The following is a 62,896-nucleotide window of genomic DNA, read 5'->3' on the forward strand; positions in this document are numbered from 1 at the left end:
GGCAGAGCAGGAACAACAGACCGAACAAGTTGCACAGTTGTTGATTGACATGCCAGTCGTCGTGCTGAGTACGACTGCTGCTGCTGGCCCCAGTGCCATTGCCCTCGTACCACACTGCGTATACATTATCTATGCGCTGGCATGCAGCATAAGCACACAAAGCCCCGACCCTGTGACAGTGTGTGTCTGTGCAGAGCCGAAAATGGTTATTGTTATGTCGAGTTCCACACACAGGATGTCCCAACAGCTGCCGGCTGGTAAGCTGGGTTGACTCCGACCTTTGACACCGCACGTTGGAGGCAGAGGCAGGCATTCAGTTCGATTTTTCCTTTGCAGCTTGACCCTTGGGCCATCCCAATTAGTTAGAGTTCCATGGAGCTGACCAATTAAATTCCTAGTTCGGGCTGCTAATTTTCCAGCCATTACTCATCCGCCGTGTATCCCGCTGCTCTGATATGTAATGCAAAACAAATTGCCAGTCAAGTTAGCGCCCTTTCGCCCATTTCTCCCCCAAAACTTTTACCCCTAAGTACGCTATGATGCACTTTTTGCAGCTGCAACTATTTTGCATATTTTTACAATTTTCACGCTGATAAAAGTGCTTCGCTTGCTGGTTGTCCGGGCTTCTGCTGTTGTTTTTCCACCCTGCGTTACTGCGAATTGATTTAATGACTTAAACGGTTTTAGTTTAAATTATTTAATTGTTTCTGTTAAGCTCTCTGTTCCTGCCACCGCTGCAGTGCAGTTTAATTGAATTAAATAATTTAGCGGTTGGTGGTTTTTTCTCTGCAGCAAAGCACTCAGCGATTTTCTATGGAAAGCGGAAGCACAGGGCCTGGAATCTGTGAAATAAAGTGTACAACTTGTGGGTGGCGGAACTATTTGAGGGCAGACAGGAAATGTAATTACAGGTTGATCAACAAACAATTAAACTACAAAAAAATGTGGCCTTTAAAAAGGGTTTCTTCTGTTTTGGTTCAGTTTATATATTATTCTTAAACATCCACTCGAACGTCAATTAGGTTGATCACACATGACGGTTTAAATTACTCGAAAGTCAATCAATTAAACTGCTTAGCAGATATGCAGAATAAAATCTGAAAAAAGTTAAATTTAAAGTTCGATCATGGGGAAATGTCAAAACTGTCAAAGTTCAAATGGGGCGTGAAAGGGCGTAAAGCTGTCAGTCTTTTTTTTGAACGCACAAACACGTACTCCCCCAGAATGTCCATATATATATTTGATCATAATTATGGGCGGCGCCTGACGGGGAACAGATGCATTAAAGCTGCTTAGCCCGGGCCGTGACCGTACATCCCTAAATACGCTTTAAATTTCATTTTTATTATCGTAAATGTTTTCTGGGTCCTTTTCGAGGCGTTCGGGTTGGGCCGAAGTTATCACAGATGCGCAGCCATTTGCAAAAAGCGACAAACTTTCACACACACACACACACACCGCCACAGGCACACTCGCATATCCTGCGTATGAGTTTCGGGTTTTATGGCTTTTTGCTGTTAGCCGTGGCATGTTGCCTGCTGCCTGTTTGTCTGTTTGTTGCCTCTTGTTGGTTAATTTACATTTTCTTGGTAATTAAAATGTGTCTTTACAGCACCCCGTGCCATCGGGTAGAGTTGGAGGGGGCCCAGTCATTTACATAATTATGTGTGGCAATTTCCAAGATTTTTCTGCCACAACCATTCAAGTTGGCGCAATTATTGGGTGTGCGAGTGTGTTGAATATATGTGTATAAATTTACAACAAATGCTCTTTATTCGCAAATTGTTTACAATTTTTCTTCGCTGGTCTTAATTGTTGCGGGGAATGACATTAGCATATTATGAGATAATTTGGCTCGACTTCATGGTTATTTTATGGAAGACTCTAATTGAAGATTAGTATGATTTTATTCAACATTTTCTTGTTGTTTTGCAATTAAGAAAAGTCTGCTGGCTGCTTGAATGCTTAACTCAATCAAGGAATATTAATTATAATAAATATTCCACTGATTAAAATTAGTGCGAAACCAGTAACAGAATGTCAGGATGCGTAAATTATGGAGTTCTCTGCTCTTCGCCCTGGCTGTCAATTGTTTTGCTTTAATTTATGCGAGGGAGATGCCTCGATAAATTTTACATTGTGCGAAATTAATATTTATGATTGCTGGAAATGCAATTAATATGATAAAAGGTTACGTAATTAAACGAAATTCACTAGCTGGGCATTAGTACTTCAAGCTGCCGAGTATTCAATTTTAATTGGATTTTTACCGAACCATATACAAGGCCTAATTTTAGCTAATTAAAAGAGTGGCAGCAGCAATACATTTTAAATTTAATAAATAGGTTGGTCCTGCAGACCCATTTCTGAGAGGGCTTCAATAAAATAACAAATGAAATCATTACACAGCACGCGCGATCTCAAGGATTTGGGCAAATAAAAAGATGGCCGGCATTCGAAGCGTGTCCGCAGTCAATGGGCAACAACATAAGTCAACACTAATGCCGGCAAATAATGGAAAGAAATGGCCGGCGACTGCTAACTGCTCCTGGCCGAAAACAAAGGACCAGCCTTCGAGCCGGAAGTGAGCTGCCCTCGCCTCCTGACTGGCACCGTGGAGTGGCCTTAGAGGCGCTTAGCAGCCACGTTCCAAGTAATCCGCGTGCCGGCCTGGAGACCGGAATCTATTTGGGAAAACCCAAGGAAACGGAGGAAATTCCCAGCTCTAATTATTGACAGCAACAGGGGGATGAGCATGGTGGTGGGTGTCAGGGCAGAGCTGCTCACTGAAACAATTAGGAGAGTCGAGCGAAGATTGTAAAGTTCTGCCCTCAGGATGGCCGTCTTATTCAGCTTCCTTATTTTCAGCTTCTGTGTTTCTATTTGCCGTCACGTTGTTGTTCTCAATACTTTGAGCTATGTGCCTAATTAAATGGTTCGGGATTTTGTGCTTTCTGTCCGACTTTCGATGTGTTGGACGCCTCGCACTTCGACAATTTTTAATTTTTTGCAAATCATTTTTTATGCAGATGGCCAGATCCTTGGGGGGAACCAAGGAACTCCTTGGAGAGCAATTAGAAAATGTTTGGCGGGCTTTTCTCTTCGCTTCCTTGCCTTTTCTTTTGTCATCGGAAAAGTTTCCGTCCCTAGAAAAAAATTAATGTCTAAGAATTAATTTAAAAGTTGAAGCCGTCTCATGAATTTCATTCGGATTTAATGATCACATTAGGCAGCACAGCCAGGAAATAGGACCAGGAAGTACATATCCCTTTCAATAGAAAACGTTATAAAGACTTTAAAGAGCATTTCCCTTTTGCTATTTTACAAATGTCAGAAGTCAAAAGTCTGGTTCATAGACGCCTGCAGGCCACATTTGAATTCGTAATAAATTAATACTGAAAATTCCATTGACCAAGTTTCAAGAGGACGGCAAGGAAGGGAAAGAATACGAGTATTAGGCAGCCAATTAAATGAGAATTGCCTCGGGCTGCAATGGAAAAGTTGCGAAAACGGAAAATTGTTTAGAGTTAGAGAAACGGAAATCTAATTATGAACAAAGGAGACGCAAATGGACAGCCAATTTGTGTGCGCACACACTTCTTGCTTTATTTAACCTGAAAGCGCCCCGAGTCCGGCTTCGATATTCTACTTTTTCTTATTTTTTTTCCACCCCCCCCTACCCTACCCTGTTGGCTCTTTGTTTCCTTCTCGCTGTCAAGTTAATGCAAAATGAAATATTTTTTATTTTTTATTGAAAGTCTCCCTCCTTCCTACACATCAAAGGACGACTGGGCGGAAAGATTGAGCCAAGCTGTTCGCGGAAGGAAAATTCGTTTGTCGATAAAGCTTAGTGCGAGAAAATGAATGGCGAAGAGCCATAATTTCGCATTCGAGCGAAACTAATTTCGAATTCAGCACACACGGCTAAGCAAGTCACAGGGTTTTACTAAAGAGATATTCGACTTTTGAATACCTCTAAAGAGGGGACAATCCAGTGGTTTATTCTAAATATAAAAATTATAGATATATTTAAGCAAAACATCAGCCAACTTGTTGATTATCGATAAGTAAAGTTTGAAATAAACCTAGTTTGCAAAGGCATAGCATATGTTATTACCTAGTCCAGCATCTTTTGACCTTTAGCTTGTTGCTTTGCCTCATGACCGCAAGAATTGAACCCAACTCCCGACTAGGCCAGCAGCAGTGCGTGTCTTTAAAGCCTGTCCCACAGACCAGGGACTTAGACCAAACTTTTCGGGTGTAAGTGGCCGTTGGGGTATGAAATATGCACAGGCCACAAGTGCAGGCTCTGCCCGTTTTTCCAAGTCAAAGTTCCCGGCTGAGTTTTGGGCGCTGAGCCCACGCTTAGGCTGCTTATTAAATGTCCCTGGAAGGACGAAGGTGGCAACCAAACACCTTGGCCACGCCCCGTTTTACGGCCTCTACGTGGGCCGGGCATTGAGCAGGCTTTTATTGGGCCACGGCCAGGGGTCGCGGGGGCAACACACGGAAAGTAAAAAGGATTCCCACGGCGAAAGGAGCTTTGCCAGAAGTTGATTTTGTCTGCTTGTCGGCCCTCCGGAATTTCTATTTGTTTCGCAACGAAAGTGAAAGCTATTGGGACGGAGAGCGAGAGGGTTAGGGCGAAAATGGCAGAATAAAACCAATTGAAAAATTTATTTGCTTTCATAAATGAAATTGAAAATGATTTTCCTGGGTCTGAGTTGGGTACGATTTTTCGTTATCGTTTTTGCTCTCATTTTTCCCCACACGCTCCACTGGCCCCGATATTTGCAGTGCGGCAATTTAATTGGTGGCCCGCAGTGGCGATATGTGAAATATTTATGGTGGTGGCGGTGGCTGCTGTTAATGGAAACTGAATGGGAGCTGCCTGGGCACTCGTATTTTCATTAGCACTTGGAAAATATCCAAGGACTTGGCAGGATATTTGAAACTCATTTCGGCAATCACTAAATGTTACTTATTTTAGCTTATTGTGTTTGATTTCGATATATATTTAAGTTGCTTAAGTATAAGTCTTCATATTCTTTTTTTAAACTTGAGAAGGGACTAGCAAAGCTCAATTACCCTCCAAGGCCAGGCCCAGATTACTTGTTATCATAGATTATTTTGTTGTAACCTCTAGGTTACCTAGATAATCCCGCCAGCTAATGTGACAAATGTATATATTTCCTGGAAACTCTTGCCTGCTTTCATCCCAAATAATTTCCAAGAAGCGGTAATGATATTATAAACAATACTTAACAATGGAAACACCTGCGCAACTCACTTACCTCCAGCCCGCTGCTGCCTTCCTGCCTGCCCTTCGATTTTTATCCCATTATGCTGGGAATTTTCTCTTTCGCTGGCTTTGACTTTAAAAACCATAGTCAATGCCCTCCGACAGCCTTCAACATCAATTCTCGAAGCGAAACATAAAACTTTTCCCTATGAATGAGGATGGCCGAGAGGAGGCGGGTGTGCGTAATGAGGGTGGGAGGTGGCCTTAACCAACAACCGATATCAGTATAATATAACAACATAACTTTCTGAACTTTATGAGCGCCGATTGCTGTTGTCATTTCACTTGCTGCCGTTAATGTTGCTCCTTGTTGTGGTTGCTGCCGCCGCCGCCGCTGCTGCTGCTGCTGCTGCCGCCTTTCTTCCTGCGGCAAAAGTTGAAGAAGTTTCGAGAGCGCGGTTTCTGCAAAACTTTTGTCTTTTGATTTTGATTTTGCCTGGCAAAAGTCCTGTGCACAGCGACTTGAAGAGTTTTCCGTTTTCTTTTCACTGAAAAGTTGATGACGATTTGTTGTGGTTCCCCCTTGTTGACACTGCGGTTGGGTTTTGGCCCTGTATCCATGGCTATCGATTTACAGCTAATTAAAATGAAAATTTCGCATCAAATATCCTTGCCTGCACCTGTAATTAATCACATTTGCATGCGGCTTGGGTTACCCTCATTGCGTCAGGGTGTCCTCATGTCGGCAGATGGAACAACGGCCGCATTTCCATGCGGATTTTTCGCCGACAGTTGCGCTGAAATCCAATGCCGCACACAGGCGGGCGGTACCGAGTTCCATATGGCTCATTGCGCGATTTGATTGATCCAACTGGTGACACCACCTCCCGGTGGCTGCGACGACTGGGGAAAACGGGAAAAGCCACTTGCCCCAGCTGTGTCGTGCATTTGTCTAAAATGTCAAATATAAATATTTGCTCGGTCCGTGTTTGCGTTTCGTTTTCGGGTTTCTAATAAACATTGCGCTTTGTGAGCGGTAACGTAATGGCGCCGATAAATCGGGGGAGCGGTGGGCGTGTCACGATTGTATATATTTGCACAGAGACAACAAGGACTCGGGATTTTGTACTGACGGTCGCTGTTGCTGCTACTGCTGCTGTTTGCACTCTGGCCCGAAATGTTTTGGGTTTCCATTAATTACATTGTCAATAGATTTCAATTCGTGTGGGCGTGTGCATGTATGTGGCGTTCTTTGTTTAGTTAATCAACTGTGTGGGTGGCCAACAATTGATAGGGGTCTTGAGATGGTCCTGAACTAGTCGAACAAACAGTTAATTTCCATCACAAAAGACCGGGTCTACAATGGTTTCTTGAGATAAAAGCTGATTATGAAAGGATTTCGAAATTGGGAATGACAATAGTGATATATCGATAAATAATATAATAATAAATAGCGATAAATTCCATATTTTGTAAAGGCTTATACCAATTTACCAATAAATTCAACTTTCTATGTGGAAATCTTTCACTACAAACCCCAGTAAAACATTTCACAGCGATCTCTCTCTCTCTCTCATCTTGGTGCCTCTTGTCTTTGGCCTGGGAGTTGAAAGGACCTTCAAGTGTACTCGAGCTTGTCGAGCACAAGCAGTTAATTCCAATCACAAAGGGCCTGGTCAACCGTAGCCTGCCTCGATTAAGTGCTAGGCTCAGTAGCTTATGGTGGGGGATGGACTACATTTATTCTTGGAATTGCCAAATTTAGTAATCCCCAAAGAGAACCCTTTTTCGGTTACCCAGCTAATTGTGAGAGTGCATGTTATGCCATTGATTTTCCCAGCAAATAAATAAATAAATATTTTTGACTTTGCTGCTGTCGTAAAACAAGGAGAGCGCACCACGCAGCCAGCCGTGCGTATACGTAATGCCCTCATAAATGCAATCCCAAAACTCCCGCCGGGAAATAAACATGGCGAGGCACTCACGCTGACAAATCCCTCAAAAAACCAACTTAAGCTGGCACAAACACACTTGCACATGCACACAAAAACATAGCCAGTGGAGACCAAAAAAAGGAGGGAAACAGGGCGGCAGATACATTATCGTATCAATGGCTTATTGGAAGAACAGGCAACTCGACTAAATCCCCGTATAAAACACCCTCTGCCACTCCCGAAATGTCTCCCCCGCCCGTTCCTTTGGGTTTGAGTACGTGTTCAAATTGAAACCCAATGCCAGCCCATTGGCAGGCTCGGTGAATCCGCCTTTACTGAGTGCCTGCCTGCCTGCCTGGCAATGTTGCTGTGATTCAGTGGCTGTCAACCTGTGTAATTAATGAATAATAATGTCGCAATGAAATGTGGTCTGGAGATGGACTGGCAAACAATTTAGGATTAAAAACCCGAATCGAAAAGGAATATATGATTTTTTCTAATTGTTTTTATACAAGATTTTTGTGGTAAAATATTATAATATTAATATAAATTAAATAATATCTTATTTTTATATTAGTTTTTCCTTTAATTTCGAGTTTATATCTTGTTTTAATAGACTTGTTTTATTTATTAATATTTTTTATATAGAGAATTCAAACCCCGAACTACTCTAACAATGACAAACCTACAAATTGCGTGCAAATTTTCTAGTGCCAAATTATCTCTCGAAACAGGCCATTTATGCGGCTGATGGGCCGGTTAAAGCTGACATAAAGGGAGAAAAGAGCCACTCTGTGTGACCGAAATGGTCTGCGGCTCATGAACTGTGAATGCCCTGACCCGAAGACCCCCGCTGACCGCAGTGACCAGTGAAAATGGAGTCGCGTCTAATGAACAGGGATGTACAATTTGGGAATATGCAGAGCTGGCTCCTCCCCCACCCCGGCGAAATGGATTTCGGCGGCATTAAAAATCAGTTTAGGTCAGCCAGAATGTGAAGGCGTAATAGCGAATCAATAAAGCCCCAGCCGAGTGGGGTCAATGTGTGAATGTGGCATTACCCAGCTTCCATAACGGACGCCTCGCATGGGGTCGAGACAGCCGAGTGTTTGTGGTCGACTGCTAGTTGGCTTTTCGACCAACAATTGCAATGGAGATTAAAGCGCTAAACTTTCATTAACATTTAAATTTAGCGTTTGTACCCTAGATAAAATCCGTCTCACTCCAATTAGATCCAACTATTTACATTAGGTTTCAGTGTCGATTCCTAGTCGTTGACTGCTGTTCGAAGATGAAGAACCTCACCCAATTTAAGCTCCTTTTTATTTTCTTTGCTGTGATTGCATTTCTGGACATCTCATATGGAGGTATTAGATACTTTACAATGTAAACACTTTTCAGAATGCTTTTCCTTACAGGAAAATGCGATAGCCCCAGCTCTACACGAGGCCCTTGCAAACGTCGCTTACATAGATGGACTTATAGCGCAAAATTAAATTATTGCTCTTTTTTTGTTTATGGTGGCTGCCCCGACACAGAAAACATATTCAAAACAAGGGGAGAATGCTACTCTGCTTGTGTACGCAAGAGTTTAGAAGAAAAAAGCTAAAATAACAATAAAAATCTTTTTAGACTTGACTACTCCAAAGTATGACTTTTTGAAGCGCTAAGCTTTAAATTAAATTTAAATTTAGCGAGCAATTAGAAGCGTTTATCCATTGCAAAACTTTCCCTAATCATATCCGTCGCACTCTAATTAGTTCCAACTAGTTTTTCCATTAAGTTTCAGTGTCAAATCCTAGTCGTTGACTGCTGTTCGAAGATGAAAAACCTCACCCAATTTAAGCTCTTTTTTATTTTCTTTGCTGTGATTGCAATTCTGGACATCGCATATGGAGGTATTACATACTTGGCAATGTAAACACTTTTCAAAATATTTTTTCCAACAGGACCATGCGATGACCCCACCTCTGAAACAGGCTCTTGCACTGGTCACATACATAGTTATACTTACAGCCCAATATTTAAAAAATGTTTTTTTTTTGTTTTTGGCGGCTGCAGGGCCACAAGAAACATATTCCCAACACTCGAAAAATGCGAATCTACTTGTCTACCCAAGAATACAGCTAAACAAGAAAATAAACTAACTTCAGCACGCCGAAGTTTATATAAATATAAATATCGAAACCGATTTGCAAGGGTATAAATTGGTTTTGATATTTATATTATAAATTATAATGCTGAAAACACACACAGAACAGAGTTTAATTACATTTAACCTATACTTATTATGTTTACAGTTTGACAGTTACTGTTTTACATTCCCAGCGTTACATTTTCTCTACATTAACCGAACGCTTCAATGTCAGCTATATGATATAGTTGTCCGAAGTTATAAATTTTTTCCTATTAATTTCCTGATCGTTCCTATGGCAGCTATATGATATAGTCGTCGGATTTTCCTAAAATTAAAATCGATATTCCAAAATGATACAAAATGGCCAAATCTCAAATATGATTCAAAAATCTTGAAAAACAGCCAAATTATAATTTTTTTTCCAAAATTTTATCGAACATTTGTATGGTAGCTATATGATATAGTCATCCGATTCGGCCCGTTCCGACATATATAGAAGTATATAGAAGACTATATGCAAAGTTTCATTCAGGTAGCTTTAAAACTGAGGGACTACTTTGCATAGAAACGGACAAACGGACCGATGGACAGACGGACATGGCTAGATCGACTCGGCTGTTGATACTGATTAAGAATATATATACTTTATAGGGTCGGAAAGGTCTCCTTCACTGCGTTGCAAACATCTGACTGAAATTATAATACCCTGAAAGGGTATAAAAATCTGTTTAGACTTGACTACTCCACAGTATGACTTTTTTCTACCAATGCTTTCAATAGCGATTGAAGCGCTAAGCTTTAAATTAAATTTAAATTTAGCGAGCAATTAGAAGCGTTTATCCATTGCAAAACTTTCCCTAATCATATCCGTCTTACCCCAATTAGTTCCAACTAGTTTTTCCATTAAGTTTCAGTGTCAAATCCTAGTCGTTGACTGCTGTTCGAAGATGAAGAACCTCACCCAATTCAATCTCTTTTATATTTTCTTTGCTGTGATTGCATTTCTGGACATCTCATATGGAGGTATTAGATACCTTACAAAGTGCAGGGCACTCACTTCTGAATCAGGCCCTTGCGTTGCTCACCATCATAGATATACTTATAACTCACTACTCAAGAATTGTTTGTTTTTTGTTTATGGCGGCTGCGGGGCCACAAAAAACATATTCAAAACATATGAAGAATGCATCTCTGCTTGTGTACCCAAGGAATAGCTGAAAAAAGCTAAAAAAACAATAAAAATCTGTTTCGACTTGACTACTCCGAAGTATGACTTGTTTCCAGAGTTGCAGAACAGTCTCTTTGCAGGAGTGCGAATTCTCGTGCGTGGGTCTAAGTGAAATCATCGTCTCTCAATCGTTGTAATTTCTGTCAACACTAAACCAAGTTCAAAGAGATCAAAATGAAATTAAGGTACAGTTTATGCATTGTCCTGCTGTTATTTGTGGCCGGGCTGTGGGCTTGCGATGCACGTAAGTTGGTTAGCGACGGGGATCATCGTCGGAGTTAATGTCTGGAGTTAATCCCCTAGAGAACTGCTATGACGAGCCCAGCCAAACAGGTCCCTGCAAGGCCGCCTTCCCATCGTGGCGCTTCATCAGGGAACGGTGGGTGTGCGAGCCCTTCGTGTACGGCGGCTGCCGGGCAACGGAAAATATTTTCGATGACGAGGAGGAGTGCAGGCAGCTCTGCCTGCGCTGAGGTCAAAATTTCGAAAAAAACAAACACATTCATTGCCCACCGATGATGGCGGCCAAAATAAAAGTTTTCAGCTGGCGGAAAGTTTCAAAGCCCCGTCGCTCGGGCCGCTCTGAAAATATGATTTGTCTGCAAAGTTGAAATAGATTTCCAAACAATTTTCGTGGCCCTGCGCCATGCAAATGAACTGCAGTCCAGTTTTGATTTATGCTGATGAAAATTGAGTTTATGCGAAAACGATATTATATGTACTATAGTTGGGAATTGCTACTGGGGCACGTCGGGTGCGATAATAGGCTTCAAACCTGGCCATATCCCGGCTTTTCCCAGTTTGCATTTCATTTTATTTTTCCCATACATAGAGTGGGCCCGCGCTGCGTATACTTAATCCCACAAAGCCTAGCCGCGTCGGATCAACTGGAACCGCCACGTCACGCCCCGATCCGATCCGTTACTTTACGTTCCGCTCCGCCCCCACAATTGAATCCAATCAGTTCGTGGGCGTTGCCTGGCCTCACTTAATATGCAGGTCCCGGCACAAATTAAAGCCGGCAGTACAAGGCAACTACCACAAACTGTTATTGTGTGTTTGCGCGATGTCCGTTATTAGATTTTCCGACAACAGGCAGAGTTCACTTGTCGCCTACATAACAGGTTGGCATGGCGACAGCACTGTTTCCTGCTCCGCCTCTGCCTTCCCATTTCCGCTTCCATACAGCTCTCCCGATAGGGTGCGTATGTGTGAATTAAATTCATTAGAAATTTGCGCACCAGAGAGCGGGTGCTGATGTTTGCTCCATTATGACGGTGAAGCAGGTAAAGTTTCTTATATAAATATGGAAATTGCAAACTTGAGAAATATTTCTCCAATTAAAATACATATTTCCAATTAAATTCTATGGCTAGAAACGCATGTATAATAACTGGATTAATTGGGTCCAGATCCACGCCTGCCCACAGCCAGAATGATAGTCGATCGGTGTATGCTCCACACTGAAGTCGCATGAGAAGTCTACTCATAAAAGTCAAGGACAGCGCTTATTTAATTCCCAAAAAATACCCTTCTGCATTTCGTACACTTTAACCAATTTAAAGCAACAATTTATTCGGGTAATTTAATTATCTCACTCATTAGATTTGCCACCGAGGAAACCAATTTGTTTACTGCCAATCGCCTTGACTTCATTACAATGAAAGTCGAGAGGAGGAGAGCGGGAACTGCGGGCCTCAGTGTACACGAGCATGTCGAGAAAGTAAACAAAACGGCATTGATCCATTAACTGGGAGCCTTTTTGCCACAGAAACAGAAATTCAATCAATCAGTGCTCAGTTTCCCTGGGCTTTGTTTGTCCACACGTACATAGTGAGGGCAATGACGATGGAAAAACAACGTTAACCCGGAGAAAGGTTCATTGTGGTCAGAGGAGAATGTCGCCTGGCAACAATTAGCCTGGCTTTCTTCACTCGATTGTCTGCCATAAACTGCAGAGGTCGAGACTGCTGCCAGAATTAATTACTGCTCTTATTCCGCATACGACCCGTGGTACCGATTGCCATAATTGAGCGCCATCAAAGGCCAGAGAGCTGCTGAAGTAACTCTGCTTTGACACCGTATTAAGGCAACTGAGGGGAATCACTCCTTTGACCACTAATAGAATCTTTGACCTTAAATTTACCAAAGGTTTTGGAGAAGATATTGCGAGTAGAAATAACCATATTAGACAGAAATTAGTTTAAAAGAGAAATATAAGAGCGTGATTATTGGCTTGAGCTATACTTTATCACTAATTTGAATACATTAACTCAAAAATATTTGGTTAAACTATAGAAAAATGCCCTTAGTTTGTAGCTGAACCATCCTTTCTTCTAAAATACTAAACATCCTATATCTAGGAGGATTTTCATATTACTTCCCTTAAGCAATTGTTGGGCAATTTATTAATCCAATTATCGCGCAGACTGACACGTGATTGATTGGCCCCCGGGCAAGTTCAATGGCGATGTGAGAATATATTCACAATAAGCCATTAAGTCTTTGATTGATTTAACCCTAGATCCAGGAGAGAGACTTTCTGGCCAGCGACCGAGTTCAAAGGGGATCTAAATGGCGGGAAGTTTCGGGATTCAGTCTCCGCTCGAGCTCTAATTTCTTGCCCCGACCACGTCTGTGGCAGCTTTATGATATGTTCAAACATAAATCATGCATGAATGTGGCAGAAAAGCGATTTAAGTGGACTGGGAAGCGGAGACACGGGCATATACACAACTTTGTGCCAAAGTCCTACAAAAGAGAACAACAGGCGGCGGCAAATTGCCCAACAAATCAATCAAATACATCTGACAGAGCTGCTTGCTGGAGCCGGGTCCTGCTCCACAGGACATGTAAATGAAAGCGAGATGAAAACGAAAGCGAAGGCGAAAAGGGAAGAGCTCTGGGCTGTTATTAAAGTGGCTTGTTGAGCGCTTGTTCCGTTCCCTTTCATCCCATACCGGGCTGAGGACTGGTCTGAGGACCGGACATGATGGCCAATGATGCGGATCGATTATTTGGGCCCGAGAGCCAAAGTTTAAAGTCCTCAAGATGCCATCAAATTTTCATGCTCAAGCTCTCGCGAATAGGCCACAACATGAGCGGCATCGCTAATGAGCCAGCGGGACGAGGACACTCCCTTATGGTTTTGCTGATCGTAAAATATGGCCTTTAAAATTGATTCTGAAATATTACGTATACGCCGTATGTGCTTGAATTCTTTCTAGGCGAATTTCATATTCAGTGGCAAACATCATAATATTCTCGTTAATTTCATAGCTACTTTGCATTCGCCTCGGGCCCCAACATAAACATTAAAACAAATTATTCCAGCTCAAGTGAACTCAACTTCCAATCGACTTCATTATGCCACCTGCTCCACGAGAGCGGAGAGCCTCAAGATTCCGCCGGCTGCCGACTGCCGGTTGCCATACGCCAGTTGCCAGCTGCTCATCTGGTCCTGGATCTGCCTCGGCAGTCTCAACTTTAATTGCCAGGACTGGTTCCACCTTTCCGCCCGTTGTTTACTTTGCCTTTTGCAATTTTCCTCTCAACTTTTTCCACGGCCTTCGCCTCTTATTCGCTTATTTTGCCTCCAAATTAATTGTTGACATTTGCATCACAAAAAATATACAAGCAGAAATAAGAGTAAGAACAGAAAACACATCTCGCTGCTGGTCTGTGGACGGGTTGATCCATCCTTCTCCCAATTCTTTTTCTCCATTAATTAGGTAAACTTTTGTGCGAAATGGTATTTGTTTTGTTTGTATTCCAGTTGGTTAAGTGAGCGTTTGTTCAGCTTGATTGGTTGAAGGAAAGGCTGGCCATTCGTCCTCAATTGGGAGCAGATTGAGCCAGTAATTTTACTGAATTTATTATATGCAACTCTGGTTGCTTCCACGCTCAATGCCTAAGTTTCAAAGCTTTAAAACTGCCTTAAAGAGGACATATCCATTATAAATATTAAAATTAAATTACACAAGGGATTACCTTTGGAAAACTCCATCAATATGTGATGTGTTTTACCCATTGGATAATGATATTTCTTGTAAAAACCAATTTCAGCAAGCAAAAGATAAAATCAAAACCACAAAATTGCACAGCTTAGTAAAGCTTTCGTTGGGCACAGCTTCGGCATACAGAGCGTTTCATAGCTATAAAGTGTTATTGGAATTACAAAATTAAACACTCAAAAAGAAAAATTAACATATTTTTAATTAATCGTAAAGGTAAAATTAGCTCTTAAATTAAATACCTATAGTTAATGTTTAAAGATTTCATTTTAGGAAAGATGAGCTCTAAAATTTTAAAAACGTTTTATAGCTATGAACCGGAGTGTTTACGGGTATTTTAGGAACAACCAAATGGCGATATGTAAACATTTTATGTGCAAACTTTTTCACATCTCTCGGAAAACTGTGAGCATAAAAAATGAAACTGCATAGCGAACGACTTCCTTCCCGAACACGGACATGGACATGGTCGCACACAAAAACCTGTCGCCTCCCATTCAACTAACCGATCCAATCCCCAGGCCCTCGCCCACCGCATCATTCACCAAATGCATTACACAAATTGTTCGTTTATGGCAGGTCAAAGGCAGAACTTGAAGCGAAAACCGCACATAAAAACTATTAGGTTGGCCCTTTAGGAACCAGGCACCCGGTACCTGGCGGAGGCAAACAGTTTGCCTCCGTAGCCCGTAGTTCCTGTCCAAAGGTGGAACATCTGTCAGCGGAATTCGGGTATTCAGGCATCCAGGCATCCAGGCATTCGGGCGCGACATCCAGCAACATTTTTGGCAACATTCAGCGGCTCAGCGGTAGACTGTAAAAAGGTAGCTTTTCCTTGGACTACGACCAATATATACCTTCTAGGGTTATTCCCTGAAAAGGATAACTTAGCTTGCCAAGAGTGTAAGTAATAATGCATCGAGATTTCAATGCTGAAGGATATATCATTTGCAAATGTTCACTTTAGAGACAATGTAAAAACGTAAGTATATAGAAATATTACGTTATTATGGACAGCCCTTATGTCTGTACAGAGTCCTCCATATACCCTTGAATGCCACCAGCGAAGGGTGTAAAAAATCGCATCGAAAACTAGCTGACAAACATGTTCCACTCATTCGGAGAGACAGAAACAGGAACGGAGACACGGACATGGACATGGAGGCCCTCTCACTCACTCCCCCTAAACGGATTGACATTTCAATCTCTGTTGGAATTGGAATGCAATGGGTGCGACTCCAACGCCAAAACCCCCCCTTAAACTACCCCTTTTTCTCCTTGAGAGCAGCTTCGCCGTCTTATTTCGTGCATATTTCACAAATTGCATCCGTTTGTCGCATTTGGCAGCCATATTGCAAAGCTAAACAACTTCCGCACGACTGATTGTGAGTCAATTACAAAATTGCATTTCACCCCGTGGGGTTAGGGCCACCCTTGTCCTTGTCTACCCCTATTTTAGCTCTTAGTTTGGCTTGTTTGCAGCTGCATTCATTAGGCCAAAAGATGCTGGGCAACTTATTCGGGTGAAATTGGCCCTGCCAAAAATGGCTGCAAATGTGGAGCAACTTGCATCGTTTAGAGTTTTGGGAAAGTTGTGCCGAGGAGCTGCACAAGAGAGAACATAAAGGAAACCGTTAGCAAATTTGCTGTGAATACAACATTTGGTAAATGAATTGCTAAAGTATTTAACAAGGGCTTGTACTGCTTCTAAACCTAATTTCTAATATAATAATACGGATAATAATATATTATTTTACATTTTTATAGCTTGCATATCCCTTAAAAAGTTCTTAGCCGAATTTCAAATCAAACGTAAAGGGGTCACACGAACCTCAGCCAACGAACCATGAGTGGACCTCCCTTATCCTTATGGAAACCATTAGCAACATCAACTTGGAGTGACCCAAACTAGCCCAGGGATGGAATTGCTTGACCCTCTGGACTAAGCGAAGATTTGCGGCAGAGTCACGTAGAGCGAATAAATTTTGTATGACATTGCCGGCCAGGAGCTGCTGGGCTCCTGGATTTCTGGACTCCTTGGGAGCAGGAATAGGGAGTATGAGAGGCTGCCATCAAAGTAGCGCAAATTTGTAACGGTAATTTAGCCTGGGCGTCCACCGGATTTCAGTTTGGAAAGATGGCTCCGGGAGGGCCACACTAAGTAGCCAGGACCATATTTCACGCAACGACTACAAAACAGACATGACCACGCCCCAGTTGGTAAGCGATGTTGACCACCGCCCACTCAGGCAGTCCCCCATCCCGGGACCCCATCCATTAGATGCCAAATTGAATTAAATGTAAAAATCTTTTGCACGCAATTGAGAAATGGAAAAGTGCAAAATAAATTTATAGACATAAATATGAAAGGAGCGAAAGATGCCGGGGCGAGGCAGAAGAAGAGAGTACTTTTCAGGGCTTTTTACGACTTCCATAGAAATTAAAATGCCTTTTAATGCTGCCAGAATATAAATTAAATGGCCGCATTTCGTTGCCGTTTTATGTTTATTTCCTACCGTGTCCTGGGCCGCCGCCATTGGAGCTCCGCTCTGCGACCAAGTCTCTGGCTCGGCAGCGAAGCGATTTGCCGGTAAATTGAATTGGCATAAAGACAAACTGAAAGTTCTGCCCAATCCATGGAAAGTGTCTCAATTTGTGTACATGTACATCCCCGAAAACGTCGATCCAATACCCGCCGTCTGCTTTTATGGCTGCAGATTTATACTCGCATTGTCTGCAATTCGAGAGGAGTCAAAAACCGTGCGATTTGTCTTATAGTTCGCCCCGTCCCGAGTCCCGGGCGATTACTTTGTTGCCAATTGTTTATGCCATTTAAATTTGTTATGCCCATTTTATGTCTCTTTGCGGTTTTATGGCCAAACTTTTATTTATGTCTCTCTTTCGGTCACGCCAATTGCATTTGATTAGGTTTCTGTTGGCATGGCTGGAGCTGAGTTTACCGGATAGGGCAATGTTTACAGCGACTTAATTTCAAAAAGATATATACTTCAAACGATTAAACTGCCTTTTAATGGTCTTAAATTTGGGGATAAGGTAAATTGGATAGTCCCATTTCACCCACAATTTATACCCAGAATGCGAAACATCTCAAAATATCTATATTCTTTTCTTTCAAAATCAAAACCAGTCACTCATTGACAGTTTAGTCTCAATTATATTGAAATTCATCAGTCATATCTATGCCAAAAGGTCCTTTTGCGGTATGAACTCCATGGAAGGGTCTTCAACAAACCTTCCGAGCCCGGCTTTAACTCAAAGCTTGAATTCGCTTGCAACCTCCACGGTCGACCTGCGGAGTCCCAGTGACCGGTGGCCATACGAAGATGAAGAACCGCTTGTGCTGGAGGACTTAATGGCCTTCGAGAGCCGCCTGATAGAGCTGGGCTCCGAAAGCAGGTCCTGCAGCTTCCCCTGGGTCCCCTTAGTCGGAACGATATTCGCCTGCACAGCGATCAGTGCCTGCCACTGGATACCGAGGGTGCGCGATAGCCAGTCCATAGTGCTAAGGAGTCTGTCCGGACGCGGCGCCTTCACCTTGTCCCTGGCTACCCTCATCCTGACGGTCCTCTTTGGCGTGAGACACATCGTTTACAGCAAGCGTAATAGAGCAATAGAGCTCTCCCGCGACGCCCTGACCCTTTTCCAGCTGAAGTGCGAGAGGAACGGGGAGCTTGTTGAGATTTCGAAGAACTGATTATCTTCAACGCCACATTGATTAGTTACCACATTCGCAGGCATACTACACAAAAGGAGAAAAACAAAAAAAAATTCAAAACAGATTACAGACATGCATTTCATAGTTTCGAAATAAAATGGAAGCCGGCTTACAGATGCATTTGCATTAATACTTTTATTAAGTTTTGGAATCTTATAGATATATATAAATGCAAAGAAGAAGCAGCTAGAGTCGTTTCTTCAAGAAAGAAAATTCAAGGTAAGATTATTTCCCTAAACTCGATCTAGTAAGCCACGAGTTTGTACTAAGACCGACCTAAAACTCACACGCTTTCATTCGATTTTCAACTTCGGAGCTAAAGACAACTCACAGCGGCTAAAGTATTGACAAATTGTATAGTTTTGCTAACACTCTTGTTTTGGTTTTTAATGTGCAAAAATATTTACACTTTCTATAACAGAATTACATATATCTCGGCAGTTTTACAAGTACCCAAAATATTACTTACGCTTCATAATAATTACTCCTGGAATATTTACAGCCTTACAGCTTTTAAATAACGAACCTTGAGGAGATGAATAACAACAACTTGGCGACATTTTCACCCTTTATGGGTCAAGGGAAACGCGATGCTGACATGAAGTTAAATCACGGAACCACTGCTGTGGGATTTGTCTACCAGGGCGGCATTGTACTATGCGCAGATTCAAAAGTCACCCAGGGAAACGTCATTCTATCGAAGAGCATGCTAAAGGCCTTACCGGTGGGTGACCACATCATGGCCACGGTAGCCGGCGCATCCGCAGATTGCTCCTTCTGGATCCGGACTCTTGCCTGGGAGTCTCGCCTGCACGAGCTTAAGTACGGTGAGCCGCTGTCCCTCCTAGCCGCGGCCACAATTATCAGCAATGTGTCGTTGGATGAATGGGACAATGGCCGGAACCTCTACATGGGAATGATACTGGCCGGCATGGACGAATCTGGTCCCGGCTTGGTCCGCATCAACTGCGACGGCTTCATCGTCCGGGGCACACTCTTTGCCGTAGGCAGTGGATCGGAGAGAGCTCTGGAAATCTTGAACACCGGTTTCGACTTCGATCTCAGCGACCAGCAGGCCTTTGACCTTGGCTTTCGAGCCGTCTGCCACGCCTCGATTGAAGATGCCTATACAGGCGGTTCGGTAAGCCTGCATCACATGGTCAAGAATACCTGGAAGACTTTGGGGACTAAGACCTGCAAGGAGCTGCACGAAAACTTCAAAAAGGGCCTGAATTATGCTGGAGAGGGTGAGGACGAGGAGTTGTTACCACCCAAAAGGCTCAAGCTGGTTTAATGTGTTTCTTAATTGTTCTATTTTGATTTCTCAGCATAAAAAGGTACATTTCTTGACCAAATTAAGTACTTGAAAGGGGTCAAGCTGAGCGATTTATAAAGAGGGGAATGAGCATCCACATTTACGTGTGTAAATTAGTTATTGCACTTGGCACACCGGGGTCTGGCCTGCCGTGTTTATTTTGCGACATTTAAAAAGATTTATGGCCACACCTCGCCTGCAAATGGCAGTTGCAGCGGGAACACGGGTCCAGTAAGCAGATTCGAGTTGGGCAATTTGCCGAAAGTCATTAAGTTTGCGCATCGCTGCAACGGCAACGAGATTTTCGCTCCAGCGGAAGGACGGGAGGCGACTTACCAGGGCTCATTTTTATGCAATCCGAAATCCCATTTGGGCGGACCGCCGCCAAGGAGCAGGGCAACTCTTGAGAGGCTCCGGCTGAGGCTGCCATAAATATAATTACAGTTTCATTTCCGGTCCGACTCGAAAGTGGGAATTTCGGCAGGTAGGCGACAACGACGACGACTTGGCTCAGCTGGCAACACGTGGCGGATGAGTAATATGCATGGTGCCCTGCCAGCAGCTGCCTGCGAGCTTAAGTCAGCCGATGGGAGTAGTTGTAAATGCTCAGCGAATATGATTCATTCAGGAATTGTTTCAATTATTTTCAAGCTGTAAAATGAACGATTAAACATGAAAGAATGTGCAATGGATTGGATTTATCCACCGAAATCAGCATTTTATGTTGCTTGCAGCTCTGTGTAATAAAGCTTTTTACTACCGAATCGAGATTTTACAACCTCAGCCTGCAGGCGATATACAAAAAAAAATTCCAAACACAATTTAGGACACTTTTAACTTTAGTTTGCGCCACTATCGCATCGTTCTGTAGCCCATATATATGCCAAAGACCACGCAGCAGCCGAGGAAAGCGCAGCGTAGCTTCTCCGGGTCCAGTTTTGCGTCCCGGTCGCACAAAAGCAACCGGAAAATGGATATGTAAAGCCTGGCGTAGGTACGCGGCGATGGCTGGGAAGTAAGGGTGCACTCCGGGAGAACAACCAAGTCCTCCTCCTCGCTATCGTCGCGCAGATCCACCCGATGCATTATCTCCATCACCCCGTCGTCCGCTGTTTCTCTTAAATAGTGAATGGACTTCACCTCGCGCTCGTGCTTGTGTTCCCTCTCGCGGGTCTGCTCCGCCACCGGGATCCGCTCATCCCCCGCCGTCGTTCGTCTTCGCCACCACCCCCAGAAGTTACCCGCCACTCGCTGCAGCGGCTCCTGGCTGAAAAAGTCGTGGTAGGTGGTGGCCGTACTGACGCTACTCGAGCGCTCGACCAAATCGGTCTGAGCCTGAGCAACCGCCAGCGTCTTCAGTTCCTGAAAGTCAAACGGCTGGGGTTGGGCGTAGGCCTGCTGTTGCCTCTCTCCCTCCCAGCGATCAAAAAGGGTATCCCGATCGCGTTCTTCGCAATCGTAATTGAAGTCCTCCTCTGAAATTTCTGGGTCCTCCCCTTCGGATTCATCCGCCTGGTACTCGCCCTCAGATGCATCGTTGCTGGGGTCATCTTCGGTGGTTGCCTGATACGTACTCTGGTGTTGTTTTTGACACGCAACCACTTCGCTTCTTCGCCGCTCATCGTGAGATCTTTCCTGGCATTTTTCTTGGTTTTTGATGGATCCTCCCTCAAATCTAGTCGTCGCCTGGCTTTCCCCTGCGCCCTGGAAACGTTTGAGAGTTTCGCCTATCTTGGTGGTGATCTCTCTGACCGTATCCAGAGAGAAGGGTAGCTGGAAGCCCAGGAAACTGGTGTCAGCACCTTCCGCTGCGGCATTCGCTTCAGGTGGTTTGTGGAATCTCTTCCGCTCAGCTTGCTTGTGCATCCTGCTCTGCTCCTGCCAGGTCATATACCGCTGAGGCTCCAAGACCGGCTCTTGAAGCTGCTGACGGTACCGAAAGCTACTGCTTGGTGGCGGGTTGCTACGCAAATTGAGAGTATTGGGCTTGGGCCAGTAATTCAGGGTAGGCACTGCGGGCGGAGGCAAGGCGACCCTGGAATCGTAGTGCTGCTGCGGTGGAGGAGGGTTTGGTCGAAAGTTGGGATCCCCGGAATACTGCAGCCTGCATTCCTCGGCGAACTGATGGCGGGCTCGAAACCGGGCTCGCTCCTTGATCAGAGCAATGTGCAGCTGGCGCTCTGCTTGACGCCGATTATGGGGGGAGATCGGGCCCGGAAAGATGCTATAGCTCTGGCACATAATGGAGAGTTGGGCGTCCGAGAGTTGTCGCACCTCCTGGTAAATTGGACGCTGCGGTCGCCCCGGAAGGGCACTGCTTTGCAACATGGCTTGGCGTGGCGTCAATTCCGGGATTGGGGCATATTTCGGTCAAGAAACAGTGGCGAAACTGGAATACTTTAGACAGTTGACAATAATTTTTGTTGTATATTTTTTGAATACCTGAGGTTTTGAATAAAGTCAAACAATGACATTTTGCGTGGGTGTCCAGGTGTGTTTGGGTGTAAAGATTTGGAAAGTGAGAAGTCTTTTGATTTTTTTCTTCAAGTAAACTCCAATTGAAGCTTTCGGATATCTGAAAAAACCAAAACAAAAGCATTTGTTAAAGCCATCGAAATATGCTGGTGTTTTCTTTGTCCCATATTTATACCCTTGCAGGGTATTATAATTTCAGTCAGAAGTTTGCAACGCAGTGAAGGAGACGTTTTCGACCCTATAAAGTATATATATTCTTGATCAGCATCAACAGCCGAGTTGATCTAGCCATGTCCGTCTGTCCGTCTGTCTGTCTGTCCGTCTGTCCGTCTGTCCGTCTGTCTGTTTCTACGCAAGATAGTCCCTCAGTTTTAAAGCTATCTGAATGAAACTTTGCATATAGTCTTCTATATACTCTCACTGCTATATATGTCGGAACGGGCCGGATCGGACGACTATATCATATAGCTGCCATACAAATGTTCGATAAATTTTTAGAAAAAAAATTATAACTTGGCTGTTTTTCAATATTTTTGTATCATTTTTGAGATATAGCCATTTTATATTATTCCAGCTCATTATGCATAGAAGGAGTCATTTCCGACCCTATAAACCATATATATTCTTGATCAGCATTAACAGGCGCATCTTTCTGACCATATCCGGCAAAAAAAATTTTTTATCAATTTTTTCAAAATTTTATAAGGGGTTACATCATTAAAATTCTCAAAATTTGATAAAATTTTGAATTTTTAACTAAGTTTGCAAATTTGTTAACCTTATAAAAACTAACATAACACCGCGTTCCGAATGCAAATTAAGGCATTTTTGACAGAGTTATGGCTTTGTTAGTTTTTAATTTTCTGTTTTTCTCATTTCAATTACCGACTTTCCATCGCCATCGCTCATCAGTACCACCCACCCCGACCAAAAACCAAGGGAAAGGACCAACGACACAGCGATCCGCGAAGCACAAGTTCATCCTAGTCATCATTGTAATTGATGATTGATGATCATCGGATCGGCAGTGGTGAAGCTGGAGGAGCAAGCAGCTGGGATGGCGGAGCTCAAGCGAATGGCAGTGGTCGGATCTTGGCTTCGGGCTAGCTGAAGCCCAGCAGGCGTAAAGTATTGGAATATTTATAACTACTACTACTACTACTACTATAAATGTGTAAATGTAATTGATGGTACAAACAAATTTGAATCAATAAAAAAAGGGAAATCAATGTGAAATTGTGTGGTTTAAGCGGCATTTATTTGGGGGCCTTGGGATTGTGTGGGGAAAAATCTGTTGAAAGCCAAATCTAATTTTTTTCTGAATTTTTAAATTTTTTTCTGAATTTTTAACATTTTTTTAAGATTTTTTAAATTTTTTTAAATATTTTAACTGCCAAATTTGAATTTGAATTTAACTGCCAAATTTGAATTTTAATTTAACGACGATCAGTTTCAGTGTGCCCAGGTGCAGTTGTAAAATAACACCTAAATTTGGATTCAAAAAGGTTTGGGTCCCCGCTAACTTGCGCCGGCTCCTAAATGGTTTGAAACTTGGACAAAATTTACAATATGGTCACACTGGCACGTTTTTCGTGGCCCAAAGTTTTTATAACAGTTTATACCAGTTTTCAGTTGCTTGCTGCTGATTTCTGTTCGCCTGTTACCCCAGTTTGGAAAGCGGCCAAATTGAATGAAAAATTTTGGTCACTTGCATCAGTGATGCTCATCTTCATCAGTGATGCTCATCTGGCTATATTTCAATATTAGGGGGCAATGAAATCGGACATAATGACAGTGATGCTCATGTGCATTAGTGATGCGCATCTAGCTATTTTGCATTAATGGGACAAAATGGCATCTCACTAACTGCCAGTGATGCTCATCTAGCTATTGCTATATTGGGAGGCTATAAAATCTCGGTTAATACCAGTGATGCTCATCTAGCTATATTGCATTATTGGGACAAAATGGCATCTCATTAACTGCCAGTGATGCTCATCTAGCTATATTGCATTATTGGGACAAAATGGCATCTCACTAGCTGCCAGTGATGCTCATCTAGCTATTGCTATATTGGGAGGCTATAAAATCTCGGTTAATACTAGTGATGCTCATCTAGCTATATTGCATTATTGGGACAAAATGGCATCTCACTAACTGCCAGTGATGCGCATCTAGCTATTTTGCATTAATGGGACAAAATGGCATCTCACTAACTGCCAGTGATGCTCATCTAGCTATTGCTATATTGGGAGGCTATAAAATCTCGGTTAATACCAGTGATGCTCATCTAGCTATATTGCATTATTGGGACAAAATGGCATCTCATTAACTGCCAGTGATGCTCATCTAGCTATATTGCATTATTGGGACAAAATGGCATCTCACTAGCTGCCAGTGATGCTCATCTAGCTATTGCTATATTGGGAGGCTATAAAATCTCGGTTAATACCATCTAGCTATATTGCATTATTGGGACAAAATGGCATCTCATTAACTGCCAGTGATGCTCATCTAGCTATATTGCATTATTGGGACAAAATGGCATCTCACTAACTGCCAGTGATGCTCATCAAGCTATTGCTATATTGGGAGGCTATAAAATCTCGGTTAATACTAGTGATGCTCATCTAGCTATATTGCATTATTGGGACAAAATGGCATCTCATTAACTGCCAGTGATGCTCATCTAGCTATTTTGCAATATTTTATGTTTCTTTCATTTGACACCGCTAGAATGCTCTTTTATTGAGCTTATTTAAATTATCCCACCCAAAAAAAAAAAACGCATCCTCCTCATAACTCCTCCTCGTCCTAATCCTCCTTGCCAACGCTCTCTGTCTCGCCATCGGCATCCGGAATTCGGAAAGCGGTTCTGAATTAGATTTTCTAAGCTTAACCAAACTGCATACTACGTTTAGTGATCCAATTGCAATCTGCAAGGGTATACACACTTCGGCGTGTCGAAGTTAGATTCCTTTCTTGTTTATTTTATTTTCCTGAATTTTATATAGTTTTGATGACCTGGCTGCATTTTCAGTTCAACTGTAAAGTTTTTCCTTCATCACTCTATGTGCCTCCTCTGTCAGAGACTCCAATATTATATTTGGATTGCTTTGTTTTATGTCATGGCCTTTTATTTTGTTTGTTTATTTTTTGTTATTTTTTTTTCCTGGGAGAAGGGTTCTCCATTGGGATGGGTTTAGGTGGGGCAGAATGGAAAGGGAGTATACTGTTGGGACCCCGCATAGATCAAAGGCGGCGGAAACTTTAAAGGGAAACTAAAACTGAAAACTTGTTAAAGTCAAGTGCATTTAAACAATTTTTGGGATACTATCCTTCATTTACCTACATAACTTAAAGCTGTTCTTAAGTTTAAACTCATGTATATAAAGTTAAATAATTGCTAGACTCTTAAAAGAATATGAAAGTTAACGTTTATATCCACTTGGTGGAGTGGGTAATTTACACTTAACCCAATTATGTCAATATATTTAAGAATAAAAACTCTTTAAAGGGAATATTTTGGCTTTAACCAAAACGCCACCTAGATTAGGGCCAAGCAAGTTGGCCAAAAGCTTCTGGGCCAAGCTTTTCCTTGCTTATCAACCATGCTTACAGTGGCTTTCAAACCGCATAGAACAAGTTAAACAAATAAAAACGTTTCGTTAAATATTCATAAAGTTTTATTAGTAAACATATATTTAGACTACGCACAACTACAAACATTTTGATGATTCGTAACCTAAACAATTTTCTCTTTTCCCTCTTGGCTGAAAGCATGGTAAACGCTGAAATATGTGTTAGATTTATTTATCTTGTATACTCGGGATCTATGGTGGGTTTAAGTTTACTTTTATAATATGCAATTAATGTGTTACGCGTATAAATTGACAGCTTGTCGCTATTATTGTCATTCAAGAATTCGTTTGCCACGCTTTAAATATAAATATTCTCCATAAAGATTTATATATGTATACTTAAGCTATTAAGTATTTACAAAGCTCAACTATGAACACGAACTTGTAACGGCATTTGTAATTCTGATTCGATTTAATTGATATTTATTAGTTAGTACTTGCATCTTATTTTCCGCTCTACTTTCCTTCCTGTCTTTTCAGTTTGTATTTGTATTCGCTATGTCAGAAAACTCGTAGAATAACCATTAACAAATACTAGATACGAGTCTCAGAGGACTCCTAGTCTGCTAAGAAAATGCAATTGCATGGAGCTCGGATTGTTTACTCTATTTCGTTTCGTTTTGCTTTTAATAATACTAGGCTTGTGGGGGAGAGTGTAATGCAAATTTGAACTCAATTTAATATAATTATATTTAAAAATTATTTACACCGTGAAAGTATCTCCTAATTTAGACGATAAAGTTCTTTTGTTTTCAACTTAAATCTTATTTGTCCTCGCTTTCTGGCTCTTTTACGTTCGGAAAAACAAACTAGATAACGAATGTGTCACATAAATTCGTTGCTGGCTTAGTACTTGTACTCTGGCAGACTCTGCCTCAAATTAATCAATCTGGAAATTAGATGCGACTTGGTCACCCTAAATACTCCGCAAACAAACATGATGACTCCGTCCCAGCCGCGATGCGATCCCGATTCTGATCCCGCGACGACCCTTAAAACTCCTCGTCTTCGTCGTCGTAGTCGTCGCTGTCGCTATCGTTGCTGGGCAGGATGTGGAAACAGGCCCACAGCCGGGACATGTCCACTCATCGTTTGCGGTTATAGGCGCCAAGCGAAGACTGCCTTCATTCCTTCATCTCGTGGCCATTGGGGCCCAGCTCGAGGAGCTCATGGGGCTCGGCATTCAGCTGTGGGATAGAAAATGTATTTAAAATTTGATTGTTTTGAAGTTATTATGTTATTAATTATCCCTGACAATATGTATAAGTAATTATAGTAATCAGACTTACCCTATCCACGCTGGCCAGATCGTTCTTTGACAAATGATTCACCAAAATAGTACCCAGGGCATCGCACATCACATTAATGGTGGTGCGGAAGCGATCCCTAAATAAAAATAGTTATAAATAAATGTATATTCAACTCGTTCCCAGTTCCCCCACTTACAGCAACCAATCGACGGCTATGATGAGGGACACGTCCTTCGGCTCCAGGCCGACAGTGTCCAGCACCATGACCATGGTGACAAGTCCCGCCTGTGGAATTCCCGCGGCTCCGATGGAAGCAGCCGTGGCCGTTATGCTAACGGCCACAATGGTGCCGAAGGAGTAGCTCATTTCACGGTATTGGGCGATGAACAGGGCAGCCACTGCCTCATAGAGAGCGGTTCCGTCCATGTTAATGGTGGCGCCCACGGGAATGACGAAGCGGGTGACACGGGGATCGATGCCCATGTTGTCCAGGCACTTGATAGTCAGTGGCATTGTGGCAGAGCTGGAGCCAGTGCCGAAGGCCGTGGCCAGGACCTGACTGAGCTTGGCAATGTAGCGGTACGGAAGGCGTCGGGTGCCCAGGAAGAAGATCACAGCAATGGTACCTGTGATAGATCGACAATGTTAGATATTATTATACATTTTAATATAAAATAAGGTAAAATGCTTACCAAAGCCATGGAGGAAGAGTCCTATCATGACTGTAATGAAATACCATCCCAACGATTGTATTGTGGCAGCTATCGATTCCATCTCAATGATCTTGGCGGCTATCAGGAAACCAACGCCCAACGGAGAAATCCTAGACGGAAAAGGCATTTCCCAATTAACTTAATTTTTAAGTAGATATATTTCAATTTATTTACCAGATAACCCATGAAGTGATGGTCATCATGGCCTCGCTTAGAGTGGTGAAGAAATCCTGCAGCAGTTGTCCCTTCTCGCGCATCCTGCCAATGGTGGTACCCAGGATCACGCTGAACATAACCAGCCCAAGGACATTGGAGCCCTCACGCTGGGCCGACTTGAATTCCCAGTTCTCCATTGGTTCTAGATAAGAAGATCAAAGAAATTGTCACTTAAATGAGGTTTTCAGAAGGAAAGGCTGGAACTTACGTGCAGGGCTAATGGTAGTGTTCTCAAAGATCTCAGTGCGGTGCTAAAAACGGAAGAGGAGTGAGAATGTGTCACAAAATTGAGCGGGTTTTGAGAAGATATTAAGAATAATATAAGAGACGTTCCGTACTTTTCGAGCTAAAATGTAAAAAAGGTAAAAAAACTATATAATATGACTATCTGAATAGACCCTTCTATCATAAGATTAATTCCAAGCTTCCGTAGAGGTTTTCCAGTATTTTTCCGTTTTCGAAACATTTGAAGCTTTCGTTTTGTCTGTTATTCCCCCTCATTGAGTCGACAATAATCTAATTGTGCGCATGAATATTCATTCGGCCGCCTACCTACAGCATCATGTACCATCTACACGAATGTGCATATAATTATTTATTTATGCGGAGGTACAATGTCCACATATCTGCCACAGCCCCGGTCTAAGTACTCTGATTCAATTTGCGTCTGGGGGCTCCTAAACCGTGCTGATACGACCCGTTCTCCTCCGTTCTCCGGCTCTTCTCACTCTCCCGATCTCGCCGTCTCTGTGCGGTGTGCGATAATTGAAATTTCAGCACAGACGGACGGACTCACGAACCAGCAACAGTTGTGTGTGAAATTCCCCCTCTTGAATCTGGGATTCTGGCGTGTAATTGAAATTGTGGTATCCCTATCATGACAGTTTTGATTATGTGTCGCGCTTTGTTTCAATCAAAGTCCCGCTGAACCGCAAAGAATTGAATAATTGCTACCGTTGCTACCCTCATCGAATCGGTGCTCAACAGTGCGTATGCGCAATGCGACTCACCTGGAACATGGTGGACTGGATAATGTTGTCCGTAAACATGTTTCTGTTCAAAAGGAAAATTCAAGTTAGAGTTAGTCTATGGCATAAATAAGGAGAGACACCACCACTCACCGCACCAGGTCCATAAGAGTGTCTGGGGTGAGCACCTTCGAGGCCTTATCAATGCTCTCCGTCTGGGTCTCCACGATCTTAGCTCCCTGGCCGGGACGCAGAGTGGTGACCAGACAAATGCCCAGAATGACGGCTGATATGGTGGTCACAAAGTAGTACGTGATGGCCCTGAAAGGATTGAATATTAATTATTAAATATATCTATCTTAAGGTGACTTCGGAAACCCTACCTTGTGGCAATCTTGCTGGACATGCTCAAGTCCAGGCCGCCAATGGCGCTGGTAATTGACGATACCAAGAGCGGCACAATCAAACATTTCAGCATCCTAAAAAATATGATATTAAAATATAAACATTTGAATAAAAATCAAGAGTATTTGTTTTAAATGCCTTTTTTATTGACTACTTACCGCAGGAAGATCTCTCCTGGAAAGGATATGTACATGATCTCTCGCTTCGTCCACTCGCCTGTGCTATTTTTGATAATAAAGCCGACGAGTCCTCCCACGAACACACCAATGACGGTGGCCATGGTAAGGACATTCTCCTGCATAAACGCCTTGAACTTGCTCTCATCTTGCTTGGGTCGCGTCATGGTGGCAGTCCTTGGATTTGCTTAGGACCTGGACAACCCTGGGTCCTGCTGGAAACCCTCCTCACGCAGTCAATACTTCCGCCCAAGGCGATCTTGTTCTAGGGGTTTAAGAAGCTTCAGAAATCTCCGTTCAGGAAAGTTTCCTAAAAACAAAGATGAAAAATTTGTTATTTAGTAAAAGTAAAGCTTAAACATTATTTTCCACTTAAAGAGTACCTAGAATTAGCAAATATTCTCTATACAAATTAAATAGGGAATTCAAGTTCCACTAAAAACTGGTTCCACACTGCTGCTGGACAGATGTTTTCAAGGGGTTAAGGCAACAGCGCTTCCTCCTCACGGGGCGAACATCGATCGACGACTGAGCTTTCGCACTGCGCAGATATTACAACCCCCGAAACGGGGGAATTCACGCAGCTGGGCTTTTGTGATGTGTGTGCGCCTCCTCATCCCTGGCCGCTGAAGAGCGGGGTGTTACTTTCGACGCGAGCCCGGACGGATGTTGTTCAATGCTGGATTTATATTTGCATTATTTTGGAAATGCCTTTCGAGGGCGGAGGGCGGAAGGAAGTGGTGCAATGCCAGCAATTCAAGCAAATAAATACAAAAAACATTGCCCAGCAATTAAGAAGTTAGCGCTTGTTGTTTAGCACTCATTTAACACCGACACTGCAAACCCATTATGCACAAATGCTGTGAAAACAACAGGCAGCAGCGCATTCCTAGAAAAATGCAGCTCAATTAATCGAAGCTGGGGAACGTGTCAAACAAATTAATTTACATAAACGTTCAATTAATGAAAACTAATTCCCTTCCTCTCGATGGCGGTGCAAGGGCAATATGCCAGCGACGGTGATCTGTGCGATCCGATAGTGTCCGATACGGACTTCACAGACTGACCCACATTCTGAGCACTCGCCGTCGCATGGTCATCGCAATATCCTCTCAATTGGCATTTGTGACTCGCCATTCGGGATTAATCAAGAAAATGTTCACACTTCGGCACAGTTTAGCCAGTTGTAAGGCAATTGAGGAGGAGACAAAGAACCACTGAGATCACCGCGAACAGGGTTGGGGTGACTAAACAAGTGGCTGAGATCTCTTAGTTAGATTAAGTGGATTAAGGGTCTTGAGAGTAGTTTACACTAAAAGGGGGATTAAAGATTATTTAACTGAGACTTTGAATATTTTTATTAACTTGAAGACCTATTTGGTATTAAGCAGAATTCTTAAACAAGTTTGTAGTTTACTAGATATTTTTTAGAAATTTTAAATTAGTCTTCCTATGGAAGTTCCCCTGTAAATCCAACAATGATATCACTGATCACAATTCCCTGTGTGCTGCACGCCTTTTGGTATGATAATGTCGTTATGTGTTCGCGGTGGGGCACTTGTGGTTCACCTAATTGATGTAACTACAGAGCAGAGCAGACCTGCAATTGAGCCGCCGACTGCGTCGATTCTGAGTGGATGATTGGCATGTGCCCAGGTCGGGGGATGGGTATTACTTGGGGCAGGTTCCCATTGACATAAACACCTTTAGAGCACCCTAAATTGCTTTTAGTCCAAGCAATGGGACATGTACCATAAAAAATGTGCCATACTAAACTAGACGTTTGTCTGAATAGTTCAATTGGTGAACTTAGGCTTGCACTTGTGCTTCAGAAGGTAGAAGTAGTTTAATTATAGATAAGAAATCAATTTAATTAATCTAGCGGAACTCAAGTATTTTGCTCGAGCACCAGTCTGAGACTAGCAACTTATTTATTTATTTACTGGGCCTCGCTAGACGTTATTTATTCATATTTTTTCATTGTGAACTTGGCCGTGAATGAAATTGTTTACAGATATTCGTAGGCAGATGTAAATTTTTGAGTAATTTGTCGCAGTTGCATTTAAAATTCAATTGCTGCGGAAGTTTCATTGATCAATGGGCGTTTTCCATCACTCAAGTTCATTGACAAAAGGATTGGTTTCACACTAAGCGGAAGTCGATGAAACAGTCATCTCAATTGGGGGGAAATGTAATACCCACCGGAGTGATCGTGAACTTGATCTTGTTGTCTTCATTAGCGTGGCTCTAAAACACGAAGCACTAATTGATTCATGAATCGTAAACTAGGAAAGGGAGGGAACGGTTCCCGGAAAGGTTTCCATTTCCAAAATATTCTATGGAAATATTTAGTCTCTTGTGCATTTTTGATTGGCAGACAGTTTACATGACTGCAAATGCCGGACAAGTTTATTATTGTTGATAGTCAAACACAAATATATATATGTCCCGAGATGCATACTAATTAATGCGCTGTACTTTGGCTTATATAACGCACGGGTACTATAACTACCCAGCTAATTAATGCAATGCAAACTGAATCCAGACCCATGTTCGAGTTGCAAATTCATTGTCAATGCAAATTGATTTGCATTTCGAGGGGATGGCTGCCAGGGGAGGCCGCTGACCCACCCACTTGTCTTTGATGTGAGGAAATTCATTAGAAAAGCGTCTAAGGAGAACCAGTTTAATCCGAACTGAACACAGCCTAACTGAAAGGCTTTACAATGTTTGTAAAATAAAAACAATTAACACCATTTATTGGCTACTCGTAAAACCTTATGTTATTAATTGCATTTTCCATTAAAAGCCCTGAAATTTTTTACAAATAAAGTTTAGAGGAGAAGAAATATAATAGGTATTTATTTTGATAGTACTAAGGAATATATTGAGACTGATAGAAACTGCAACTCTTCATTTGCAAAAAAAATATATTAAATATGTAGCTCAGTTTTTATTTATTTTTAAAGGTTAATAAGTGCATGTACTACGTTTTATATACACAATATAGAAAAATACACCTTGTAGGTATATATATGACTAAATAATCTAGACTCGTCCGATGGCCACAATCTATAGACTGGCTGTCTGACTATCTCGAAACGGTAGCGCAGCTTTTCCATCAAGTTTCGCCTTATCTGTTGAGAATCACTCTGGTTCCGCAAAAATGAAACCGATTTAAACACGCGACTAGCACGCAGATTAAATATTTTTAAATATTAAGATAAAACTGACTCATTCTCGATTCGAAGTTCCAATTTGGAACAGTATTAATATTGTCTGTTCACGCGTCCATCATATAAGACGATTTTATTGGGGTGAGAAATAAGGAAAGTTCTCAGAAATCAACAAATATTTGATTAGCTTATCTCGCCAGAGATTATATTATTTGCAATACTTTATATATATTATCTCTCATTTTTGCATTATTGTGGCGCAAGAAGAGAGATAAAACTATTTTGGTGCATAGCGCAAATAAAATGCATTGTGCGCTAAAAATAAAAAAAATTAAAAAAGAAAGCAAACTGTCTGACACGCCCCCGTCTATGCAGAGGCTGGTAGGCGGTTCTATCAAGGTCAGTGGGGCGGCTGTAGTTCAGAATCTTATCAGTCCGATTAATCAGAAATTATTCACGCTTCTCTCGTGTGCCTCTAAGGAAGAGTAAATCGATGCAAAGTCATTGAGAAAGTAAATAAAAGTTTACTGCCTATGATAAATTCCTTTTAAATATATAACTAAAATTAATAGTATTATTTTCTATATTTTCTAAAATTATTCATGAAATTTTATAAGTAAAAATGCATTACATGATAGGTTTTAAAATTATTTCCATAAAGCGAGTACATTCTGACATTATATTTAGATATAAACTGTTTATACCCAGCTGGCATAATTATTTATAGACTTAATAAACTATTTAACAAATAAGTTTTCCTATCATATGCTATGGCTCTTTACCAATTGTTAGCTCTTAGTTTAATACTATTTGTTAGCTTTAGATAAATAAATAAAAATAAATAAAGTTTTCCTATCATACAATTACTTTATCAAACTATCAACAGAAGTCATCCAATATAACTAAAAGTTGCACCTTAAATTTGATTTATTGATTTGTTAATTGTATTTCTAAAAGTTTAACAATATATTTTCTATTGACTTTTAAACGTGTAAATATTTTACGAGTCACTCATGTCCTGTCTTAACTTTTTTTATGATCTGTTATAGATTAATTGTAGAAAAAACAGCTGCAGCTTTCGACCGGCAAAATAAAAAACTTACCCACTTCCAATGAGATATTCTCTTGAAAACAAAAACAAAGAATTGAAATTATATAACAAGGGTATAAGAGTCCTCAAAAGGATTTCACAAGGTGTTTTTAACTATTTTCAACTGATAATCACAGCACAGAATGCATACAACCAGGTTTACATAGTCTTTTTCGATAGCATTTAATTGTTTCTTGCAACACTTATGTACTTTAATGGTCTTCATCTGCTTTGCAGTTCTGCGAGCACTTACAATCAAAAGCATTCACATTTGCCTCAGGTCGGGCATTAATTTTGAAACGTATTTATGCGAACCCTTCAGGCACGGGCCCAAGAACGTTGGGGGAGGATCGGCTTCGGGATTGGTATTGGGATCGGTAGCGCGGCGTTATTGCGACTGACTGATCTGTCTCAGCTATTCCGATGCCGATCTGGTCGGGTCTGTTCTGCTGGCAGCGGCAGTAGAACCTTTCTCGTCGGTTTGTAAAACAGTACTAGTAGCTAAATCGAATTCAAATTCGAAATATAGCCAGCTACCGCGCAAAATGCTCCCTGGCTGCGGCGTCGGCGTCGGCGTCCGTCTCTGCGGGTGTGCAGTGTGTGTGTGTGTATGTGAGTGTGTTTGTTTCATTCATCAAAAGCCGCTGCTGCTGGCGACTGCGCTGCTCTCGCGACTGCGAGCATCTCACGTAACGCATACGCAGCGTAGGCCGCGTAATTTGCCGCGCCTTGTTTCGCCTTCCTTTACTACGAAGAGTGCAGTGCAGTGAAAGGAACTCATTACGGCCGAGTCCTGGCAGGTTCTTGGCATCCACTTTCACTCTCGATTGCTTCCTTTTCATTAGGCGCTGCATTGAAGCCACACCGCACCGCCTTGATCATCATCCTCGCATTGTTGCTAATGCCAATCAGGGGTTTCCAAGGCTATTCCTCCTCGCGCTGTACAAAAGGAAAGCGAGTTTCTGGTTAGATCTGGTTTATTACGACACCGCCGGATAAGTGGGTCAAGTTTGCACATTACTCAATCCCAGCGGCGATTACGTCCCATAATGCCAAAGATCGCGACAAAAACACCCCGAAAAGTAGCCCAAACAATGGCCATAACCATTGTGCTACTTGAACTTGATTGAGAGTGCCCCGGCATACACAAAGGCCTGGATTCTGAGGCAAGAAAGTGGGATGGATCCAGGCCTAAGCTCGGCGAAAGAATGCTAGTTGGGCATTTCCGGTTTCGTATTCGTAACATAATAAATATCAGCAGCAGAAATAAAGTAATAAAAATCAGCACAGCTGCAGCTGCCTTTGATCCGCTTCAATTCGATTTGCCTTGGGGGCCGGGGCCAGTTCCATGCTGGTGGGAAATGAGTGTGTGCTGTGTGCTCTAGCTGCGGAAGAGCAGGCCGGAGGATGGGATGCGGCTAAGTGGCTCCCAGTTGACAGTGCTTGGCGTAGTCCCTAAACCTAAACCGTGGTCGGCAGCGGCCGTGTATGCGCTGCCCCCTTTCTCATCCGAAGAGGTGAGCACACACACATTCGGACCGGAACTGTCGATCTTCATTTTTGACACTGGACACAACACCACGCACACATGAACACAGGCTGGAAATTGCACATGTTGCCATGTTGTGGTGTATAAATAAGTAAATAATTAGATAGCTATTCGGCCGTCCATCCGTCCGTGTTGGTGGTTGGACCCAAGTTAATTCGGAAAGTGATTCGTAATGAGGATGAGCCTTTGGAGGGGGGCTTAAGAAGCGATCAAGTTGGAACCAGATTGAAATCTTGATTTTGAATATCAAAACAATGGCATTAATGTGCAGATTATGGATAATTATATTAAAATCTTATCATTTCAGCTGCATAAAATACACAATATACACTCAATTGCTTATTTATGTGAAGTAATCAAAGCATTGTGGTTTACTGTTGAAGTCGCCTATTTCTATAACATGTAACCAAGCTGCACTTATTTTACGGATCCTATCTAAGAATATAAGAATTTATGTACGATTTTATGTATAAGAAAACTTGAACTGAGAAAATACAATAACATTTTGATAGGAATACAGATTAATACGAAAGTAAATTTGCTCCACAAATGATACATTATTTTTAACTGTTGTTTAATCGGCAAAGAATTTATTCAAAACAGAAAACAATTAGAAGTAAGACAAATTCAATTGTAATTCCTGGAGTTTGTTAATGCAAACATCTGGCTTTTGAGAAGGTTTTCACACTCATCCCTTCATAAAAAAAACCCAAGTATTCAAGGTGTTCCAACTTTCCCAAAGAAAACATTCAAATTGTACTTGTGTTTTAACTATTTGGGTGCCAGACCTTAGAAATTTGTTGTTAATTGCTTATGAACTTTGGTAATTATTCCCAACTTAACAGAATGAATCATAATGAATCATACCAGGACAGCCTGTGAATGCATAAACGTTGATTTGGTTTGATTTTCGGATAAAATTTATATTGAATTAGTCGTGTGGAGAAAGTATAACCATGTAAAAGTAGGCCTTGAGTGATATTAACCGGTAAAGTGCATACTTACTGTTATTAATATTGCTGTATAAATATAACTTTGTGTTTAGGGGGCTCTGATGAACATTATTACTTTATTAATAACCCTGCAATAATAAAAAATTAGTAAGTTGAACGGTTTAAAAGACAAAATAACTTACCTAACGCTCCAGAAAACTTCACCTTGGACTTCCATGGTAGATTTCCAGCCCCTCAAGTCCTTATCCCCCCAAAACCAACAGTTGAAAACGCTTTAGTTTGATCGATTTCGGGAAAACTTTGAGCAATCAACGCCTCAAGCCTCGCCTCATATATTAAACATATTTATTTTAAGTGTAAACATATTTGTATTGATTAAGAATTTCAAGATCACAAATCAGATTTCAATTAAGCTTAGTAAAAGTGAACGAATTCTTTCTCCTTTCGCTTCCGCTTCCGTTTCGAAATGGCAACATAAGACGACGTGTGGCAAGGGGCCGAGGAGTCATCTGTCCTGGCAGCCGCGCCTCTGGGTATTTAAAAAGTGCGTGTGATGAAATGGCAAACTTAGTTTTTAGCTCTAAATGCTACAGCTACAGTAAAAGTATAGGTAGAAAAGGATTTGCGGCAGACACGTAGTAAAATGATAAGGTATACAGTGTGCTCTCGACGCGAAGATGATGATGATGCTTTGCGCAACAGTTGGTTCCGCACAACAACCACCACCGCCGCAGCACCATCGTGGCAGCTGCCGGACGAGCATGCGAATGGTAGGGTTAGGGGGGCACGAGGGGTAGCTAGGTAGGTGTGTGTATCTGCTGCAGTTGTTGTTTTGATCCGCCTCGAAGCCTACTCCTCGGTCTTGGGCCGCCTAAACAGGAGGATGTGCGGCTCCGGCTTGTGGATCATGTAGTGGATCCATCCGCGCGACTGCTGCACACCGATCGAGCGCCACTCGGCCTCGGTCATCAGATGTGTCTTGGGCACCATTTTCACCAGCTCCTTGGGCAGCACCACATGTCTGCGGGATTTACAGTTTCAGCCTTTGGGTTACTCTCTCTCTCTGCGGCGCGCGCACTCACCTGTACTCGTACTGCTCGTCGTAGTATTTGTCGGAGTAGTAAATGTCCTTGCTCATCTTTCTGGTTGTGTGGATTTCCTTCTGGGACTATCGGAATGCGGCGGAATGTGTGCGAAAACTCGGCGTCTGTTTTTTGCGTGGGGGAAAGCGTCTTCCTTGATCACCTCGCTCTCGAGTCCAGCTGCTTCCTCTCTAAGGATTTATAACACAACGCGAAACAGCGCTTATTTGGCTTCGGCTTCAGTGGCTTTTATCACAATTTGGTTCTATAGGCATCTACAAATAAACGTTTTTAATTTAATTTAAAAGCAAAAAAGTGACGCGGTCCGAAGTAGTGAAAAAGTGTGGCCAGGTGAAATTCGGCTAAGCGGTTAATTTCATGTCAAATGTAACAAACGGTGTCAAATGTAGCAATGGGGGTAGAAGGTATGTAAAACGGGGTCGAATACCGAATCGGTAAGTAAAATGGTGTAAAATTAGTGTGGCCAGATGTCTTTCTCTCAGAAATCTCAAATGGTTTAAATTTCCACTGACGATCTGGTACTTTTGGTCGCTCATTAACGGCAAGTCTGGTATCACTGGTGCGTTGCCAGACTTTTCGGTCATTGGCGGTTATATTTCAAATAAATATAAAATGTAGCTGCAATTTAAAAATAGGATACAATCTAAAAAAAAAAAACAACTTATACCCTTGAAGGGTATTGTAATTTTAGTCAGAATAATATATATTGTTGATCAGAATCAACAGCCAAGCCAAATCGAAATAGTTATAAAAAGGCTATAAAAATTGTCAAAAACTCCAGACAAAATTAAATTTTCTTCATTCTTGTACCTTCTAATTCTTGCCCTAATATGTAAACCTTATAAAAACAAACAGAAAACCTTTCCGAATTGAATTTGACGAATAAGCATTGGGTCCACTGATCCACTGGAACACAATAAGGGTATACAAACCATTAAACTGTAGTATTTTCATAAAAAAAACCGTAGCTATTAGAAACCCCACCTAAGAGCGTACAAAAGCAAATCGCTAAACACTTGACCACTTGGCCTGCTTCCCACACAAACTAATCGCCGGCGCCAAGCATAAATATGCGCTTCAAATGGTCTGACCCCTCCTGACCAGCCCTCTGCCACGCCCCATTCTGTCTGCGTGAAAGGAAGGTCCTAAAAGGCTGCCTGCACACACATAAATTCACCCAAAATGCTCACCACGAAAGGCGGAGGCGGAGGCGTTGGCTCTCAGCCCGTGCGAAATCTTACATAAATTTCGCGGTGCGGACAAGCCGAAAAGGAGTGCATACCGCGAGAAAGGAAAACGAAGAGGATGAAAGGATTGCAATGTATTTGTTTAACTCTGGGGAACTCTTAAGTGTTGCGCTCGTAATACTGGGACGGGATGAAGACCCAGTTCTTGGCCAAGTCGTTGATGGCCTCCTGCAACAGCCGTGACAGGATTTCCATGATGTTGCTACAGGTAAAATGGGTATTAATATTAAGTAGTTACAAATAATAATCATCATACTTCCGATCGACCTCCGTGACCGGTTCCCCTGGCACATCTTCATCAGGATTCACCACCTGCTCGTAGGTCTTCACCGTCCTCTGCCGCTTCCGCTCCTGATTGATGCGCATAAACTTGGACTTGCTGAGGTACTTCCAGAACAGCTTCTCGAAGATGGTGATTCGCTGGTCAATGGCCATGCTCAGGTCTATGATCTCGTTGGAGCAGAGTCGGTTTTTGGACATCAGCCGGCGGATAAGCTCCCTGCGTTCCGCCTCAGCACGCTGCTCCGCAGTCGACGGCGGCTTTGGTGGCCCAACTCCTGCTTCATCGGCTTCATCTGCTTCAACTCCTGGTCCAAACTGGGCACAGGGAGAAGGTCCTGCTGTGGGATCGATCGTATCGCCTGGCTCTACGTCCTCGGATGTGTCCGAAGCGGGCTTAATGGTGGTGCGGATGTTTAGCTGCAGGTAGACGTGCTCCAAGTAGCTCTCCTCTTTCCATTTGGGGTCGTCGATCGATTCGATCTCTGACAGCTCCTGTTTGGCGATCACGGTGGCGCGGTCAAGGATGCGGTGCACCTCTAGCACGATGGGAATGCGCCGAAAGTGCACCAGACGCTCGAGCAGCGTCACCGAGATCACGCACAGCTTCGAGTGGTGGCTCTTGAGGCGGAAGATGGGCGGATTGAAGACCACCGAGAAGAACTCATTGATAATGTAGCTGTTAGGGGAAAGAGTGTAAAAGAAAATTAATTATTTATATAAATAAACCTTTACTACATTCTAACTTCTTTTAAATTACCTCTGCCAGCGAAACTCCAGGCACTTCTGACTGTAGTTGTGGACATTGACCAGCTGCGTCCGCTCCTCCCGCAGCCCGGCCTCGACATTCACGCGGTTGGGATAGATGACATACATGAAGTCGTTGCACTCGCGATCCTTCAGGGGCATATCGGTCTCCTCATTGCTGTCGGTCATCACGCCACGAGCTTTAATCTTGTAGCGGGCCTTGGAGTTGTTGTAGGTCAGGAAGACCTCAGCCTGGGGAGAAATATTTGATATTTGATTTGTGATAGAGATATATAAATATGATTATACCTCATTCTCGTAGTCCAGGGGCCGATAGTCCACCAGCAGGGGCCACACACTCTGTCGCGGCACTGTGAGATTCATGTTGAGCAGCTTCAGGCCCCGGTCCCTCGATGAAAACGAGAAGGACAGATGCGACATGGTAATGTTCTGCACCCAAATGGGCTGGGTGGTGTGATAGAAGTTTTTTATGTTCACAGGCAAGAGCTCTGTGGTGAGCAGGCACTTTTCTGGATGAAAGTCGGAAATCTCCAGGTGAAAGTGCCACAGGAACTTGCGCTTGTCGTCGGTGCTAAAAAAAAGAAAAATACGACTCTTATTATACCCAAATCTATCCTTAATGCTAAAATACATTCCAAGTACCCGTGTCATAGTATCTTTTGCCTTTTTCGTTACTAAAGAACTTACTTAACTTCGTAGGTGAGCAGATGTTCGCCGTACAGGAAGAAGTAGGCCGTGGTAGTCAGGGCCACCACTTCGTCGGGCTTGATGACCATTATCTCCTGGTTAATGTGGAGCAGCCTGCGGTGTGGACAGTTGAAGAGGTGTCGATACTGGTTGAAGCCAACCTGTGTCCTTAGCGGCTGACATTGGCAGTTCTGGATTCGCTTCAGGGTCAGGGTGGTCTCGGTGGACGCGAGGTTACGAAGCCAGAACACGACCTTCAGGGGTTGACTGTGGATCTGACGGATGGGTATCACAATGGTGTGCTCGTGTTCGGCGCGATTCGAGCGCAACTTCTTGTTCAGGCTAAGCTTGCCATCCGAAAAAAAAGGAAATGGTCATATCTAGTAATCTAAAGGATCATTATACAATGACTCACCCCGTTATGCCGAAGCTCTCCCAGTAGTAGATCTTCAGGATCGGCGGCCGGATAATGGTTAGATTCTCTACCATTAATTTTTTGTAGATGGGATTTGGCTTGAGTTCGCCCCCGCATGGCAGCGGTGGCTTACTGGGAACCGTCGGCACCTCTGACATATTTCACTACAAAATATATATACTATTCCAGACTGACAGTTCAGGCTCAAGGTGCTGATACAATGAGGTAAGAAATTAAATATATGTATATCACATTTTCTGAGGACAAGTCTAAAATGCAATCAAAGAAATTGTGATATATGACGTAAGAAATTTGTTATCGGAGGGCATGACTAACTTGCACTTATCTATCTCAATAAGTAGTTTAGTAGCCACTTGAAAGTCCATATTTGATAGACATTCTTAAGACCAAAACTTAATATTTACACTAGACTTTCTTTCCCGCAGATATCTTCCGTCACGTATGATGCCTGAGTTGAGTATAAAACAGCTATAGTCGCATGTCAGGCCATCACTCTTAGCAAAATGTTTACTAAACTCGCGATTCTCGGTTCGGTATTGTGTCTGCTTTCCTTGGTCGGAGCTTTTGAAGTGACACCATACATTGAGGATGGTAAAAAGGAATCGGCCCGCTAATATGAATGTTTCTAATTCTTGAAATATTCCTTAGGGATCCCACAGGAACTGAACATTACCACAGGCCCATTCCTTAAGATCGGCCATGGCTATTATTACATTGAACTGACGACTAAAAAAAATTGGTTTGATGCCTTTGCATCATGTCGCCGGTTAGGCGCAAATCTTGTATCGTTTGAGACTATTCAGGAATGGGATTTAGTCAATCAGTATCTCTGGAAAAATAAGATTAACAATATATATTGGGTCTCGGGAACCGACTTGGCCGTTCAGGGAAAACATGAATGGTTCTCAACCGGTCAACCCATATCCCTTAAAATATGGTATCCTGGAGAGCCAAATAATATGAATGGAGTGGAGCATTGTGACTTGATGGGAGACAAAGCAACCGAAAACAACTACAACACGCTGAATGACTGTATTTGCGAGTATAAGAGTCTCTACATATGCGAAGCGCCACAGCCAAAGACAGCGTCGTTTGTTATTTGGTAATAATGTTATCCAGTTCATATAATATTAAATAAAAGCAATTTGAAAAAAGTATTTACCCAAATATTATTCGTAAAAGAACAAACAGTGACAGAAAACTCTGTATAATTATTCTTAAATAAAGAGCTGAGCGAAAGCAGCAGCTTATAAGTAGGTAATCTTAACTAAACAAAATTGTTTATTGTTTTATAGAGTGAGTACGAATCTTTTTCTGCCAGATAATATAACTAGCTTGCAATTATCCAACTATCTAGTTTGCTATTTGAAAAGCTTTGCTGCAAGACTCTTAATAAACAGATATTAATATTTACTTAACTACAAAACTGCCTGTAAAAGTATATATATCTTTACAGATATCTTTCGAGTTTTATGATCCTCGAGTTCAGTATAAAATAGCTGAGCTTGCAGGCCCATTCATTAGTATTCTCAAAATGCTTATTAAACTCACAATTCTCGGCTCGATATTGTGTCTATTTTCATTGGCCGGAGGTTTTGAAGTGACACCAACCATAGAAGATGGTAAACTTAAATTGTACTGTACAAATATCTGAATTACTAACTCTGTAAGTGTTGCTAGGAATACCCTTTATAAGGATCGGCCATGGGTATTACTATATTGAACTAAAGACTACAAGGAACTGGTTTGATGCCTTCGCTGCTTGTCGCCAAATAGGCGCCAATCTAATAGCTTTTGAAACCACTGAGGAGTGGGTTGCAATCAATGAGTTTCTCTGGAGATACAAGATAATGGCCCAGTATTGGACTGCAGGCACTGATCTGGCAAATCAGGGAAAACACGTATGGTTGTCAACAGGTCAACCAATATCGTTAAATCTTTGGGCTCCCACCATGCCAGATAATTACCAAGGTGTAGAGCATTGTGACGAGTTGGGATATAATGCTGTTGAGACCAACTACAACTCCCTCAATGACGACCGTTGTGATAAAAAGAACCTTTATATATGTGAAGCCTCGGAGCGAAAGACAGTGTCGTTTGTTATCTCGTAATATAAATATATAAAAAAGTGTTTATAAATAAAAGCAGCTTGATAACTTAAAGAAACCTTTTAATGGTCTGCTGGAATAAGAAAATAAGTAGAAGAAAAACGATATTATGCAAGGCACCCATTGTTGAAATAACTCTTTAGATACACCGCAAAGTGAGAAAGTCTGCGGGCGACTGTGTACAGTGTACACCAGTGCGTATGAGTGTTCTTCGATAATCCCGTGTGCAATTCGTTTTTGTTTGCGAATTGACAAAGTGCCAGAGGCCAAGTCGAGGGCAGCAAAAAGCGAGCAAGAAAAGGACATTAGCGCCGCTGTGAAAAATAAACCTCCTGCCGAGAATCGAATACACGCACACCTGTATTATTGCAAGAATGTGTCGTTGTATGTGTACATAGGTAAGTGTAGCTGCAGATGCAGATGTAGATACGTATACGTGGGTGACTGCAGTTGAGCTTCATCGGAAAAACATCGCTTACAGTTAGTGCGCTGACAGTGGAAAAGGTGAAAGACCAACAGCAATTACAGTACAGTGGAGCCAGCCAAGCAAAGCAGTTAAGGCAAGGATCCTTCCTTGAAATATAATTTATATTCAGGATCAACAGGATACAACAAAAAAATAACTTGAAATATATACCTATAGAAATAAATATCAGAGCTAGATAGATTGCAATGACTTATTCAATACAACTTTTCATTGCCTTAGAAGGTGGATATTTGATTTGATTTTTGTTGGGTGATTAGTGAGTTATTAAAGCTTATTTTCTTTAAAGTACCAAGACGCTGAAGATCTGGTTTAAAAAAGATAATATACTCTTTTAACTTACATATGAATTTCCTGTTTTTTTAATGTTTTTTAAAAAAGAGTTCATTCCTTGTCCGCTCCTCATGTCCACTGTCCTGACAGTAGCTACAACCTGTGTGCATTAATCACAACCTTTGACAGCGTCGCTGCCACGCTTATCAGTCATGTCCTTGCAACAGCCCCCTCAGCCCCCTCATTCGTGCCACTATCAACTCCCTCTCGCCGCCCATCATCAGAAATCTGACATAACAATGGTGGAAAATGGTCTATGACCAGAATACAGGAATCCCCGAGAGTAACACGGCAGCTGCAATTGTCGGTGACTTTTCCTTCTTGTTGCTCGTGCTAGAGTCCTTTTTGAGTGATTTTCCGAGAGAAATACTCTCGCTCTCTGTTCCAAACTTGCCATCATTCCTTTCCACTCAAACCGATGCATTGCCACACGTTCCAGCTCGATGGCGACGAACTTGATGTTTTTAAGCAAATATTTTGCATGGCCTTTTTTTCTGTGTTTATGTTGCAAGAGCTGTTGGCCAGCGACAACTTGTTGGCCAATTGTTGTGGTTAGACTTTGAGCTGCCCAAAGTTAGGGGGCATGATATGGGGGGTTTTCGGGGTCCCAAAGCCCTTCATGGCCCAGTCAGCTCCTTCAGAGTGTCGCTGGCTGCGCATAATTATGGCTTAATTTGCAGCTGAAGCAGCAACTAATTACTACGGCAAAAAACTTGACTAGTCCTTTTCTTATTTTTTTGGCTAAGAGCACATGGCAATTAAAAACTTTTTATGCAAGACATTTTTTAACAATGCCCCTCCCCTTTCGGCAGGTAAACTTGGTCCCCAGGAATCCTTGCTGTTGCCTTTTCTGTCGCGCTTCATAATTGAAAATCACTTAGAGCGTGAAGTGAGGAAAAACATTTTCCCAGCTAGGCGAGGGAAAAGCATTCTTTGGAATAAGATGAGCCACTGCTTAAAGCTGATAATGCGACACCTGAGAGAATCAGAAAATGCACTTTAACACCATTAATTATTGAAAATAATTAGCCGAAAGGTTGCCAGAATTTTTAATTGCGGGTTTTTTTTTCTAAAGCATCATATTATATTATTAATGTTGTGTCAATTTTTTTAATAACCACAATATTGTATAGTTTGACATGCATTTTTTAATTTTATGTGCTTTTAATAATGCAGAGATTTTTTATTCACAGCGATAGCTTGCAATAAAATTTAAATTTTTCTAGTAAAAAGAGATCATAACCATACTTAGTAGATAACTTTTAGCTAAGATACAAGTACAGTGACTATTTAATAAGAAACAACGACACAAAAGAGCTAAAAAATGGCCAAACTACCTCTTTAAAAGTGCTTTTTAAATACATTTAATTTAAAATAGAATACAAATAAATATTTTGCTCAATTGTCTCGCCAACCCAGTGAATTGGAGTGAGTCCAAGCGGTTCGCCACCAGAGGTTAGATGCCCTGTCCAGGGGGCGCAATCCAAAGGGGGCGTGGCAGTCACTGACATTCAACATCCGATGCCTGCCATTCCATTCACGAGTCGGAGGCGCCAGAAGAGCAAGGATTGCCAGGCCACAAAACAAAGCATTACACTGCGGAAGGGGTGCTGGAGGGAGAAAACGAGAACGACGGCAGTGGCTGCTGCAAACAATTATTGTTATTTCAATTGAAATGCAACGCTCACCGACCCCTGCAAACTTCCTTTCCCAGAAACCTTCCCCCGGGCCCCCGTCCCGGAGTACAGTCATCGCATCGCCAACCGCAGCTCTGTGGCCTTTGTAGAGTTGCTATCAAAATTATACACCTTGCAGCTATGAACGACGACGAGGAACGATAAGGGGCAAGAGGAGGAGGCTGGCGGGTTCATTGTAATGCAAATTACGTATACGCCGTGGTGGTGCTGCTGCCCTCCCTCCGAGCTGTGTGCCTCGCGTGTGAGTGTGCATATTTTTGACCCCTGCCATTGTCGGAGCTGAAAAAGTAATAATAATGAAAATATGAGAGACTCTTGCCCCAGCGTTTGTTAGGAAAATGCAATTAAAGCATTAAGCGGCGTGGAAGATAATCGCAAATCCATGTGCGCTTCAACAGAAAACTCAGACCTAAACCTGTTTGCATCGCCGGAATTTCCTTATTGGCTTTGCTCTCGAAAGTGGCCCACTTAATCATCAAAATAAGTTTAACCCGAAAACTTTGACCAGTGTCCAGAATGCGGCAAAAGGAAATGCAACATTTTGCAGCAGGAAATGCACTCGACTAACTTTTCCCCCAACTCACCCACTCACGCACTCCAGCCATTCCAAGGGCCAGGAAGTTGTCGCATTTAAATGGGAAAACTTCAACACACCAAATGGATACACAAATACCAGAAATTGTCCCAAAGGCAGCAGCAGCAGCTGGGTAACAAAAATATATGTGCTAACGACTGATAACGGCGCAAATGGACACGGCTTAGTCAGGGGGAGGGGAAGCTGAGGAGGGCTGGCTCTGCCTTGGACCGCAAACCGGAAACGGAAACTGCATCCGCCACGCCATCGCTGTCATCAACGCCATCATCATTGTCGTCATCGGCATTTGAGAGGTCCTTCCTCTGACAACAGGGAGTGCGCTTTCCATATGCATATCCCCATATCCCGACCGTGCACAGGAGTGGCATACCTGTAGCCTGTCAGCCGTTGGCTAGGCCTGCTTGCCTTTCCGCTTTTCCAACTCTTTTCACATTCACCGCAAGCAGCTTTACGCAGGCAGCCGGGAGGGCGGCACTTTCCCGCCTGCATTGTATTTCAGGACAATGTTTACTTTGTGTGGCAAAAGCTATTGACAGAGAGGCAGTTTCAGGATAACTAAAATATTTACAAATACCTAATTGGAAACTTAAGTCTTACTTCATTTTGAGTTTAAATATTTAAGAATTATAAACCCTTGTCGGGGGTTTTTTTTTTAATGTATTGAGCTCTTAAAAATTTACTTTTTATGATACGCTTGGAGCGACAACTTTCAGACAGCTGAAAAGAGAGTAACATGTACATGTTCGGAGATAAACCAAAAAGTACGGATGGGTTAGGGCATATCGCTGTGAACGTTACGTGTTGGAACAACATTTCCAAAAGAAACTTTTTACTTTTGCCAGTTTATATTTCAGAGAATGTGGGAAATGGAACAGCAAATACCCTTTCAATGATAAATCTTTATAATATATTAGGAATAATCTTTACAACATAATATTTAAGAATTTGGTAATTTAGATACTTTTCATTGTAATTGCAATAAATATAAAATATTTACTGAACCTGCTCATGTACATGATATATTAGATAGAGTATTTACGGCTTTCCTGGGGCATTTTCCTTTATGTTTTTCTTTTTTTTTTGGCTAGTTGGTTGCGTGGTTGGTACTCAACTGCAATGGCAACTGGCGAAAACCGACAAAAAATATTCGCTCTGAATATTTAATTGTGCGCGTTCCGTGCATTTATCTCGTGCACACACACGGCACACTCCCCCTTTCCCAACCCAACACACACATACACAGACGCACGGTGTGTGTGTGTGGGGGCGTGGCTTTTGAGCTGGTTTGTTGCGGTTGCATATTTTGTGGCTCTTTCGGGTCTTTTCGATTTTCGAAATGCGCTTTTAGTTCGCCTGCTTCAGTTGTTTGCCTTTCTTTGGGCTCGTCCTGGCGTCCCAGTTGTTGTTTGTCCTTTTGCAGCAAAAACCTGGCAACTGTATAAATACAAATTTCTTAGTTATTTTCTCTTTTATTTTTATTTTTTTTTTTTTGGTTTTTGTCCTTTTTCTTCTTGTGGCAGAGTTGTCTGGACTTCCTCGTCTGTCTGGTTTTGTGGGTGGGATGCCAGTTACTTGCACACTTTTTGGCGCTTTCTGGCTTAACTTGTTTTTGGCCCGGAATGGAGATGGGCTTTCCATATTGATATGTAAATTCCTTCGGTTCGAAAGTTGTCATTGTGGTTTTTCTCGATATCCATCAAAGGGGCTTGAAGATGAAAGGATTTTGCGATTTAACTTGCCACAAAAAAGGGTTGCAAAGCATACAAAAATAACAACATAAAGATCTGGGATTAAAAAAGTAGGAATGTTCTCAAAATTGTGTCCACAAAATGTGAATTTATCCTAATAAAATAATCTTTAAATGCAAATTAATACGCTATTTTGTAGCACACAATATGTACAATCCTTGAAAGATACAGATTAACTTTAATGGTCTTGTCCTATTCCATTTTGACTTGTTTATCTCTTATCCCCAAACCATAATCAATTTAATCCCACTACTCGCTTACTCATCCTGTCCGAATCCGACTTGTTAAGGACAAAAAGCAACATTGTTATCGCGGGCATTGCATTGCACTCCCCCGACACATGTCCCCCTGATTTCCGCCGAATTTACACGATTATCCTGATGCTGCCCACAAAAACCGTTGGCATATTTGAAATATATTCCAAATTGGCAAACAAATCAACATAATTTGGCCGGCTGGCCGTGGTTAGAAGCTAATTTGCTTCCTTGTTGCAGCAGTAATTGCAGAACACCGACATTTTGCATACATTTTGGGTGGATTTTAGTCGTCGTAAAATGGAAACATTAATTAAATTTATGCCTGAATGGCAATAAATTCGCTATACCATATAATATTTCATTTCCGAAAGCGGTTTAGCCGCACACGAGGTGAGAAGCGTCCTTGAGGCAATCGCTTCGGTATTAATTACGCTCAATTAATGCATTTTGCACGCGGAACGTGACTAAGCTGCCTTCCTGTTTCGGTTTCCCCGTTCTGCAGCTTCATTAAAACGCATATAACTCAATTAAATGGCTTATGAGGTTAACTTTCATGTGCAGAGCCTTAACTTGGCTTATGATTTTTATGGCCAACTGGCTCTTTGTGGTCTTTCAGCTCACCTCAGCTATGGGGAGTTGCCTTCGAGCAGTCCTCCGCCCCTAAAGTGATTAATTACGACAATTTCGAACTTTGGCCTTAGCCTTGCCATACGAAAATGCAATTTTCCCCGCCCACCTGCACCTGTCTCATCACCGCTCACAGAATTTCCATTTGCTTGACTCTGAGATAAAACTTATTTTTCGTACACAACATGCAAATTGAGTTAGGAAGCCAGGAAGGGCAGCCGATTCGTTTGGATGCATTTTGCTGCACATTCTTGGCCTGGTTTGGCCGAAATTTCCAATCCCTGGCAAGGTGTGAAGGTTATTATGTGGTTTCAAATGGAAAACCTGTCGGCAGTAAATTGATTTTTGTACATAAATGCCACTGATTGCCATAGCCTGGAGTCGCACCGATTTGCCTTATTCCAGAAATATTGTATTTTAATCAAATAAAGTGCTGACGAATGAAAGAAAATCGGATGGTTTATAAAATATTTCACTTGCAGAAGGTTGATTTTAGTTGTAAATAACACTTGATCCTCTACAAAAATCTAGAAAATTATAAATAATATCTCTTCTAAGCTTATTAAGCTTAACTAAGTTCATAAAGATTTGATTACCACTTGATAACCTTACATATTCTTAAAAGCTAAGCCACTTTCTTATTAATTAAGCTTAAATACGACTGAATATAATTCGAATACGTGCTCACGGCAAACCATTGCAGTTCCATGTCTTCCTCCCTCTTGAAGCCAATTAGTCTTGACAAATATTTCTCCTGGTCTGTCCTACATTACAAAACATTTTGGCTTTGGCTGTGGCCAACAAAGTTGGACTAATGAGCTGCCTCTCTCCCAAAAAAAAAAAAAAAACCCCACAATCCTCTGTTTGTGCAACTCAATTTACAGTCGTTGCCATGCATACGAAAAACATTATTAAGCATAGGGTCTCCCCCAACCGAACCAGCGAACCACTCAACCACAAGTGTCCCATCAGCTAGTCATGGGGCCTCGGAGAAGGAAACCAAACAATTTATCTCAACGTAAATTTGGCGCAACAACTGTCGGGAAGCTGCGTAATTGGGGCAGGAGGCTACCGGGCAAGGTGGGGAGCTGGGGCACGGGCAGGACATTGTTGTCGACGGCAGCCATAAGCGTGTAACCAAATGTCAACAGGCATTAAATTAAAATACCGTAAAAATATAAGCCAGAAGACGGCGGAATCAGCTACCCCAATGACTCCCCAGATTTGCTCTGGCGGCTGGAGTAGCAGCAACAGCTGTCGCCTGATGGGTTGAGCCCACATCCACATCCACAGCCACATCCACGGTCCCACTCACATCCTCATGCGAACGCATCCTGGCATGTCCTGGCGCACGCATTAGCCATTTTCCCTGGCCTTGCCTGCGTGAGTTGGTGGCTCGTTTATGCTCGTTAGACATGCGAGATGAGTGGATAACTTTTCCTCGAGAGCCGCAGCGCGCGGGTGTGGGGCTTGAAAAATTGGAATAATATTTATAATTATTATGTAGGAGGAAATTACATTTCGGTGCCGGCATTTTCTTCATAGGTCCCCGCATCCTCAGGTGATGATGGCCCCAAATTGTCGCTGCCTGGGGCCAAGTGCAAAATGAGGTTATTCTGCTCTGAGCGAGTGAGTGGGGCGCATATCTGATAATATTAATACGAGTCTTTTGATATATTTTTAGATATTTCCGCTGGGTTAATTTGAAAAAGGAAAAAAAGCAGGAAGTTTAAATGAAAGGTAATTAGGGAGGATGTAGAGAACCAAGTAGAGAACCGAGTACTTAAATATGTTTTTTATTTGCAGTTACGTTTCTATACAAATAATAAAATTGTAAAGGTTATTAAAAAATTAATATGGTAAGAATTATTTAAACAAACAAACTTCTTTTCTTAAAAAATCTAAAATGCAAATGTTATAACAAAATCTAATGCATGCGATTTTCCACCTTCCGCTTGGTTGTGATCTCTGCTACTGTTAACTAACATGTCCTGCAGAGACGTAAACTCTGTTATATTTAATTTTAGCCTTAGAAAAGCATTTATGAGCTAAACCAGCGGATTTTCCTAAATTTAGGCAGCTCTCTAAAACATAATTTATGTAAAACAGCCCAAATAAAAACAATCAGTTACAATCTTACCCAATCGGCTTTCTTTTGAAGTTTTCTGTTATTAAAGAGACAATGCCAAAATAAATTACCGGGTAACAGAGCTCGCTCTCACTGAGAGAGAAAGGATGCAGATATTCCGCTGCAGGACGAGAGAGAAAATGGCTGCCTAACAGCTTGCTCTCTGCCATAAAAATGTTAAGTTCTGAGCACGCTTTTAGCCAGGTTTTCTGCCCGCCTTTGTGGCGACTTTAAGAGCTCTGTTCTGTGTTCTCCGCACTCCGCACTCTACTCTCCTCTGCAGCTTCTTTGTTGTCTAGCTCCAGCATTGGGAGCAACTCCTTCTTTTTTTGGCTTAGAAGCTACTTAAAGTAATAAGCGAGTTCGGTCCCTTTCTTTATTTTAGAGCCAGTCATAAAGTGTGCAACTCGAATGAGACTGCACGCGGGCAATGCGGGAAATAAAAACTTGAAATTACAGGACATAAAAGCGGGAAGATAACGAGAATCCTTCCGCAGCGACCTAAAAAACTGTCAAATCCGCCTAGACTGTCGGCCAATTTGAATGCAAACTGCTCGAGAGCGGCCCCAGAAGGTGTTTCATGCCCGTAACGCCCATGATTGTCAGTCAATTTGCGAATTACGTCCCCACCTGCCCGAGGCATCTGCTGGCCAGCTTAGTCCTGTTCCTGCCCCTGCCTCGGCCCATTTCCTGCTGCTTTTCCTTTTTTAGACCGGAATGGAAGGCCTGCGGAAAAGGTCAATGTGCCAGGATGGGGGCGGAATTGGAAAAGTCTGAGTCCTCTCAAGAGCCTTGGGGCAAAAGCTTAGGAGTGAATCTAAAAATAAATAGAAATAATGCGAATTGTCTTGGCCTGGTTCGATTTTTCTCAAAATAAATAAAGGGGAGATGAAATCCCTGGTATTATTTAATTAGTCTTAATGCCCATTTTCTTGGCTGTTTTGTTTTAAGCTTGCTCTTCGTAGCCAAATATTTGCAATTCATTTATTAACGTTACTTTCTTGGACATTCTTAATAAGTAAATGGATCTGAGGAATCTAATATATACGTTTTTGGCTTGATTAAATATTTCTCCGTGCTTATTTACTTTGTTTGTAACTTCATTTTTCAGATTAAATACCTTTCAATGCGAGAAAAGGGCAAACACTTTTATTTAAAAGTCACTAACAGGCTTTCCCCACTGAAAAGCGTTGAGAAAACTAATTCTGAAAAACCCCAAAATGGCTCCCTAAGGTGTACAGTTACTAAAAAAAAACACACCCTCGGTTGGCAGAAAATTGAATTAATAATACCGCTCGAGCTCTCACCAAAGTCCAAAGCGGTTTAATAAAACTTGGCTGTCGACGGACCAACTGGCACTTCCATTTGCTAATTACGTTTGCGTTTTGGCTTGCCTGGCGCCGTTCTCTGGCAATGTGCAACAGATATTCAAAGCAGCTTTAATTTATAGTGCACATATAGTGCACACCCCCGACTGGCCACGCCCTCCGCCACCGCTCGAGACTCGCCCAAAATACGAGCAAACATTTAAGGCGCCAAAAAAGTATGCAACGCCACACAACATGAACCCTCTGTTGACTGTCGTCGGTTGACACACTTCTTCGACACTATCCTTTCCTTCCGCTTGCCTCTCTTTCGCCACTTTTCTGTAGGCCCACCTACCCCTCCGGTGGCATTTGCCTTCCCCGCTGCCCTTCTCTCAAAATTGTGGCCATGTGAAGTACTTGAGAGTGGCTGGCTCCTTGGGCGAACATTTTTGAGCTGAACTGCCAGAGGAGCTTTACGGGTGCGTGGGTGAAGTGTTCCTAAAACTACATTTCATTTTTTGTTAATAACCAGCTATTTTTTATGTTAATTATATAAATTGTTTCTTAAATGTAAAAATCTACATAGCAAGCTGAGACTTGGAAGATTCATTATCCGAAACCGTCGCCTTCCAATCTGTGAGTTGGTATTCCCTTAACGGCCTCTTGGCTAGGCCCCCCCTCGAGCAAACACACCCGGGTGCACACCAATGTCCACACACACACACTCATCACCATCGCTGTTGAGACAAAACTGGGAAACTGGCAAGCTAGCAAACTGGCGGAGCTTTAGCCCGTTTTTTATGGGCACTTAATTGGCGCCAACGAGACCAGGCCCCGCCCAGCGGCTCGAATCAATGGGTATTGATTGATACCCATTCCGCATTCCCATTTCCTGCGAATTCCGAGTGCCGCCGCCCCCTTGATTGGTAAGAGATTTGTCAGCAAGGTCAGTTTTGGCCTCATCAGGCCCGTGCCGTGTCGGTTCGGGTCAGGGTCTGCCTCCTGGCCAAGTTAATAAATACGAATGTGCAGCGCTTTGGGCAGACTTCATGGACAGTGCATCACTGTCAGCGCCAGCTGCTGATGTCGTACTGCGGCCAAAACATTTTGTTTTTGTTTTTTGTAATTTTTCCCCCAACTCGCAGCGTAATTTTTAAAAAAGACTTTCAAATCAGTCAGCAGGGGTGGGTGGAAAATTTTGACATGGGGCTGATTGGCCAACAAATTATGCCGTCCTTGGCGTCCTATTAATCGGGGAATGGAAAAGAAGAGGCATTGCGATTGCCTGCTTACGCTCGAATCCACTGAGCTATGGTCATTCGAGGTGCCATTGTCAGTGGATTTCCATGGGGCTCGAAAGCCATGGCAAGCGTTTGCAGGCTGCTCTACGCTGAAAAAAACGAAAAAGAGAGATCTTTTTGATATAATCGAACAAGAAAATTTGAACTTTATGTTAACATTCATTATTTCACGCGTTGTTTGCTGTTTATATATAAATTTATTATAGTAAACCAATTGAAAAATAAATAAAATGAATTCCTGTTTGGTTGATCAATTTAAAAGTTTATCAAATATCCAAAGCGCAACATCGGCTTCCCAAAGTTATAAGTAATACTGAAGTCTCTACAAATGATGATACCTCTTAAAAATTATATCAATCTGTATTTAAATTGTTTTAATACATTTTTTTTTCAGTGCATCTCTGTATTTATTGCGTGGGTCCGGTAGCAGCAGAACAATGCGGCGAGTGGCGCTGGTGGCTTGGTAGTGGCTTCTGGTTGATCCATTTGCCTGCTGGCTTTGTGTCGAAGTAATCGCCAGTTTGTTTGTGATGTGTTTAACTAGCGATTTAGTGGCTGCTATTAAACCGACGAGGTCTTTGCTCACTCATCAAATTGTGTGCCACAGGAATTACAACGGAAACTTTCCACCACGAGATAAAAAGGGAAATATATTAGCAATTTACGATACAATCAACCAAGATTAAAACAGATAATAGTAACATGAAATATGTAAAAGAAAATCAAGTTCTTCTCTTGATGAAATTTCTCATGGAATTTTCTTAAAACAGCTTATACTTTATTGTTATTCAGCTCTCAAGTACAAACTCTCTGCCAGTGATTGCATAACTTGGCCAAAAGTAGGCCATGCAATTTGGTATACAAGCTTTTTCAGTAATCAGCAGAAATCTTGGCTCGTTTGCATATTTAATTCGCATGGCCGAAAATGATAATCCGTCTGGTGAACACTGGCCTGCCTGCCATTAAACGCAGCCAGCGCCCGGGAAACTATGCGGGGAAAATTAAATTGTTACCAAGGAAAAGCAGGCAGCGACAGCAAGATTTTTTGGATTTTCCCCGCTGACTTTTCCCATTCACAGAGAGCGAAAAAAAAGAGGCAAGCGGCTGAATAGCGAAAGGACACAGGACACAAACGGAAGGAAAGCTCTGGCAAGGCCAAGCCATCTCTCTCTCTCTTTCCCTCGACACCTCTCCTCGCCTCCTCGCACTCGCTTATTGTAGTCGCAGGGCGCCAAAGCAAGATAAATGGCGCAGAAGTAAACACATTTGGTGTGAAGAGTTGGCAGGAAGCGGGGGAAAGTGGAAAAGTGGAGCCGCCAGGGAAGCCCGCCCAAGAAAAATCACGAGCAGCGCCGAAACAAGCGAAACAATGGTCGCATTGACACTGAAGGAAGCGCTCCTTGAACAGAAGAAGTCCTGAAAAATATGTCGGGGATTTAAACTGCCGAATACCGTATTTTTTTATTTCTTGAGCAGTTGAAACTATCACAATGGTTGAGATGAGCCTGAATTTTGATATTTAATAATATTTATTAAGAAATAATATTAAGAATTTTATCTAAAATACTCTACTCTTAAGCAAAAATATATCTCAAAAATATATTGACTAAATGTTTAATATTCCCCTTTGTTTTATTGCAAATAAAATATATTGCAGGAAGCCAGGAAAATACGCTAGGAAGACCCAGCCAACGAGCAGCAGCCAGATGCTCCAAATGAAGGTGATGATGACGATGATGTTGAAGGTGATGATGACGTTGACGATGCTCGAAATGAACCAGACTCTATAGAGGAGGAGGACTTCGCCCATTTGACAAGTGTTGTGGGGCAGATTAATTTATTTTATAGCAAGTTTGTGCCACTTTTTGTGTGCCAGCGCCGCTCATCGCCCCGAAACTCGCATCTTGCATCGCCCCTCAAAATTGCTCGCATCATAAATAACATACACTGAGCGCATAAATTGTTAGTTCAGCTCAGCTCTCGAGCCTAGTTCTGCTGGTCCTGCGAATCGCTCTAGTCCTGGATGGCATTTGAATGGCGTGTGCCGGGCATTAAATATGTGGAATGCTCTTTGAATTTCAATTTCCATCTCGGCCCCCAGATTTCGTGGGCTTCCAATGTGCGTTCCAATGATTTATGCCCGACATTTCAACGGAAGCACTGCTCCAGATTAGGCCAGCTGTCCCAGCTTTTTGTCCATTTCTGGGACATTGCAAGGACCTTCCCGGTGAAATTCTTTGATATTTGACCAAGAGAATGCGAAATGGAAACTGTGGAAGGGAAGTCTCTACAAATTCACAAGTTCTTGTTGAATTAAGATTAAGAATTTAATGTGCTCTTGATAAACAAACTAATTGGAAACCTCTTTATTTAAATTTGATTTTATAAACTATGGTCTTGTGTCTTTCCTATTTAAATAAAGCTATGTTTTGGAGGAGTTAATAATTTCATTTTGCAGCCGTCGCCTTCAGTTTTTCGCAGCTTTCATCCATCCAATTCCCTCTTCGGTCTTATCTCTACTTTCTGGCTGGGCGAAACTTTTAATTCGAAGCGCTCGTGCTGAACTGTTTCCACTGCCATCACTTTATTATTGCCGAAGCCATTCAGGGCAGATTTGAGTCACACGAACACGAGGACGAGGATGAGGAGGAGGATGCAAACCCACGCACATAAGATGCTTATCCTTGGCTCTCATCTCATGCCCATGCACACACAGAACGGGGACTCTCCTCCTGCTTGGCAATCAGCTTTTACCCCTTTCGACCAAGAAACCGACAAGGAAATCCAAAATGAAATCCCGCTTTTAATTATATTTATACCCAAGTGGCCAATACCAAGAAAACATACACATACACAGACAGAAGGGAAGGCACTTACACTTCCTTGGAGTAGATATCAGAATCGGACACACACACACTTCCCCTATTATCCGGCACACCCCAACCCATAACCCACAGAAAAGACAAACACAAAGGCAAAACAATAACAAAATTGCAAAATTTTACAATCAGAAACTTTCCAGGAAACAGAAATACACTGAAAAATCCCAAGGGAATATATGTAGAAAATACTACACAGAACGATTGTGTGAAAAATAATAGTAAATTGTAAATAATTAATCTGATTTTTCATATATGACGTATACTGAGGGCTGATTTGAGTCTTGCGAATACGTATACGTATTATATTATATTTCACAAACTCATATTAGCTCGTAGCTCTTAGAGGCCTCATGAGAACTGCAAGTTCCCCTTACTTTGTGTTTATTTCCTCTACAAAATATTTTTATGCTCGCATTGGGAGTAAGCTAATTTATATCATTTGGTGGGTTTTTCATATTTGGAGCTCAGAGCAAATACATCTCTTGACGAGTTCAGATTGAAAATGCGGAGAAACTTCGACTATTATTTGATATTAGTCTCCTTAACATTAGTCAGTGGAGGTGGAAACTATTTAAAATATATTCGCGACGATTATTGTGAACTGTATTTGAATGCCAGTGAAATCGGTGAAAAGAGTTGCCACAAAAACGGCACATTTGTGATCACAAACGAATATGAACTGACAATTAATAGCTTCACTGAAATCTTAGTTTGGAACTGGACAAAAGAAAATATTATCGAGTGGAATGCCGTTCCAATAACAATAAGAATGGAAAAATTATGGTGGTTGAAGGTATTTGGCAATTGGAGCCCAGAAGATTACAGACTACAACCTGCATCGTTTTATTTAAAAAAACTTAATGTAACCTTTGCTAACAAGTTTCAAATAAATACGAAACACTTTGCGATAACCGAGAAACACACTCATTACAAAAAGGGACCATTAAATCTGCGGATTGAATTTAAAGGCTCAGACTATTTGGAACCAATAAATTATGTCAATGCAAGCACGAACAGAATACAAGAATTTGGTATTTCCGAAGTTCACGCTCCAGATTCCGACTTGTGTGATTATTTCACATTTTTCAGGTAAGTAAAATATGAATATGGTTTTTAATGAAATTTATTTTAAAGCTAATGTTTTCAACAGTTTGCCAGAACTCCAGGATAACGTCATAAAGTTGCACTTTTTAAATGTTAACATGACGGTGAACATGAAATGTTTTAAGAATTATAGTAAGCTCATGTTCATTTATCTTAAGGGACCATATCAGTCCTATGAGAATCTGACTGCCATAATTTGCCAAGAATGGAATAAATGCCATTTCACTATTGGTCTAAATGGCCTAAGATGTCCAGCGGACTGCGAGTGCTCTTACCTTTACTATTTTAAAGTCAACTGCTCTGCAAAGAATAAGCTTACACAAATTCCGCCCCTACCCATCCCCAGCGATAATAAAATAAATCTATTCTTTTCCCAGAATCAGTTAAGCCAGCTTCCAAACAAAACATTGCCCGGCTACATGGCAGTCGTATCGCTCCATGTATCCGGAAACCAAATAACCAGCATTGCAATAGACCAACTCCCAAGGAATCTAACCCATTTGGACATCTCGGATAATCCCATCAAAACCATAGACAGTGAAGTTGCGGACTTCTTAACCAAGATCAATTATGTAATGCAAACAGACATCAGATGGATGGCGAACTGTGATGAGGAACATTTATTTAAATTCTTTCAAAAAATTCCTGCGGGGCAAGATATTTATTTTGATCGATTAAATGGAACATGTCCGAAAAAATGCATGTGCTGTTTTAATGGCACCACAAATACCTTTTTGATCAACTGCACCAGCAAAGGTGTAACCTACCCAGAGATACCGACTCATATTCCCAATAAAGTAGCTATGTTGTTGGCCAACTGTGGCATCACAAAACTACCCAGTAATATGTTCCTCCTTTTGAAAACTCAGAACGTGGCTCATTTGGATCTACGAAACAACAGGTTGAACTCTCTCGATGATATGACTGTAGTTTCTTTATATGAGAAAAGTAACACCACGATCGAACTATCTGGAAACCCGCTTGACTGTCACTGCAAGACGAAATCCTTTCTAGGTTTCTTAAAGGATCGAAAACCGTCAGAATATACCGCTGTCTTGGATAGATGTAATATCTCAATGTGCCCCGACAATTGTGTATGTTGTCTAGACAACTTGAATAGTTCAGGCCTTAATGTGGATTGCCGAGGTCGGCGACTGACGGAATTTCCCCTTCTGCCCAGCTCCGTTACCAGATTAGACCTGGGAAATAATGATATAACGGAAATTAACCTACAATGGCAGGAATTCTTAAAGAATAAAATAAGCTCCAATAAACTGAAAATATTCCTGGCTGGAAATCCGTGGATATGCACTTGCGATAACGACATTGTCGCCTATACTAAAAGCATTTCGCAGCATATACAAGATTTTGCGGAAATGGAATGCAGTAATCTGGGAAAACGTCTTGCATTGGTTGAAGACAGTGAAATATGTCCCTCTTACTTCATCTATCCTCTAATCCTATTCGTTTTTAGCCTAATAATAATCACGGCTCTGAACGCATTTGTGTACTTTAAGCAGCCCATCCTGATGTGGTTCTATGAGCACGAAATTTGCATGAGCATGGCAGTCCGCGTGGACTTGGAGCGTATGAAAAAATTCGATGCCTTCCTATGCTTCACCCACAAGGACGAACATCTTATCGAGGATTATGTGGAGAAACTGGAGAAGGGACAACGGCAGTTCCGTCTGTGCTTTTACCTGCGCGACTGGAATGTGGGTGCCTCCATTCCCGAATGCATTATCCAGTCAGTAAAGGATTCGCGGCGCATTATCATCCTGATGACGAAGAACTTTTTGGAGTCCACCTGGGGCAAGCTGGAGTTCCGGCTCGCTCTGCACGCCACATCCAAGGATCGGTGCAAGCGGCTGATCGTAATCCTCTACCCAGATGTTGAGAACTTTGATGAACTGGACAGCGAGCTGAAGGCGTACATGGTGCTAAATACCTACTTAAGGAGGGACAGCCCGAATTTTTGGAACAAGCTTATCTACTCAATGCCGCATGTTTCATGAATAATATTTTTGCGTAATATATGTATGTATAGTATATAAAATAGTCTTACAATATTTTACTATGTTTATAAGTAATTTTGGATAGAGTTCTCGAAAACCAATTTGATTTGGCCTTTCCTTTAACCCCATCAACAACGATCTTTGACAGGTCTCGTAACCCATTTTAATCCAATTTCGTTCTGCACAATCCTTTTCGGGCAGAATCCAGGGCTCTTGGGGGCCATTGTCAAAAGTTAATCAAATCAATGTTTGCTGCCCTGCCAGCCAGGCGCTTAGCTTAGTTACGTGTCTATTTGTTATTTGTCAATCACTAAGCTACTTTATGTGTGTCAATCGGGGAGGGTGAGATAAAGGTGGTCCTGGTCAAGGGGAAGGGAGAATGGAGAATGGAAGCCCTCGAGCGCAGCCGCATCTGCGGACCAGGTGCCAGAATCATTTCGGCCCACTTTAAGCCCGGCCCGGGATATGCCCTCGAGTACTTTGTTCTTACACTTGACTGACTGCCCATGTCCTTCGTGTCCGTGTGTGTTTTTGTGCCCAGAGCGACCCCCCAATGGTCTCCTCCAGCCTCCTTTCATGCTCCATCTAGTACACATAACACCGTTTCCAATTTGAGCCCCCAAAAATCGAACTGGGACAGAGAGGCATAGGAATTGAAATCAAAAGCAAAACCAAAGGCCCGAGCTTTGGTTTGCAACTTTGTGTAGGTTTTGTTTCAAATTTAGCAATCCATTTTATGTGTCGCAGCAAAATTTGTCGATATTAAAGGCGAGCTTTGGCGCAAAATAGAGAAATAAAGGGAGCAGGTGGTGAAAGAGGAGGTGGAAGTATTTTATAAAGAATCTATAGACATTTTGGAACTGAAAAGGTATTATTCTCAACTGTGAGTTTTACTCGGCCGTCAACCATTTTGGGAACATGGTTTTCTATAGGCATTGTAAAAGGCTTTATCTTTACCTAGTATTAAAATTAAATATATTTAACAAGAACAATAATAGTTATTTAAACATTTTTCCAGGAGAACGTTTTTAAAAGTTGCCTAAAGAAATTTCCATTTCTGTTTGTCTATCTCAAAATTTCATTTTTTTTTCAAATTTAATTGGATTTGCCCAAGGGTGCGCTTTTCTATATCTCCATCCCTTGTGTCATGCTCTCTTTTTCTCTCTTGTGGCCTCCCCTGGTACACCTGTCCACCCACAAACTCACACACTGATGGTGATGCACTTTGTTTGCCATTTTCAAATCGCACGTGGCTTACAATAAATTTTCAGTTACGTTTCCTTGTTTTTGCGTCTATGCTCTTTCCTGTGTGCGTTATTTCTTTCATCACGGGCGCACAAATACACGGAGAGAAAAGTCTAATAAAAATGTGACATTGATATTTATATTACTTTTCTTTAGATCAATCTTATTATACAATTAAAATTAATATTTTATATTCGTATACCTTTTTAAATTAAATTTTATACCAAGTACAAAGGTAATTAAATAATAAATAAATATTCATATTATATGCTTGGATATGGTACCATTTATTTCGATTATTAATTTATCTAAATTGATTATTTTGAATATTATTAAGTATATAAAATAATCAAATATTTTTAAATATTTTTGTACGTGCAAAAGAACTATGAAGGGGGGCAAAGTCGCAGGAAAATGGCGAAAAATGAACCGAGGGAATGGATGGATGGTGCTTCCAAATTGGCTGCTGGGTAAGCAGTAAAACATTTTCCGATGACAAATGCAAGAACAACACACGCACACTCAGCCAGTTGTGCCCATATGCACACTCACACAAAGCCAACGATAACAGATTTCAGGTGAAATTCCTCAAATTCCCGTGAGAAGGAACCGTGAGTTTTATGCAAAATCTTCATTGTCTGTGGAAAGTGCGGCGAGGCCAGGACCAAAGATGGAAAAAATGTCTACAGCATTTTTTTCCTTTATTTTTCCTTTGCGTGTGTGGGATTTGGAAGATTTCTAAGCTGCGGCGGAAAAGTTTTTGGCTTATTTGGTAGACATCAAATTGCTTAGAGTTATGAAATATTTACAAGGGCTATAATAAATATTAACAATAAAAGAGCTGGGCCAGAATTTGAAAGTTTTTAAAGCCTTAATATGTATAGCCTGATTTGCAAATAACTAAATAATAAATAATACAAAATACTTTTTCTGGCTTTACATTGTATAGACAGCAAAGATAAACGTACATTTACACAGATATTTAGAGCTCTGACAGTGACCACGTGGCTTCTGTTCTTGCGCAACAGCTTCTGGATTCGATGGCAAACTGAACAGGGAACTGCAGTCGCCTTCAGAGCCTGTGCTAAACTTGGAAACAGCACGCACTTGCAATTTGGGGCATTTTATTAGCCACTCGGAGCTCGGAGGCAGCACATTGTCGAGCAATTCCGAAAGCCGCAAAATGTAAGGCAACCAGCTGGCTGTTCTGCTGGTTCTGGCTTTGCTGCAGTCATGACAAAAGCACAGCCAAAAAAAAAGGAAATGGTGAAATGGAACAAAAAGTAGTAGAAAAACGTAAAAAACTTTCGGCACAGGAGCATAGCGAGAGCGGCAACAGCCTGCCGCCACACACACAACTGGCAATGAAGCTAATTTTTCACGCAGTTTTGAGTACACATGCCACAAAAGATGCCTTCAAGCGGAGCACCTCCTTGCAGACCCCTCAGCCTCTCCTTTTTTTTGCTCCAGTGCCGAAAATACAGAACGGTGCCCGACCCACCGACCCCGGCATCTAGAGTCGCGTCGAGGTCAAGCGCTTGCAATTTGCCAGCACTCCCTCGGAAGGCAGTGCCTCCTTGCTCGCAGCTTTGTTTTTTAGCGTTCCCTTTGCCCGGGACTGTACTCTTTTTTCCATTGTAGTTTCCAGGTTTTGCGCAAAGGAAAAGCGTTCATCTCGGTGGGATGCATTAATTATTTTCAACCAGAGAACTAAAACTAATAAAAATTCGCTAGGATTTATTGTTTTATGTTTGTATCTTGCAGAAAAATTATCTTTTGATTTTTATTCTGTGTAGTAAGTAACCCTAATTTAAAATCTGAACATGAATTCGCTATCATAAAAGTTAGAGAATTTGATTCATTTATTTTGAAAGCATATCCTTAAAGAGAATATTCCCTAATGATTATGGAAGCTGGTACATCCCATTTCCATCCTTTTGGCGTGACTGTACCGTGCCTGCTTTTAACAGATAGCACTCACCGTGCACTCTTACCTAAACCCTTCGTTACTCATATTTTCCAGAGTGTTTAGTGGGCCAAAATGATTTGATTTCGTTTCCCAGAGATACGCGAATAGAGGAATACGGGAGTACAGGGGATACGGCTTTATGGCCACGATTTTCGGCCGTGGCCCAACACCTGGAACCCGGCTAATTAAGGCGACGCAAATGCCGACGACAGCGGGTGTCGATGGCTAGTTCATTGGACTGGGCTGTGCCGGCTAATTAAAAGGCGGCCGCGTCTACGTGGATGCAATGCCAAAAACGGAACCACAAACAGAAATTAGGAGCCTTGTGCTCTCCAGTCCCTTTTGGCATGCAAAACACG

General features: G+C 42.0%; 7 protein-coding genes and 1 long non-coding RNA gene across 10 annotated transcripts; 4 read left to right on the forward strand and 4 right to left on the reverse strand.

The window, feature by feature from the left end:
• Window positions 1–8,417: 8,417 nt before the first annotated feature.
• Window positions 8,418–9,434, forward strand: LOC108082156 (uncharacterized). Its single transcript, XR_001770978.3, has 3 exons — window positions 8,418–8,543; window positions 8,595–9,074; window positions 9,126–9,434. It is a non-coding gene; the product is annotated as an uncharacterized lncRNA (long non-coding RNA).
• Window positions 9,435–10,220: 786 nt separating this feature from the next.
• On the forward strand, window positions 10,221–11,206 carry LOC108082141 (trypsin inhibitor). The gene is made up of 2 exons (XM_017177444.3): window positions 10,221–10,785; window positions 10,845–11,206. The coding sequence occupies exons 1-2, from the start codon at window positions 10,716–10,718 to the stop codon at window positions 11,012–11,014; spliced, it is 240 nt and encodes a 79-aa protein (XP_017032933.1). The 5' UTR covers window positions 10,221–10,715; the 3' UTR covers window positions 11,015–11,206.
• Window positions 11,207–18,571: 7,365 nt separating this feature from the next.
• Window positions 18,572–19,645, forward strand: LOC108082130 (proteasome subunit beta type-5-like). The gene is made up of 2 exons (XM_017177432.3): window positions 18,572–18,739; window positions 18,793–19,645. Exon 2 carries the CDS (start codon window positions 18,826–18,828, stop codon window positions 19,582–19,584), a length of 759 nt encoding a protein of 252 aa, XP_017032921.1. The 5' UTR covers window positions 18,572–18,739; window positions 18,793–18,825; the 3' UTR covers window positions 19,585–19,645.
• Window positions 19,646–20,283: 638 nt separating this feature from the next.
• LOC108082116 (uncharacterized) lies at window positions 20,284–22,161 on the reverse strand. Of its 2 annotated transcripts, none has more exons than XM_017177415.3 (2): window positions 22,048–22,161; window positions 20,284–22,002 (listed from the first exon to the last, which is right to left on the reverse strand). In XM_017177415.3, exon 2 carries the CDS (start codon window positions 21,931–21,933, stop codon window positions 20,458–20,460), a length of 1,476 nt encoding a protein of 491 aa, XP_017032904.1. In that variant the 5' UTR covers window positions 21,934–22,002; window positions 22,048–22,161; the 3' UTR covers window positions 20,284–20,457. The 2 variants fall into 2 exon arrangements, with proteins under 2 accessions (XP_017032904.1, XP_017032905.1); XM_017177416.3 differs by having other exon boundaries at window positions 20,284–21,994; window positions 22,048–22,128.
• Window positions 22,162–25,743: 3,582 nt separating this feature from the next.
• On the reverse strand, window positions 25,744–34,214 carry Eaat1 (Excitatory amino acid transporter 1). The gene is made up of 11 exons (XM_017177583.3): window positions 33,969–34,214; window positions 29,432–29,759; window positions 29,252–29,347; window positions 29,022–29,189; window positions 28,911–28,953; window positions 28,109–28,151; window positions 27,859–28,042; window positions 27,664–27,794; window positions 27,168–27,597; window positions 27,011–27,107; window positions 25,744–26,908 (listed from the first exon to the last, which is right to left on the reverse strand). Exons 2-11 carry the CDS (start codon window positions 29,614–29,616, stop codon window positions 26,846–26,848), a joined length of 1,440 nt encoding a protein of 479 aa, XP_017033072.1. The 5' UTR covers window positions 29,617–29,759; window positions 33,969–34,214; the 3' UTR covers window positions 25,744–26,845.
• A 2,334-nt stretch (window positions 34,215–36,548) lies between these two features.
• Window positions 36,549–37,652, reverse strand: Cks30A (Cyclin-dependent kinase subunit 30A). Its single transcript, XM_017177411.3, has 2 exons — window positions 37,300–37,652; window positions 36,549–37,238 (listed from the first exon to the last, which is right to left on the reverse strand). Exons 1-2 carry the CDS (start codon window positions 37,353–37,355, stop codon window positions 37,067–37,069), a joined length of 228 nt encoding a protein of 75 aa, XP_017032900.1. The 5' UTR covers window positions 37,356–37,652; the 3' UTR covers window positions 36,549–37,066.
• Window positions 37,653–38,626: 974 nt separating this feature from the next.
• LOC108082252 (uncharacterized) lies at window positions 38,627–40,925 on the reverse strand. Of its 2 annotated transcripts, none has more exons than XM_017177597.3 (6): window positions 40,717–40,925; window positions 40,302–40,648; window positions 39,903–40,185; window positions 39,607–39,845; window positions 38,824–39,525; window positions 38,627–38,769 (listed from the first exon to the last, which is right to left on the reverse strand). In XM_017177597.3, the coding sequence occupies exons 1-6, from the start codon at window positions 40,831–40,833 to the stop codon at window positions 38,667–38,669; spliced, it is 1,791 nt and encodes a 596-aa protein (XP_017033086.1). In that variant the 5' UTR covers window positions 40,834–40,925; the 3' UTR covers window positions 38,627–38,666. The 2 variants fall into 2 exon arrangements, with proteins under 2 accessions (XP_017033086.1, XP_017033085.1); XM_017177596.3 differs by having other exon boundaries at window positions 40,302–40,643; window positions 40,717–40,924.
• Window positions 40,926–42,230: 1,305 nt separating this feature from the next.
• Window positions 42,231–42,903, forward strand: LOC108082254 (C-type lectin 37Da-like). The gene is made up of 2 exons (XM_017177599.3): window positions 42,231–42,359; window positions 42,418–42,903. Exons 1-2 carry the CDS (start codon window positions 42,272–42,274, stop codon window positions 42,846–42,848), a joined length of 519 nt encoding a protein of 172 aa, XP_017033088.1. The 5' UTR covers window positions 42,231–42,271; the 3' UTR covers window positions 42,849–42,903.
• Window positions 42,904–62,896: the final 19,993 nt, after the last annotated feature.

Source organism: Drosophila kikkawai, chromosome 2L (genome assembly GCF_030179895.1).
Source record: "Drosophila kikkawai strain 14028-0561.14 chromosome 2L, DkikHiC1v2, whole genome shotgun sequence".
Classification (NCBI taxonomy): domain Eukaryota; kingdom Metazoa; phylum Arthropoda; class Insecta; order Diptera; family Drosophilidae; genus Drosophila; species Drosophila kikkawai.

Excerpts from the sequence above, each read along its gene's own strand:
- LOC108082141 (XM_017177444.3), top strand. The coding sequence starts at position 10,716 with ATGAAATTAAGGTACAGTTTATGCATTGTCCTGCTGTTATTTGTGGCC. Across the intron at positions 10,786-10,844 it reads GCTGTGGGCTTGCGATGCAC|AGAACTGCTATGACGAGCCC; the intron begins GTAAGTTGGTTA and ends TTAATCCCCTAG.
- LOC108082130 (XM_017177432.3), top strand. The coding sequence starts at position 18,826 with ATGAATAACAACAACTTGGCGACATTTTCACCCTTTATGGGTCAAGGG.
- LOC108082116 (XM_017177415.3), bottom strand. The coding sequence starts at position 21,933 with ATGTTGCAAAGCAGTGCCCTTCCGGGGCGACCGCAGCGTCCAATTTAC.
- Eaat1 (XM_017177583.3), bottom strand. The coding sequence starts at position 29,616 with ATGACGCGACCCAAGCAAGATGAGAGCAAGTTCAAGGCGTTTATGCAG. Across the intron at positions 27,795-27,858 it reads ATCACTTCATGGGTTATCTG|GATTTCTCCGTTGGGCGTTG; the intron begins GTAAATAAATTG and ends TTTTCCGTCTAG. Across the intron at positions 26,909-27,010 it reads ATCTGGCCAGCGTGGATAGG|CTGAATGCCGAGCCCCATGA; the intron begins GTAAGTCTGATT and ends TCTATCCCACAG.
- Cks30A (XM_017177411.3), bottom strand. The coding sequence starts at position 37,355 with ATGAGCAAGGACATTTACTACTCCGACAAATACTACGACGAGCAGTAC. Across the intron at positions 37,239-37,299 it reads GACGAGCAGTACGAGTACAG|ACATGTGGTGCTGCCCAAGG; the intron begins GTGAGTGCGCGC and ends TAAATCCCGCAG.
- LOC108082252 (XM_017177596.3), bottom strand. The coding sequence starts at position 40,874 with ATGTCAGAGGTGCCGACGGTTCCCAGTAAGCCACCGCTGCCATGCGGG. Across the intron at positions 39,526-39,606 it reads CTGGAGTTTCGCTGGCAGAG|CTACATTATCAATGAGTTCT; the intron begins GTAATTTAAAAG and ends TTCCCCTAACAG. Across the intron at positions 38,770-38,823 it reads GTCACGGAGGTCGATCGGAA|CAACATCATGGAAATCCTGT; the intron begins GTATGATGATTA and ends TTTTACCTGTAG.
- LOC108082254 (XM_017177599.3), top strand. The coding sequence starts at position 42,272 with ATGCTTATTAAACTCACAATTCTCGGCTCGATATTGTGTCTATTTTCA. Across the intron at positions 42,360-42,417 it reads GACACCAACCATAGAAGATG|GAATACCCTTTATAAGGATC; the intron begins GTAAACTTAAAT and ends AAGTGTTGCTAG.